Genomic DNA, 71,538 nt, shown 5'->3' with positions numbered 1-71,538 from the left:
AAATCTAAATCAACAGTAATGTCAAAGAGTTAGAGGTGAAGATCCAACCAGGTCGTCAGGGGTCGAGAGGCAAAGTCTCCACAGCACTCACCGTCGTTTTTTTTGCCTTCGATGGCCACCGGTCGGTCTTCGACTGAATGCTACTGCACAAATGACTGTACAAGTCAAGCTGTATGTACAATAGCAATTTAAAAATATATATATATGAAACAGCAGTAAAAGGATCAAAAGGGTAAACAACTCATTCATGATGGATTTTACTATATAGGTCTTTTTATTGAATACGCCCTGTGTACTCTAGCCCCAAAACCTCTTCTGAACATGATATCATGGATGTGAGTTAAAGGCTGTTTCCAGTACACTGAAGGTTGTTTAAATACTGATCTGGTCCAATGCAGCACGTCCCCTTTCATTTAGATCAGAGTCTGCAGGCTAAATCCGTCACCGAGGAGCGTGGCACCTGGTGACGCGTCCGGGGTGCAAATCACAGCCGCGTTTCTCAAAAGCTTTTCTGATCTTCATGTTAGCGTCGTGCATGTTATCAACGTTAATTTAATGTTAAGCTTTTGCCAACAGTCAGAGCTAGAGTCCTTATAACAACTTTGTTGTTAGGGTTTTTTTTTTTTTTGGGGGGGTGCTTTTGGAAACGCGGTTATGTTTTGCACTTTTACAAACTCACTCATTGAATGTTGAAAGTCGTCAGTTTGCAAAACGAATGTTCGAATCACGGTTTCAAGGAGACATTAGCTGCAGGAAGAATTTAGGTGCCAATATGGGGGGTAATGGACTATGGCAAGCAGATGAAGCAGGTCAGTAATTCATCCTTCCAAAAAAAACGGCCAAAAACTATTTCAAAGGTTGGGAAGGAATAACGGCCGTGCTCTTCCTTCCCTTAGAATGTAGAGGGTAAAGTCATGGTGGAATTTAGCAAAAGGAAGTTCTTAGAATTCAGATCGCGTAAGAAACAAAGTTTTGACTGCTAAAAGAAGTGGGGAGGAGGGGGTGGACGATGGGCGCGTCGACTCTTCTAGATAAGATCGGCCACATTCATGGGCATCTCCTCCACGGTGGTGTTGTAGAATGTCTCAATGTCCCTCAGGGTTCGCCTGTCGTCCTCAGTCACCATGTTGATGGCTACTCCCTTCCTGCCGAAACGACCACCCCGACCAATCCTGACAAGGAATTAAAAAAAAAAAAAACACAACCCAACAACACAAAAATTAATTTCACTGAGCAAAGATAATCTGACAGCTCCAAATGACAAAGAGGAAAGTGTATTTAAAGACATTTAAAGGGTGTATAAACTTAAGGTTTTTGACTTGTGACTTTTTTTTTGACATTCTTTGTTGCGTTCTTACCTGTGGATGTAGTTTTCTCTATTGGTCGGCAGGTCGTAGTTGATGACTAGGGACACCTGCTGGACATCAATACCTCTGGCCTGAGGAGGAACACATCAACCATTAGTTCCATGGCTAAGTCATCAGTATCCGTATACACAGTGCTGGACTTTCTGCTTTAGTCTGTCATCCAGATCAAATAAACCGGGAGGACATTCGGATTGTAAGACTAACTGTAGGGGACAACTGAATAGGTTTATCGTTCAACATGTGGGGAATAAAATCCATGCTACGGTTCCACGTAGGGGGTGAAAAATCAACTGCAAGGACACTTACATGGATTAACATTTTGTTCATTTTGTGAAGTTAATTTATTAAGAGGACCAGTTTACAAATTGCACAGCACCTGATGGCCAAAATGTCAGCACGCTGCTTTGAATGTGCTCGGGGTGTGGTCTGTTTATCAGTAAATACACCAAATTCAGGGCCCCATATTACCATTTTCCAAGCTACGCCTAACTGCCGTATTTAGCGGGATGCAAGTAAATGCTGTCTCCATGGAAACATAAAGTTTCATCAAAAGCAGGTTGGGAAAAAAAAAGGTAAATTTGCATTGTGGTTTCAGTCTTGGCAGTTACACACCTACTGAACAAATAGCAGCACACATTTTAAGAAACCCAGAATCTCCATTTAAAAAAAGGTGGTAACACCTTTTTCTGTGCAGTGACAATCTGGAGGTCCAAGAGTTCTTGAGCTACTTCAACAACTAAAGCAGTACAGTAAGATTTAAGGGAATTTAGTGGGGAGGATTGCAACCAGCTAAAACTTCTCCCAGTTAGAATTCAACAGAACCACTGATTAAAACTGGTAAAAACACGGAGTAAAGCAGTTAAAAGCATTTTAGCGGTCTTAAATCCTACACACTGGACCTTTTGAGTTTCGATCTGTATCTGTACCAGTGTATCCAGTCAAAAGTAGTTCTCCTCTAAAATGTTACACATTAAACCAAAACATTTTGGAAGACAGGGTCGAGTGTAATCCGCCAATTAGTTGTGAGTCAAGGACTTGAACCCAGCCACAGTGGAGGGCAGATAGGCTTCTGTACCAAGGAACATTCAGTCCTTCACCAGCACTGCAGATGGGAGGAGAGGGAACCTTGGACTGCATAAGGTACTCGTCTTTAAAAGAAACGTGGCGGCTGTTGGATAGTCGGTGTAAAAAGCCGTTGTTACGTACCAGCAGGTCAGTGGTGATGAGGACTCGACTGGAGCCAGAGCGGAACTCCCTCATGATCAAGTCTCTCTCTTTCTGGTCCATGTCACCATGCTGAAAGACGAGGTTGGAGGATACAAAATCAAATACAATAGCGCGACCATATATCTCATACTCTTAAGTGCATGTGCTCGCTGTAGCACTGTAGCAATTTAAAATCTAATTTTTCTTGTAGCTTTTGCAGTTCTGAGGTTGTTCAGATGTTGGCTCTTACCAGGGCGGACACGGTGAAGTCTCTGGCGTGCATCTTCTCAGTCAGCCAGTCCACTTTCCTCCTTGTGTTGATGAAGATGACCGCTTGTGTGATGGTCAGGGTTTCATACAGGTCACACAGCGTGTCTAGCTTCCACTCCTGAGGACCAACACCAGGTCAGACACAGCACGCTCACTTTTACTCTACACCGCATGTCCTCAAAAAAACCCATCCACATCACATGTAGGTGCCCTTTTACGACTACACCAAACTCCGACTATTGATTTAACAGTTACATTTTACAAAAGGCATCTATTATCCAGCCTGCTCTCATAGATAAACCCCATATTTAACAATACAGCTCAACAGCACCACATACTACACCCTCCAAAAAAAACCAGACTCATTTGTTTAGTTTGCTGGAGAAAGTTTGCCCACCTCTTTCTCTACATTGATGTAGAACTGGCGGATACCCTCGAGGGTCAGCTCCTCCTTCTTTACCAAGATTCTGACAGGATCACGCATGAACTTCTTTGTGACCTCCAAAACGTCAGCCGGCATGGTGGCCGACAGTAGGACAACCTGTAAACGCAGACGAGAGAGGGCTGGTTATGAGATGATCGGACTCCGCTCAGCATGTGATGACGGCCACAGATGCGCCAACTTATCAGCCAGAGTGCGTTTTAAACATGGGTGTCGGCCCAGATTTTCACAATCCGTGCATCTCAAGTACTAGTAGGTCCCCTCCAAAATGTTAACAAACCCAAAACGTTTTGGAGGACAAGACCGAGTGTAATCTGCCAATTAGTTGTGAGTCAAGGACTTGAACCCAGCCACAGTGGAGGGCAGATAGGCTTCTGTACCAAGGAACATTCAGTCCTTCACCAGCACTGCAGATGGGAGGAGAGGGAACCTTGGACTGCACACAGTACTCATCTCAGGGCTGTGTGATATGAAGAAAATCAAATCTAATATTTTTGACCAAATACACTGATATTAATATTGAAAAAATATTGTATGTTGATTTTTGATAAGTAATTATCACTAACGTGCCATACATGGTTCTTACAGCTGAAGGCAAGTTAAGAGTTTTGATTCCACTTGGCGTCAAATTTGACAGGAAAAAAAAAAAAGACAAAAAAACATGAACCGATGAACCGACAGCAATTACTCAAGATTTGGGAGAAGTTTTGGCCTTAAGTTTCACACAACATAAAATATGACTTCTTTTTTTTTGTGGAGGAGTCTCCTTATTGCAAGAAGCATTTTTGTAATGATTTTATTTTTAAACAGATTTTTACCAATTATTTGAGATTATTTAAGAAAAACCACATCTGTTATTTTAATACTTTTGAAAGACTGATTTCAGACATTTAAATATCAATTAAAAGGCCTTGTTTTTTTTTTTTTTAGATGGATATATTCAATGCCTTTTAAGGCTATTTTTGGATCCGAGGGAACCCTGGTCTAAATAACTAAGGGGTAAAGGAAACTTATAGAGCAGTCTGGTTAAGTTCAGAAAATTACATGACTTAAATTTGACGCAGCCCTCAAAACCAGGTAAAGAACACTTAGAATATCCAAACTGTGAGAAAATGTCTTGTCTACCATCAGGATATCAATATTTTGCCCAGCGTGAACTCTTCTTAAAAGTAAGCGTGACAGTCGTTTGGGTCTCGTTTTACCGACAGCTGATTGGATGTCAGGTGAAGAAGAAGGGTGGGCATCAACGTATCTCTTACCTGTGTGCTGCTTGCCAGTTTCTGGAAGATCTCATAGATCTGGTCCTTGAACCCTCGACTCAGCATCTCATCGGCCTCGTCCAGCACAAACATTTTGATGTGCTTAGAAGCTGCAAGAGAATACAAAGAATTAACTGAATGAACCCGAACACAAAATAACATGCTCACATGCGTGGTTCAAAGGCTGCCTGCAACAATACAGGCGCTGGTGATAAATCTGTGTCTTATCAAAGATGCTGTATTCAGAATAGTGAGGTATGATCATGTCTCTGGAATCCTGATGAGCCGACAACTCCGGCCAGCAAAACGCTAACCAGAGCACCAACTCACCAGGGGTTTACAGAGTCAGCTGACACGCATGGGTTTCATCATTATACAGCGGCACCTTCCATTGCCCACATTTACAGCAAATTTTTACAACATGGGTCAATGCTCTGGAAATGAATTTGACACTGTTTCAGTCAGCCTACTGACGGCTTTGCACACAACTGATTCCCGCGGTGACTTACAGAGGTTTTTGCGAGTTAACATGTCGAAGACACGGCCAGGGGTTCCCACCACAATGTGAGGAGCTTCAGCCTGCAGCTTCTGGACTTCACTGCGGATGCTGGTCCCTCCGATACAGGCGTAGCAACTGGCTCCCATGTAGTCGCCCAGGGCCAGCACCACTTTCTGGATCTGACAGGTGAAAGAAATACACAATTTGTCAGTTCACTTTTTTTGCCATAATATAATAAGATGTCTCCTTAATATATTTAAGGTTCCAGGTCAGATTTTTTTTTGAAACACCACCAAAGACCATTTTAAGTCTTATTTTTCTCAGGTAAAGCTGACCTTGATTCGAACGTACAAACGGTGCAGGACATTTCTCTTAGAGAAGAAGCTTGAGAAGAATGCAGATCGCATTCTTTGTTGCATTATGCTGTGAAACTTCAGGCGGGGAGCAAATAAAATGTTTTGAGGATAAGCAAAATGTGTTACTGTAATCAGGTTGCCTGGCAACAGCAGTAAACACCCACATACTGCCAACTGTTGCTTTGTATACTGTGATAATTACCATTGCTGACCTCCAAGTGGAAATTATTTTGTAACGCTTTGGTTTTCCCGCAGGTCACCACCCTTTTCATGAAGCTGTTTTTTTTTTTTTTTTTTTTTAATTTCAACAGCAATCACTCGTGTTCTTTCACATCCTGCAGCAAAAAGTATCTTTCCAGTGTTGAGATTGTTAAAACTTTTGTATTATGCACTGCTCTTTACATGATTAGGAGAAAAAGGAATATTTCTTGCCTGGATTACTCCCTGTGTAAAGGTAATTCCCTACAGTACTAGTTACAATAATTTTGAATTTTCCTGCAACATCACCTGAGTGCACTGTCACTTCAAAATGACACTATTAATATAAAAACTAACATATCAATGGAGTGTGAGCTTCCCTGAACGGGACAAACACTCACCATGGCTCATTCACAGACGAGCCTTGCTATTTTACGTCTTTTTCCACTAAAACAGCGGTTATACCCCACGCCGTACAAAAGAGATCATTATTTATGATACTGCAGTCAGGATCAGGTGCTTAGTGCCGTTACAGGTCGAGTATCCATCCCACTTCATATTCAGCTGAGCTTCAGATGTCTTTAGAGCCCTCTGAAGTGATATCTCTGGCTGCCATTTAAATAAGGTCAAATGGTTAAAAATGCTTCAGCCATGACTCAAACGTACATAAGTAGTCTGGTGGCCTTATCGCAAAAATGGACTAGAATACTTGACAGTAGTCTGACCTCTACATCTTGGTAATAACGGCCATCCACAGTCTGAGAAATTACTACATTTGCTGCAGTTTAGGCTTATTTTCGGTGCAGCACTAAGGAACTAATAAGGAGGAAGTTGGACTGAAGCACTACTTATCAGTTTGTCACACTGGTTTAAACTTAGGCAACGCAAAGGCTGTAAACTATGACCCTGACCAGAAAAGTCAGAGATGTTGTTCTGTGGTTATGCAGGTGAGACGTGATTCTAACACTCCTTTGACAAAAAACTTTCCTGAGAGTAATCCTGATTCACTGAGCCTGGCTGAAATGAAGTCATGTTCTATGAAACACTGCTGTTATGCAACAGGCTGAACTGAAACACGAGACCCTTTTAGCAGGGAGAAAAGTTGGCCTCTTAGCTGGCAAACTAAACTGAATTACACCATGCTTGAAACCATGATCTAATGTGTGCAAATATTTAATAAATCACTGCACAGCCTAATACAGTGAAGTGTAGCAGAGTGGAGCACCTGTATAAACTGATCCATGTGTTAACAGCAGCTACAGAGCAAACTGACTGAAGACACCGTCGGTCAATTTCTTGCATCTATTTGACACAATACCACCAGAGCAAAACTTCAGTCCTGTTTCCCCTCACACTGTTTGAGTGACAGTGAGCCTACCTGCTGAGCCAGCTCCCTAGTGGGAGCCAGGACCAGGGCCTGGGTGGCTTTCAGCTCCACATCAATCTGCTGGAGGATGGAAATGGCAAAGGTGGCAGTCTTCCCAGTGCCAGACTGGGCTTGAGCGATCACATCATAACCTACACAACAAAAAAACAGAAACAGAAGACATTCAACAAAAGCAGCAGCAGTGTAGCCAAAGAGCCCCTAAAATGGTAACAAAAACCTTAAACAGAACAATCAACACTTCAGCACAATCACTTTGACAAAAGGTTTAAAGCGCTCATTTTCAATTCAGTGTCCAGTGAGTGAAACATTGTATTATCAAGAATAAAAGATATTTTCTATGTAGATGTGCCTGGGTGATATTTTGAACATACATTTAGACTGAGTTGGCACCAATAAAGAGTAATTTTTTTTATTATACTCCTGAAGATGTTAGGATTTCTGATTCATCTTCATGCATTTAAAGCTTCGATTTTTGTTATTTTACAGTGCGGCCACAATTATGTTTATCAGGATAAATAGTTTGTAACTTATGTCAGTAAAAAAAATCACTCTTTTTAGCTGCAGTGCACAGGATAACAACCAAAATCTGGTGCAACCTCCTCTACTGCTGTCCAGAGCAGGAAGCAACCGGCAACAGAGACACGCTCCTCCAAAACGTTAAATATCAGATCCTGTAACTACGGGTAATGTCTGTGTAAGACAGAAACTATGATATGTTCATGTAAAAGGTACTTACACTTGATACAAGGCATAATAGCCCTCTGCTGGATAGCAGAAGGCTTCTCAAAACCATAGGCATAAATTCCCCTGAGCAGAGCCTCGCGCAGGTTCATCTCATCAAAACTGTCCGTGATCTGGTTCCAGTTGCTCTGCAAGAAGGTTAGACAAACAAAGACAGACACATTAAAATTCATGATTTGTAATTAACTTGTTTGCATTATTTTAAGCACCACCGTGATATGGGACTCACCTCAATGACCCCATCTGGCTCCATGCCCTCTGGGCCATTGTCTCTGTGAATGAGAAGATAATAAAGCAGATGTGAGCTTACGTCTTCCACAGCACATTAGGATACCATTTTTAAGTTTCTTTAACAATTTACACCACTGTCCATATCTAAATACCCAGAACAGTAAGGCAAACTCGACTACTGCCATCGTGTTGTAATCGATGTGGATAGATTTAACGGAATATTCCATATTTTTTCAGTCCAATTCTGCATTTCCACTACACTTAAAGAAAACGTAATCCTTTAACAGTCAGAATTTCTATAAATCTGTGATATCACAACTATAGACTACTATGCAAACCCTTATGAACTTTAACAAATGGGTCCCTCTTTATTCCTAATGGAATATTTTGGCAGCATATGTCAAAAACGGAGCATTTCAGACGTGGAGTGAATACAGGTATATTCAGACTAACTGTATGAGACAAAAATATGTTTTTTTGTTTGTTTATTTCACATTAAAGCCTATAATCATAGTCTAGCACAAACCAACAATACAAATATAAATCGTAAAATGAGCATCATATGGGACCTTTAACCGACACAATCAATATAGAATATAATTATATTGGCACTATGAAAAATCACCTGTAAAATTACTATTTCACAGGTCATAAATTCCCCCAGTAAACACCATTCTCTGGGCTACCACATAGAGACATTACATATCAGTTTGCCGGTCAATCCTTGTGCTTGTACGCCTTTTCACGGGTCCGCCATTTCTACTGCATACATTCAAGATGGTCGTTTCTCCAGTCAGAGCTGAACAGTCGGAAAAGCTCGTCGATAGAAATAGCGGAATAGCCACGTCGAACACACCCCGGCTAATTTACAGTTTAGTCTAAACATGAACTACATGTGTGTGGTAGGTTTCAGACGTGGCTCGAATATAAAATATTCGACAGAAAGAAGAAAGAAAAACTCGACCGACTGTAGCCCCCGGCCCGCCATTGCCACAGCCAACGGGCCCTACTCGTCTAAATGTAGCCTTTCATTACGCCTGTCACGTCAGCGAAAGGCTTTAATGAAACGTATACCGACACATACTCCACATATGTTTCACAAAAGTGGCGGTTACAATTACCGACATCTATGTCGGCGAAAACGCTTCCGACAGCATTTAGCGGCCTAAGCTACCGGCATTGTCCGAGCCCTGTACGACAACGACCATGTGCGCACGCCGCACAAAAAGAACAAATATCCTTAAATTTGAGGCGCCAGTTCCCACAGCCCTCTTAAACCGTATCACAAACCGATAATTCCTCCGTTCTTGTACAGCATTATATTTCATACACCGCCATTAACGACAGAAGCAGCTGAAAAAGAAATTGGGAGGCCTAAACCAGGCGCATTCACGTGCTACCCAAGGCGCCGGCTGCCATTTAATTAGCTTCAGTTACATTCAGAGCAGACAGCGACCGCCATCACCCCTGCCGCCAAATAAACGTATAACTTTAGGAATAAAATATACACTTTTAACAATAAGTGGCAGAACTTTACGAGGTTTGTCGTTTAAAATGAGAAAATCTGTGACGTTAGAATGAGCCTGACTAACGGTAGGCCTTTCCGTTACTCAAGCACAGAAACCACAAGATGCTCCGTTCAACGTCTACATCCCCAACGGTCACCGATAACAAATATAAACATAGCGACGTAAGCCGTTAAATCGAATTATGTACTCACAAAATGCCCACAAAACCATAAAAACTTTTCCCTACCTATTGTCATATTCAGCCGACATTATTCCAAAGAAAGAAACTGCGGCAGAGATGTCTTATATACGTTGACAACACACAAAGAGGCATTTCATTGCAACAGCTCGCCGTCATTTAGCTCTAAGCCCGCCCATAGGGGCTTGTGATTGGTTGATTTCTACGTCTTACACAAGTAGGCGGGCCGTAGTGTCTAAAAAAGTGCGCGATTGCTTCACTGAGAGCGTGCCACAGAGGCGGGGTTTACGTTTCACGAGTAAACTGTTAGAGAGGGACCTAAGAGCCGCCCACCCGCGCTACGCTGAGGTAATTATTTCAGGTCCCCATCATTTCAAGCTCTTTCATTCGTCAACGCAGACAAAAGGCTGTGCCCCAAGGGTAGATTTTTTTTTTTTATTTTATGAGCCATATTGCCTTGTAAATTGGTGACACATCTCATATCCAGGGATGTAATTTGTACATTGTGCAACTGTCTGGATGAGTCACACTGGTCATCGGTGTCACATTTCAACATCATTCATACACTCAGAAAATGAGTGAAGTGTATTATAAAACAGTGGTTCTCAACCAGGGGTCAGGGGACCCCCAGGGGTCCTTGAGGGAGCTCCAGGGGCCCCCAGAACAATACAATACAATGTTTTTTTTAACATTTAATTTATTAAGAAGTGAGCCCACTGTTATTTAAGGTCACTAGAGTGACTATTCTGATCATAGGTTTCACTGTAGTTGACAACTTTAGAATTCTGGTCTTGATCATATCTAACAACCAAAATCTCCTCAGATAAGGTCCCCTAATGCTATATCTGGGGGGTCCCTGACCTAATGTGTATCAATTTAGGTGTCCTTGAAATTAAAAAAAAAGTTGGCAAACATTGTTACAGAGTGCCGCAGGATAACATTTTTTTTAGGGAAATGCAAAATATGGCGTCACCCTTGTTCCCTCATCAAATATCCTTTGGGATTTTTCCATTGGATTTTGGATTATTTTAGAAAATAAGCTTTGTGGCGAGAGAAAAAATGGTACGTACACATTTTGTTCAGTCAAATAATCTTCGCAAATAATTATCACTCTGAGGATTTTTGAGTCTATAAAGCTAACGTCAGGCTATTCTTCTATCTTCTTTCTGCACAGTGGTACGGTTGGCTGGTGCAGTTCAGAAGTTGAAACTGCTCACAACAAGGTTTGTGGATTATTTCAAGTAACCAGGTCATGATTTCTGGAAGGAGACATAGCAGTTGAGTTTTATTTTTTCTTTTTTGCTCTTTGAGCACCACAAGATGAGTGCAGTCTAGTTTCATGATATTGGAGAGAAGGCATTTCTACAGCCAATATTTTCAACACTTGACAACTCACACTAAAATAATCTAGACTGATGTATAGCACTGCAGGTAAGAGGAAAGATATAATTTTTGATTTTGGGGTGAACTGTCCCTTTCAGTATCAAACTATTCAGTGTACTAGATAGTCTGCCTATGTGTCCTTTACTGTTGTAGATTTTTACATGCATTAATGCATCATGCATTTTACTGTTGTAGTTGGTTGAGATGCAAATAGTTTCAAGGTATATATACAGTATATATATATTATTTGGTGTTTTCATCAATAGTAATGCAATTTACATGCATATTTACCAATATGATGGCTATCCGGTATTACTAATAAAATGCACAATGACTTGTTTGCCGCATATTTTTATTTTTAGCAACCATAATGCATTGTAGAAGATATATAAAACTGTCAACTCTGTTGCATCAACTCCTGTTTGAAAAAAAAGAAGAAAAAAACAAACACACAGCTATCAACAAATTTGTCTTTCATTATAAAAAGAAGAAGAGGAGGGTGCTGTAACTCCGTTGTGAACATACTGGATCTGTTGTGTAGCTGTTGTGGTCCTCACCAAAAAAAAAAAAATGGCTCTCAATCTTTTAAAGAAATACTAACCAGAGGATCTCTTTTGTACTTAAAATAACACGTATTAGTAGTCCTCCTTTTTAACACCGTTTGTTTAAAGCAAGAAGCATATCAACACATTTACTGACAAGATAAAACACAGAAAAAGATAAATGCAATGTAAAGATACCCCCTTCTTTGGGCCAATATGTCGTTTCTGGCTGGTTTGGGCGGTGATGCAGATCCAGTCTCCCACATGATGTTTGGGGAAGGAGGCAGAGGAAGTTTCCGACACAGGGGGTCAATATGTGGCGAGGATGTTAATTCTGATTTTCCACTTTTTAAAAAAAAAAAAAGCACTTGAATGGCTCTTGACACGCTGGAAGTGTGTTTTCTGTCCTCAACATGGCAGCATCAACTAGTAAGTTCCATTTTTACTTTAAATTCGTCTGAAAACAAATATTATACATTGGAAATGTAACGTCGCACTACAGTAGCAAACATGATGTGCTGACTAGATAGATAGAACCGTCAACAACACACTGGCTGCAGCATGAGGAAGTGTGTTTGATGCTGAGAGTACACACTGCATGGACTGGATGGATAGAAGGCATGTACATCCACTAGTACTATTCAACCACAAGCTTACACAGACTGGTTCAATTCATTCTGCCGTCCACACACTCGCTGCTCAGGCATCTTTACGTGAAAGTCATGTTGGACTTAGTGTGGTCAAAGCCTTCATCTGGACTGTTTTAGATATCTTCATCATCTTCTTCATGCTCCCATTCAGACTGTAAAACAAAGATGGACTACGGTAGGATGGAAGATTAGCACATTCCCAAAAACGGAAGCTAGTCTTGGCCTCTGTCAACCACAAAGGAATAACCGTGACATGGAAATCAAATTTTCAAAGGGTGGAGAGAGGGGAAGCAAAGAGAGACAAAAAGTGAAACAATGACATCACCTACAATAGAAGAAGGGGTTTCTCTGGATGTTGGCAGAGAAAAAGAAAAGTTTTGTTTTTTTTTTTTAAAGTTTCTCTTTTGCCAGTCAATTGTTTGCTCCCCTTGCCCTCTTCTTGTTGTGTCATTGTCCCTCCATCTTGTTGGGGTTAAGGGTGGGAGCGGGTGGAGATGGCGGGCTGGGGTGGTGGTGGGTCACAGAGTGAGCTTGCAGTGACACAGTTCTTTGTACATTTGCCTCCTCAGCCGGGGCATGTCCAGTTGGCCGAAGCTGAATGGCTGCCCTAGTGCCAGACACTTGCAGTACTGTGAAGTGATGGAGGGGAAAAAAGGAGGGAAAAAAACAAGTTATTGGGCTGCAGGAACGACAGAGTCACAACAACACAAGTCAGTATGCGTCCACTCATCTACTGATATGATGTGCATCTCTACTCTGAACGGGTCGACACATGAATTATCCACCCCACCAGTCACAAACTGCTTCGAGGGAAAACAGAACTCATGGAGAGTTCTGCCTGTGTTGCATTCACAGACCAACTAAATTTAAAGAGGGGACACAGAATGGCAAAAGGGGCACATGCATTTAAAAGAAAAAAAAAAAGTTTGCTGTTGTCGTTTTCTGCGGAGCACCGGCCACATCATTTTGGCACCCACGTTAAGCAACTGGGCTATTCACACTGGATGCACAACAACTCCAAACGTCCTGGCTGGCTCGCAGTCTGCAGCAATAGTTTCGACGTTGGTATTTTTTTTTCATGACCTGCGAGTGAATCTGTTAAGTAAACACAGTGTTCTATTTTTCTTAACATAAAGGCTGTATTAGATGTGATACAAATGATCCAATAATGGTATGTGATTAAGTATGCACCCCACTCTTCCGCATATTATCAGTCGTGTCTAAACAGAGAGCGAGAGGGACGAGTGGACACACACACACAGACACACACACAAACAGAGATTAAGCTATACTGAGCTGAAATGTGATTCTGGTGTGAACGGCCAGGTGATTGCAGACGGCCGGCTGCGTGGCGCGTCTACGTCCAGTGTGAGCATGGCGTTGTAATCATGTTATTTTCATTGTGAAACCTTGTCGTCGGTTCAAGCAATGAAATCTCTGGTTTTTCTTTTGTCATCTCCGTAGTTATTCCTGATATTAAGCAGCTAACTGCAGGGCTGACCATCCGCTTACTGCTTACACTGGCGTCCTTACGGCCAGTGTGCGTGATGGCTGATGTGATATGCAGCTTCAGCTGTATCATTTAGCTTTTAATGCTCCCACAATGGATGGATGAATGTTTGTGTTGTTGAATGCAAGGCTAAAATGACAAGATTTCACATTTATCTGCACATGACTATGACATGAGAATCTCACCTGTAGCACAAAAGCCCCACAGTCACTGTCGTTGTTCTGACGACCAACATTCTGCAACAAACAACCCATGACACATTAGTAATGGTAATCCTCAGTACAGTGGCTGAAATGCATAACAAAGCTTTAGTAGTGTGTGACTGGTGATTTTCCCCCACAGCCAAGGCTTAGTGAAATAAGAAACCTGAGTCTGTGTCAACATAGAAGAACGAACAAACAAACAAACAAACATCTCACCATTTTGAAAAAGCCTTTCCATCCCGTCAAAAAGTCTTGTTGGTCTTTCTTGATGGCCTCCGCTTGCAGATATTTAAAAATGTGCTGGAAACAACAAAAATAAAAGGTTTTATGAATCTGAATCAGGAAAGGCTTAATTGTTATTATACAAAAGTGTGACAAAAATTAAAACGGCATCTTTGCATAAAACAAACAAATGGAAGGACATACGAAAGACTGCAGAGATAAAGTATGAACACAGTAACCCAAAATAATGACACTAATGATTTCATTAAAAAAAAAAAACAGAAAAAAGAACACTTTAATAACATATAAATACAATAGCCCACTATGTTTAGACATAATGGCAAATTTGGACTTTTTAAAGAAGATATGGGATTGGATTCCATATCTCATTGATCTTTTCATTTATTATACATATGGGACATTCCAAAAAAGCTGTTTCCTCAGTCATATTAAACTATGCTTGGTAAGCGTGCATTATTTTCCAACTCTGACCGACTCTGTTTAAACCAGACTATATACTGCTGTTATAAAATATGGGACCCGATACTGGCAACCTTTTTTTCATGTGCGCTATGACATTAGTTTAAAAAAAATGACAATGACAATTATGAAATGTCATATTCACTAAGGGTCCCCAATGGCTTTCATATATATTTTTGATAATAAATAATCCATGAGTGTAAGGTCCAGTCCTACCTTTGGGCAGCGTCTGTTGAGAGTCCGCTGAGAGTCAAAGTAAGTGATTGCTCGACGAGGAATGTCCACACTGACCAGAGACCAGTGGACCTCCAGGTGGATGGGGATCAACAACAGATCCTTCTGAAAGATGTCGACCTGACAGAAGGAAAGTACAGTGAGAGGAAAGGAGAGGGGCACGTGGTAAAAGGAGATGTAACAAAACGCTCCCAAACAACTTCACAGAAAGAGTGAAAAGGCTCTGAAGCACGCTTACATTTTTCGTCCACCGTTTGACTCCGTCATAGCCTTTTGTCCTTAGCTTATCATAGAAGAAGCTGTTGAAAAAGTGAACCTAGGGGAGGGAACGCAGAAAAAGAAGAATTAGGGGAGTTGACTTTGCCTAGGTATCAATAAAGCCACTCTCATGGCTTCTGTTTTTTTATTATTGTAAAATCGGACTTGTCCACGACTGTTTTTACAAGAATAGTATTCCAGAAGATGAGTTGAAATATGTAAAATCAGAGGGGAGCCCCTTTTAAAAAGTCACTGGTATTTGACTTTAATGTCCTTACCTTCTCTGGCACAGAGTCCATGACCAGGTCACCATACATGTTCATGATCTGAAGAAAACAGAAACAAAGAAAGGTGCCACACGTAAAGCACACACTAACTTTTGAGATCAGTGAAGGTGGTGTTTAATTCATTTAGTCCATTTACTGGATCATCTCCCCCATCTGAGATTCTTTCCTGTTTCTGTAAGGTTCAGCAAGAAGTCAGACGGTAGAGAGAGCAAACAAACTTAAGTCAAGACGGTCTTTTTTTCACACAACAGCGGCATTTTTGGGGGCCTGAAAACGCAAACTTTTGAAACCAGGTTCCAAAGTGTAATCTTGTGAAACCGCCACCCCTGTGTAAACTGGCAATGTGAGGATCCTGTGCGAACGGTGACGCCACGGCCGCACTTCGCCTATGCGTGAGTCTCACGGTGTTATCACATGAACGCAGATTCTATTTTTAAACGCAAAGGAAAGACTTTTCCGTTTTTAGTAGCTGTTTTTCTCCTGCTATGACAAATCGAAGTGCCACGAAAAAGGTCCACTGTGTTCCGTCCATAATATTGCGAGTGTGTACTGTCGTACCTGGTCGTTGAGCCAGTTCTGTCCGTACAGCGTGCCCAGGTCGTCCATGGTCAGAACGTGGCGTTTGTAATTGACTCTGAATGTTTTAGCCAGGGCGGATCCGGACGAACGCTGGAAGGATTGTATTAGATGCTGCACCACTGCTTTCCTAAACAACAACACATCACACACAGGGAGCATTAGTAGGTTATTTACTTATTTTATCTACCTATGTAGTGTCACTTCAGAGTTAATAAAACACCCCCCACCAGTTTAATCAACCCCAATGAATAGATTAAGAATTCATATGATATCTGAAAATGATTAGTCTGTTAATTATATAATCTAGGTAACAATAAATGACAAGGATTGACAGTTAGCTATTTGTGAACTTTCCTCCCATTCATATAACTGTAAGTCAATTAATATAGGAAAGAACAGATGAATCGATCCAGAATGATATTCTTTGCATTACAACATTTTAAGTCATTTCACCCAAACATTTGAGCACACACAGAAGAAGAGAGTCAACGCTGTCTGACCTGTGTGGCTGTGAGAAGCTCTCGCTGAAGATGTCCTGAAGCTTCTCCACGACGTCGTCCACGTGGATGGGGATCAAACTGCCGTACTGCTGTAGAGACTCTTCAAGAATACCTTAGGAGAATAAAAAGATGCTATAAATAAACCATCATCTTCACTCACAAGGTAGACAGGCATGCCATAGTGTCCATTCTAGGGAAAAAAAAAAAAAAAAAAAAAAAAATTAAAGGTCCAGTGTATAGAATTAGGGAGATACATTGGCAGAAATGGAATATAATGTAATAAGTATGTTTTCTTCAGTGTATAATAACCTGAAAATAAGGATTGTTGTCTTTTTGTTGCCTTAGAATAGGCTGTGTCTATTTTTTAAAAAAAACAAAACATTTTACGTCAGAAAACATATTACATCGAGCCTAGTATGCAGTGCCTTGTACTGGTTTCAGCCATGCCACGAAATATTGTTTAAAGAGCCAGTTTTAGCCGAATTTGCACTCCCCCCAAACTGTAAATGTCGTTCAACTATTCTGGTCTGCATGACATAAATAAAAAAAAAAAATCAAAAATATTGTTAGTTCCCCACTAGACGCCCCTAAACCCCCCTAATGCTGCATTCACATGGAATCTGGCAGAGGGGGGGGACGATGGACGGCAGACCAGCGACACTTCCTGGACGGCAGGGTAAAACAAAAGAAAAGAATCTGACGGGAGACGGCAAAATTTAACACGTACGACGATATGCAGCTATGATGTGTCAAAAATGGAATAAATGTATTAAATAGAATCTAGTGTCTATTATTTTATGTAATTATTCTAGCTAATTATACAGCCATAACAGGAAGCTTCCTCCTCATATTCTACTACAAACTTTAAGATTGTCAAATTCTCTCCAAAAGGTAAAGAAAGTTAAAATTATGCCCGAAAGTCATTTATTCATTTATTTCCAACACATTGCCATATGTCTGCTTGTCTTGTAGCATCCTGGTAGGATTTCAGTTTCTGATCATTCAATTCCAGGTGTTGCTTCAAAATGATTAGCTTTTTGTCGTCCACGTCGACCATGTTTTCTCCTCGTGTGTGAGCTATGCAATATCTGGTTGAAAATTCCTGAGGACAGCGAAGAAAAGGTTAAAACTTTTCATGTTTGGATGGGAATGCTGTCTACTGTTGCCGGTATTCATTGCTGGCTTCGCATAATTTTACCGTCCTGCTCTCATTCACTAAATGCGTCCAGCTCGCCGTCTACTGTCTGCCGGATTACATATGAACAGAGCATAAATCTTACACATTTAACTTCATGTATCTGACTGACAGCTAACATGCGAAGCAGCCTCTGATCCGTACCTGTCACACAACTCATGTGCTCCTCAGTTAGAGCCAGCTCTGCTGGTTTGACCTCCGCTTCCCGCCTCCCTCTGTCTTCCTGCTTGACTGGTGAGCAGCCGTTCATCCGTTTATCTGCCACAAAAGGGAAAGAAATTACACATTTTTATCCTCGATTCTTACACTGTCAATTTTTTTTCAGTTAGTGCAAAATCTGCAATCTGGTGAAAATAAAATGTTTCGGAATGTTTTTAGGTAAGTCTGTTACTCAGTACATTCACAGTCAAATTCAATCTGTGTGAAATGTCAATAGAGAAGCTGGAGAGAAAAAAAAAAGAAGAGAAAGGAAATGAGTTTGCCAGCGTTGTGATACAAAATGTGACTGAAGTTCAATATTTTATTGAAAGCGAGTAAAACAAATGAACCTCTGTCACCTCCACTCTCTTCCATGTTTTTCTTGTCAAAATAAATTCAGGAGCATCTTTTCAAAGCTCTAAAAAGTGTGTGAAGATGGTAAACTCAATACTCAATGTGGATTTATCCGCCACTTAAAATAGTCCCCAAAAAATGCACTATTTCCTACTGTTTGGAGTAACAAGATGTTTTAAAAATAAAATAAATGTTTGAGCATCTTCAGTAAACACTAATGTGCTCAGGGCTGAGAGACATAGGAGACGCGAAGTATTAAAAGACGGAACAATAAATCACTGTTTATGGTTGTTTATTGTCCTTTCAGCTGGCCTTACGCGAACATAGTGGAAGTGCGTACCTCTCTCAGATTCTGTGAACCTCTCGTCGTTGCTGTCGTCCTCTCCGTCGGTGTACTGCCGATACCTTTTTATCCTCCTCTGCTTGCCGTACAGATTGTGCTTCTGCCCTTTCCGGCTGTACCGGTACCCTTGGGAGCACGCCCACTGCGCCCGCTGGCGCCAGCTCTTCCAGTGCTGGGTGAGCCGCAACCCGCGGCCCCCGTGGGATCGCAGGCGGTGCCAGCGCCTGAGCCGGAGCCTCCTCGAGGCCCTGTACCTGCTGAGGTGGGACCTGAACATGTCCCCGGCCTCGGGCTGGGAGACGCTGTCCTCTACAGTGATGTCGCCGCCTTCTTCTGCCTGCTGCTGTGGTCCGTGATGTTGGTGTGAATGAGGGGTGGACTGGGAAGGAAAGTCTGGGATCTCCCACTCCAACTCCCCCTGGTCTCCATCATCTTCCACCTCGTCCTCGTCCTCGTCCTCTTCTTCTTCTTCTTCCTCTTCCTCATTGTTATCCCAGCCCTTGCCCTCATACTCTCCTTCGTCCTCCCCGTCCAGATTGTTTTCTTCGTCCTCGTCACCTATCGGCTTGATCCTCCCCATCCCATCCTGCTCCTCCCCGTCCTCCTCCACATACTCTCCTGTCCACACCTTCTCTTTCTGCCCCAGTCTCAGGTGCATGGGGCTGGGGACGCTGTGGCCTGACACTGGGACGATGAGGTGGTCTCCGGGAATCCCACCTAAACACAAACGTGAGACGTGATTAGAAATGTAGGATTGTCACCAAAAAGCCTTCAGGTTCTCATTTTAACCAAACGACACAGGAGCGCATTTCACCAACAGACAGGAAGAGAAAACGGAGCAGTTGTCATGTTGTGGTTGAAAAACCAGAACTGAACATTTTTGGCATATGTGCTTGTGAAACTACTTAAAGTGATTCATCACTTATCAAAAAAAATTGCAGATTGTCATTCTGTCAATAGACTAAATGATAAAAAAAATTTTAAAAAGTTAATTAATTAAAAGTTATTACCATGTTATTCTAGTATCATTGTTTATAGAAAGCATTAACATAAACATAAACATAAACATCGCGCCTCTTTTGATTCCACAATGCCGGCATGCAGCAGCACAAAGCTGCAATGTTTGGGTCCGTGTAAAAATGCAAAGGAGGCATAAAGACAGGACTGTGTAGCTGCTCTATAGCACAGTCTGTGTAAATAGGGCCAATAACTCATACAAATGAGTAAACAAATAATTTAAACAGTTTTTTATTCAAATTTAAATTCAGAGAACAAATTGCAGAGCTTCCATTGCAGGCCGGTTAGTCAATTAAGTTATGCAAGTTAACTTGCATGCTTTATTATAAAGAGTTTGGAAGAAAAATATATTTATTATGTAGAATGAACAAAAAATATCTTCAATTTGGGACATTGTTGGTCGCTAAGTCTGGGGTGGTTTATGGTAGAATTTGGGACAGTTGCAAGACACGGAGGAAAGAAGTTTTTTTCACATCTCTCACATCTAGATTAAAAGTCCTATTTGTATGATTTAGCTAGCAGCCAATCACAGCGAGCGTTTTGCCATTTAATGGGACATGTGACTGACCCAGTACTACGGCAGCTACAACCCACAGTCTTTAATGTGGTGAAGACAAGCGCAGTGTGTTTCAAGAGGTTAGAAGTTTGCGTGTATACCATCAAAGGCAGCTGAAGGAGACACAACCCCCAAAACCCAGATCTATATGGGTTATGCACACCTTGGACTATTATCATGGCACATTGCATGCATGCTTTTATTGTGAACTTTTGCACATTTGCTACTAAATATTTTTGCATGTCTCTGCAAAAACCTGCGCAGTGAAACAGCTACATTGTACATAGTTATTATGTTAATGTATATTCAAGTTCTTGAGTGTTGCAGTACTATTTTGAATACTTAATTTGATTTTTTTTTTTATTCCTCCTAATATGTTAGTGTGTGTTTAATGTTTGCACTCAAAACCAAATTAATCTCGTTTTGAGTAAAAACCTACTTGGAAATGAACTTTTTCTGTTTCTGGTACACTACATGCCTGTGGCATCTGGTGGCATTTTATGCCACTGAATGTTTCCATTCACACGATGGTGCTGAACAAATTAGGAAGGAAAAAGGGTGTAAATGAAGCGCCATACTGGTATCAGTGTCAGTTTAAGGGTAGTGGTATTGGTACTGTATTTTTTTAAAAAACACCCGACCCTGATCGTAATAATACAAGCCTAAGTAGAGTGCAAACATGTAAACACAGAGTAAGATGCCTACCTCCTCCTGTGTCGTCCTGCCCCACAGCGGTCAGACCCAGGTCTCCCTGCCAGCGGTTCTGGGCCAGGCTACCGCCGCTGTCTCGCATTATCCACGGACAACCCACGACCTGCGCCAGCTCGTCACCTGTAATCAACCAGCACAGTCCACAGTGCAGGAAAAACGTCTTTACTTTCTAAATGAATGCAGCTTGCTAGTTATGTGTGAGTGAGAGAGAGCATCAGTTTGAACACAGCTGTGCCTCAGTGCTCCACGCTCACAGCGGTGAAAATCACTGAAATTCAGCGGCCACCTTGTAAAGCATTATTTAATCAGCAGCCATTTATGGTATGGGTAAGGGAGTGGGAAACGCAACCCGTGATGTTTTTCCCTCATCATTTCAAACATTACTCAGCGATTCAGTTGCACAAATCTCCCGCTGCAAACAACAGGGAAAAATGTAAACGCTTACATTTTACCTGTTTATCCAACAGTGGTTAACATCTTCAAATGCATTTTTTTCCGAGTTCTTACGAGAATTTATTGCAAATAGGCGTTGTAATTGGTCTATATAGATAGAAAGTTGTACTACAGCGCCGTTACAGTCATTTTCCTCTGCTACAGTGACGGTGAAAAGACCCCAAGTTCACAGACGTGCAAAGCAGTCTGGGCTGTTTCAGAAGGGAAGCTTAAGGACTAAAGTGTCATAACTCGGGGGTCGACGGACGACCTGCCTGGATGATTATTGGGGCCAATATTTAGCATTTTGTATGGGTGTTTTATTTTAATGATCACAGATAAAATTGATTAATGAAAAAATGCAAAGAAAGCGTCAGCACTGGAAGAACTTACAGTTTGCAAAACCTCAGGGAGCTATTTTTATTTTTTTTAATTTGAATTTTCACTTGATTTTTTTTAAGCTGCTCAGTTTTGATTAAACATTTGCTAAAGGCATTTTTTGCACAAATGATTTTATTCCCTGTAAATCTGTCTTCTTAACTTAATTGATCTGTTATACTGTTTTTTTTCGCTCTGCCTTGTAAGGTGATCTTGAGTGTCATGAAAGGCATCTACAAATAAAATGCATTACTATTATTTTATTATTATCTAAACAAGATTTTGTGCTGAAGTTTGTTATATTTCAAATATTTACAGAAAGATTTTCATTTTTCCCAGAAATGCATATCAGTTCTAAATGTCGGTTATCGATATCGGCCCTGAAAAACCAATATTGGTCAATCCCTAGTTAAAACAGAGTGTTTCAGAAAGAGGGTGAATACACGTGTATTCAGGCAGACAGTGTTACAAAAATAATACATTTTGTTGAGTATTAAAACGTGTAAACGTGATCTAGCAGAAACCTAGAATACAATTATGAACCTGAAATGAGCATAATATGGGCTCTTTAATGTCCCTTTAATGATGCAAACTGCTGCTGTACATCAGATAGGTTATAATCTTGCTATACCCACAGAGTTACACAGTTCAATGGGTATACAAAACACACTTTATAAAAGCAACACCTGTGCTTTATTATGATGATTATGCAATTGACACAACTGACGTTAGTGAGTAAAAGGCATCACTTTCCATGAAAAATACAACAGGCAGTAATAATGACCTGTGATCTTCCAACGGAGCATTGCTAAGTGTTAATTCACAATTAGGATGAACATTAAAGCCTTCTGCTCTTCCTAGCTTATGAGGACATGGTTCAAACATTTAACGAGCCTAAAACGTGACTAAATTTTCCGATCTTTACTCAGAAAACATATTGTTGTCCTTTCACCGGCAGAAGAACTGCTGTTCACACCGGGACTCTTGTTACCATGTGCACCTGGCTGGACAGCGGATATGTAATTTAGCTTGCTAACTAGGCTGAGTAACGTTAGCACAATAAATGAGCAACATGCCGAGTTAGCCTTTATAACAGTGAACAGTTTGATGCGGCCTGTGTCTTGTGCAGGAGAGATTTTTGAGGGAGAAGCTGCTCTACGATGAGAACAATTCTTTCCGGTGCAGGAAATAGTCCTCACCACAGCTAGCTTGTGCGCGTCTACCGCTAGCAGCATCACCGTCACAGTCTCACCACTTGAAAGCTAAATAAAAATCACAATTATTGCAAACCATGCTTTGTTAGTGCATATAGGTAGCCAAAGTCACCGTGCCATCGTTAATATTAATCTAAATGAACCAGAATTCTTTAATAAGCCGTTGTGTATCCGTGCTAATATGTTAGCTCGCTAGTTAGCCGTGTTGTCGTTAGCTAGCTAGGCGTTAGATACCATGTTAGCAACAACAAAATAAAACGCCCGGCGCGCTGCGCTCACACACAGCTGGTGTTGCGGTTATATCCTTACCGTTAGCCTGCAGATTTATATGAATGTGTCCAGCTGCTTCCGACTCAATGTTGGGCGTGTTTAATTTTGTATGGTTATCGAACCAAAACAAATGCTAATTGGTGTTAAACCTCATTCAATGAAGTCAGGTGTGGAGCAGCCAGATGTCACCTCCTTGCGAACTTTGATTTCTTTTAGGTCTTCCGGTTCAGAGAAAAACGCAAATGCTGCACCGAAAAGGTCGAATACCGCATGTGAAACCGTGAGGGATGGTTTTAATTGATAAGGGTCTGTGAGGAAACGAGCCGGATCACTGCAGATTTTTCGCTCTCATGTCAACTACAAGCCCGTCGCGCAGCAATGGCGTCATACAGAGTATGTTTTCAGTCATAGCCTTACATTTTTGACCCCCAACTTCAATCTAATGCAAAATACTTACACATTTATTATCAGTTATTTTGATGGGTTAATTTAAGTAGCTGAAACACGTGCTGGATTCATTTGATCACTCACACAGAGCGAGATTTTCCCAATTTATTCTTTGATTCATGTAAGGTTTAAGATCAAATCAAACATACATTTTCCCTGTTATATTGTTATGTGGATTTGGTGATGAGCTTTTTAAAGTTCTATGTTTGACCAAAGTATCAGATGTGCTACTAAATTTAAACCTTTAAACCTAATGAAGAATTTAACTGGTAACATTGTTCAGTTTCAATTATGAATTGCAAATCTCCCCTATGTGCCAGTACATTCATTTTTTTTAATGATATCATCTCTATTACACAATCAGGACTTATATTCACATTTCTGATCATTTTAAACTTTTTAAAATTAGATTTAGTTGATTACTCATATTTGTTGATGAAGAGTCCCATATAGTCAGTAGACTTTTGTACCTCATGAGACTCTTTGGCTTCAGTCAAAACTTTAGAAACATAATAAGTTCATTTTTAGAAAAATACCAATAATAATGGATTATTATGAGGGGGCACCTCTCCTTGCTTTGTCTTTAACAGAGGATTAATGATGCGTTACAATTGAAATGGACAGTCCGAAAGTTCCCAGTTGAGAATTCCAATTGAAATGCCCCCAAAAGTCAGATTTCCAACTCAAAAAGCTAAAGGAACCACACCAAACCAAACCTCAAAATCTCATTTTAATCTTAGTTTAATTAGTTGTGTCTTTAAATTGAAGTCTGAATACGCCCCATACCCAACGCAACCGTTGCGTGTTCCAGGCCTACTTTTGGACGTCTGGTGCAGCAGTAGACGTTCACCAGAATCTGAGGAGACAGATGGATTTTCACCAGTCCCCTCAGGAGACACTGTGGAGCTTTCATGAATTCTAAAATACTTAAAGCTGGTGACACACTCAACCTCCGTCCCACTGATGTGGATGATGTGTATGAGACGGTTTGGGTATATCTAAAGTCCACAATGAGCTTTCTTATCTTCTTGGTGTTGGTAATGAGGTGTTGGTAATGAGGCCAACCACTATTGTGTGGTTTGCAAACGTGGTAATAGTATTGCAGTATATAATGTACATGTGCCCAGTCATGGGTGATGAGGAAGTAGAGGAGCCAGAGATGAGCCAGAACCAGCTGCTCAAAGCACGTCATGATGGCGGGATTAATGCAATAGGAGGAAGTCCTTGAAGGAGATCCTGGAGGACTGTTTGAGAGAACTGCAGGGGTGTATAGTCTATTTTCATTTTTACCCATTGACTCACTGAATCTTAAATTAATAACATGAATGGAACTATCTCTTATTGCATAATGATGACAACTTCTCATATGACTAACACATGTAGTTAAGTAAAAAGAGGATGTGTTCATTACAGCTTTGTGCTTCACTTCACATGTTATTCTATCCACTGTAAGAAAATTGTAATGTAATTGTACCAGGTCTAAATGTGTACAGGGAGGTAATATGGATAAAACCCATATCAACTTATTCTGAGTTTCTTGATTTCTAAAGATTTTTTTTCATCAATTATGGATAACTGCTGCACCAGGAGGTGGCAGCATACTCAAAATGACTTTCACTGAACACCAGAATGTTACGTTGTTTATTTGACATGGATTTACAGTAACGTTGGTGCCGTTACATTCAGACATGCTCAAGTCCCAGATGCACTGCTTTGAGTGTTTATAGCAAAATGCTAATTTGCAACACCTGTCCATGAGAGGCAAATTGTTGTTAAATGTTACACTCTCTATCAGCACAGGGTAGAATTTTGTAATAAACATAAAATATGTGTGATGTGTTTTTTTTTTATATATTTTTGTGCTAAAATGCAGTCTTTTTGATAATAATATATGACAAAAATTATTTTTAAAAATATGGTAACAAAACAATTCTTATTGCACACTTATTATTTTATATTCAATTTCTACAATTGAATCACACACGGACACTTTAAAGGTCCAGTATGAAAGGATTTAGGGGGCTCTTTTAGCATAAATACAGTGAAATATTAATAACCTCTTGAAAATAATAATCATTGTGCTGACTTTAACTTAGAATTAGCGTTTTATATCTACATAGGGAGCAGGTCCTCTTCCACAGAGTCCAGCATGTTTCTACAGTAGCCCAAAGAGGCCAAACCAAACTCTTGCACTTGAAAGAGCCCTTTGCATTTTTACGTTACCTAAAGGTTTACGAGGCTCTCTTGCACACTTGAAAGTTGAAGGTTAAAATATTTAGTTGGTTGAAATCTGCAACCTCACCAACAGATGTCACTAAATTCCACACAGTGGAACTTAAAACTCATTTTACTCTTGTCTGACCACGAGACATGATTGTTGTCATAGCTGTATCATGAGCTTCTTATTTCCCGTTTATTTTTTTGCTGAGTTATATGACAGATTTGCTATTTCTATTTTTTTGGGGGGTGGACCCAATTGGTAATTTTCAATAGTTTTTTTTCTAAGTAGTAGGTTACTCAGCTGGAAAACTTAATCAAAAATGTAAAATTTGTCTATAGAAAATTTACAATTAAAGAAAAAACATAGAAAAGTTTTCAGTATTTTTCATTTATTCACTGGGCAATCGGAGGAACTGAGAAAAGACAAGGCAAAGCTTTCACACTGTATGAGGTTTAACCAGTATGATATTGAGGGTATTATACAAAGCATTCAAAAAAATACAACTCAGTTTGGAGGCAAATTCTGGAATTACTCCCAACAGATTTTCACATCAATGCCAAAATTATGATCACATAGTAACATCTTTTTTTATGATAGGTATATAATGTGATGAAGCAACAAAAGCCGCAGTAATGTTAAAGAAATGATGAGCCGGCAGCTGGTTTAAAAGGTATTTTCGTCCACACTTCTCATGATGCCCTCAACCCAGGAGAGACTCGGATCAACACAGATGTGACGAGTCTTCTTTGTAACCAGACTGAAAAACAGACATCTCAGTGTCATTCAAATGAGACAAAAAATAAATAAATAAATACTAGAAAAAGAAAGAAGCCAAAAAGAAAGTATGAGATGGTTCCGAAATGATATTTTTAGAAATTACATTTTTTAGAAATTCCTTATATCTATGTATTTAATGAGAAAATTCAAAGTATGTAGTCTGCAGGGTGTGTGGAATATGAATTTTTATTAATTTTTAAAAATGATTGTATTTAAAAAAAAAGTGTATTTATTTACAAAGTAGAAGTCAAATAATGCACATTATGCTTATATAGGTATTAAAAATATTGAGGTTGAAGTAAACTTACATGATTCCAGTCTTTGGGCAGCGGTGATCAGTCACGTAATACGAGCTGATGAGTGTTTTCTTCAGTCTTCTCGGGTAGAATGTGAAGCAGCAGTCGTCGGGACCAATTGCATCTGAAGAAAAAAAAATAAAGCACTGTCAGTATTGTATGTTCTGAGAAGTAACACAGAATATGTTTTGAATCATAAAATCTACAGTTATCTTACTGTTGCAGAAGACTGAGGAAAGCAGTGCATGTCCCAGGATGCAAAGCAGAAAGATATAAGTGGCCCTCATGATGACTCGAAATTCCTCTGGATGAGGTGATGGAGATTAATACCACAACTGCTCTTCAACTGCAGTAAAGAGCTTCTAAACAAAAGGTCGGGCAGTGCTACATTTATCTAGAATTTTTTTTTTTTTTTTTTTATTAGAAAAAAAGGTGTCACTGGTGTGGAGGAGGGAGGGCAGTTGTGGTTTTAAAGAGACTGAAAATGTCTGTGACAGAAACTTTCCACTCGTTTAAAAAGGATGAGGTAGAATACAGGAAATGCAGTTGTGGTTAGAAAGAGATGTAGCTAAAGGTAAAGACAGTGACATACAGAAAAACCAAATACTGCAGTCTTACTAATACACAGAACAACTATTAAGTCATGTTACACATAACAGAATGAATATGTTTCCATGCAAAGATCAATTAATAAAAAGAGGTTTAAAGGGACAGTTAATCTCAAAATAGAAAAAGAGATATTTTTCCTTTTACCTGTAGTGCTTTTTAGTAATCTAGATTGTTTTGTTGTGGGTTACTCTGTTTGAGAAATATTGGTGACAGTGATGTTAGCCTTCTCTCTAGTATAATGGAAGCAGATGGCACTTTTGGTGCTGAAAGTGCAAATAAAAAAATAAAATAAAAAATCTAAATTGAAAAAACTGAGGTGCTCCTGTTGGAATATGTACAGCTCTTTATTTTAATAAAACCATTGTTTATATACAGTTCAAGTGAGATAAAGTTGCATGGTAACCCTCTGCTGTCTTCATATGTCCATGTGTCCTCTACAGTACAACAGGTCTCTTGAGGGGGGAAAAAAATCACAATGCAAAACAAACAAAACCCAGGAAATTACAGCATATTACACTTTTTATTCAAATATAGTTTGATTTTGTTTCTGGCCATTGTAGGTCATACAGTGTTAGTGTGTGTTTTTGTGATAGTGGGGCAGGAAGCAGGTAGTGTCTGTAGAGCTGGTGGGGGGTCGATTCATAGATGGGCTAGCTTTTAATGTAACAACTAACTAGTAACTGACATTCTGCAAATGTCACTTAACACTTACACATAACACACACACACACACTTGCATTGTCACTACTTGAGCGCAAAAAATAAAGGATGGAAAACCCATTTAAACCTGCAAGTGATCACATAAAGTGATGATGCGAGGCACAACTCAAAGGCTTACATGAATGTGCAAAAAGCTTTATTGCAGTCCTGCGGTGTGTCACCACACAGGGGGAGTTGGGGGGGGGGGGTTGCATTGAGAAGGGTGATCGGAAAGCGTGTTGCACGGTGCTGAGCTGATGCACACGCTGAAGCACTAATAGTTTGTCTGCCAGCGGACAAGAGGATTTACAATCGAAAGGCGCTTCCTGTTTTTCATGTGTTATACTTCAGCTGTGGTCCAGGCATTTAAAGGGAAGCTTTGGTATTTTTAAACCTGGAGCCGATTTCTAATGCTTTTGCATCAAAGTGACTAATCGAGGCAACTATTTTTGAAACTGGTCCAGTAGAGATTGAAACTAAACAGAATGCACTGTAATCGCTATGGGAAAACATGCACCATCACTTTACATCCATTAAAAGTGCTTGTTTTTGCCAATGTCAGGCTCAGGTTGTTATTTTAAGTGTCATATTAGGGAAAGGATCTATGTGAAGAAATAATTTTTCTGTACCACTTACTGATCAGCTGAAAGTGCTTGCTTTGCCACCACCACACTCAAATTGTTCTCAAGTTTTCTGTCAAAATTATGAAAAGGATCCATACAAAGAAAATAAATATTTTTATTTACCTCTCACTGGTCCCCAAAAAGTGCTTGTTTTTGCCACTGACAGGCTCAGATTGTCATTATAGGTGTCTTATGACTGTTTGGAAAGGACCCATACAAAGAAATGAAATGTTTTTCTTTATCTTTTAATTATATAAAAAAAGTTTGGTTTTGCCAATGACAGGCTCAAAATTTTTACTGCATGTGTCTGACAACATTACGGAAGGGTCCATACAGAGAAATGAAACATTGTCTTTACCTTTTCAATAATACACTTTAAGTGTTGTTTTTTTTTTAGCCTGTCAGTGGCAGAAACAAACATTTTTAGGGAGCATAAATTGACAGTGAACAAGTACCCATAGGAATATCAATGTAGCCTATTTTGCTGCTGCCAGCTGCAACAATCTCTCTAAATGCTGGACCAGTTTCAAAAATAGTTTTCTCAATTAGTCACTTTGATACAATAACAGGAAATTTGGGTCTAAGTTGAAAAAAACTGAAGTTTACCATTAAAAAAGTATCATCTTGACTCTGTAGGGATAAGCAGCCAAGTCGGCATCACCAATAGTACCGGGCACGAAGGGAGCTAAACTCCGTCATACACAAAATAAGAAGCACAACAGATCAGATGAAGCAGCTCTCTAACCAATAACAGCACAGTGAGACACTGAGAAATGCCAGCAGCAGTTTCAAGATTGTTGGCTGAAAACATCTGATGAACCTCTCAGCAGCCAATGAGATATCTGCACTTCTCAATTTTTATTTCATTTGATGAACAGGTCTGTGCAAAATGGGCAACTCTCTCTTACACACACAGACACACACACACACACACACACACACACACACAAAAGATATTTAACATTCCAGAGTGGGATCAACAGTAAGATGGTACTTCATGTTTTTTATCTGATTATCCAAACAAAGAAACAATGCAGTTCATGAACTCGTCTGGCTTTTCAACCGTTAACTCATCAAAACAACGCTGGTGATAAAACCTAAACCAGCAGCGGTGTAAGTATTTCCCCACCCACTGCTGGTCAGGATGAAGTGACACATTAACCACAGTGTGAACAGCAGCGTCAGGGGCTTTACACACTGCTGGCCTCAGAGATTGACAGATGACACGGTTACACCTGCGGGTCTTTTTGACCACTGACATTCACGTGTTCTGCGTGACAGGAAATAAGAATCTGCACAACAAAACAACACTAAAACAAAAAGTAGCCACTTATTTTCATGCCTCGGTGAATTGTTTAACAGTCGCTTTTGCTCGAGTTAAAGTAGGACAAAACGTGATAACAAACTGCGCTAAGTGGTGAAATCAGTGATCTGCTCGGCTGAACAACCAGTCAGACGGATTCTGGTTAAGGACAGACTTGCCACAAAAACTACAAGCCACGGTCTGCCATAGATACTCGACAAAAGCCGTGCAGTTCCCCACAGCAGATTGACAAGTTGCTTAGAGCACCTTCAGTACAATAAATGCTTGCTTTTAACCACACGCTTGTGTGTACATGTTGACTACTCTGCGTAGGGCTGCCTTTCATTAGCATACAGTGTACTTTGTGTTGTTGAAATTAAATATGTGCATGGGCGGCGCGAGGCTCAGCAACAACTCTTCATTTGACTGAAGCAAGTCCTGTTTGTGTCCTTTTGATAAATATTAAATAAATACAAAATTTAAAGACATTACACTCACACCAAGACGAGGAATCAAAACAATGACAAGCTGAAATGTACCTCAAACATTAAAGGTGCAGTTCAACCCAAAATCAACAATATATATCTTCCCTCTTACCCGTAGTGCTATTTATCAGTCTAAATTCTTTTGGTTTGAGTTGGCAAGTGTTGGAGATATCGGCCGTAGAGATGTCTGCCTTCTAATGGAACAAGATGCCACTTGGCCTATGGTGCTAAAAGCGCCAAAAAATACATTCCAAAAACTCAATGACATTGTCTTTTTCCAGAAATCATGACCCAGTAACTCAAGAAAATCCACAAACTTGTTTTGAGCAGTTTCATGAAGGAACAATTTTCTTTTTACTGAACTGCACCTATCAACCATATCGCGGCGCAGAAGGAAGCATGCATCTACTCATGCTAAAAGGCTTGTGCTCATCACAGCATGAGATTTAAATGTTAATGATGATGCTGCTAGCTCACCTAGAACTACTGAGCTAGCTTTTGTCACATCTCAGCAGAGGATGATGTTGATGTTAACATCTTGCACTGTCACAAGCTCAACCCTCTTGTCCATGAGTAGATGCACTCTTCCTTCTGCAATGTGATACTGTTGGGAGGTGTAGTTCAGTATAAAGAAAATAGTTCAGACATAAAGTTGCTCACAACAAGGTCTGTGGATTATCTTGAGTAACCAGGCCATGATTCCTAGGAAGAGATATTGCTATTGTATTTTTCAAATGTATTTTTTTGGCGCTTAAAACGCCATGAGCCGAGTGCCATTTAGTTCCATTATTCTGGAGAGAAGGCAGACATCTCTACAGCTGATATTTCCAACACGCAGCAACTCACACCAAAACAATCCAGATTAATAAATAGCACAACAGGTAAGAGAAAAAATTTATGTTTTTCAATTTTGAGATGAACTGTCCCTTTAAGGGTAGGAAACGTCCATTCCTGACACTATATGTTTTGTGTCTAACAGCAACAAGCCTTAATATTTATTCGTTTGATTGACATAAATACACTGTAAAACTCATTTTACAGGCAGCTTATGACCTGTTTTTTAGAGGGTTAAAACAATTGTAACAATGTGGCGCTCTCAGAGACGCTTAACATGTCTTCAGCATGAAGGTGAATGTGCATTTCAAGGTTTTTTTAACTCAACGTTGAGAGTTGACTTCATGGAATGATTCAGGGAACAACTGGATAACACAAAAATGGAAAGCACGCTGAGGACAAAATCAAAGTGAAAGAAGACTTAAGGTTTGAGGGAAAGAAAGGTGCAGGGACGATGAGATGGAGGGACACAAGCTGAGTTTGCGGATTTCACATCCACAGATCTTGACTTTGAGGATGTCACTTTAGAGCGCTGCTGTTCCTATCCCTGATCAAATCTTTTAGACGCTTTGAATTTTGAATTTGTCCTAAAAAGCCAGATTTAAAGATACGTAGAAGTGTAGCTTGAAAGGGTGTTGACAGCAGAGAATTCAGATCGCAGTGGGAGTAGTAAGTGGTATCTCTGATGTCCTCTGCTCTGTGGAGACCTGAATCAGCCTGGCTGTACGTGGGAGTGTGTGCGATACATTCTTCAGCCTCTGCCAGCTACACTTTCCATCCGCTGCTGGGCCTCTGAGCACAGGTGGGAGATAAATAAGGCCTCGTATTCCTTTTCACACCCCTCCCTCATCGCTGACAGACCCCCCACCTCCAGGGTTCCAGTCAGAGCAGCGACTCTGGGGAAGATCACAGCGGCTACAACCAGATATGTCCTACGATAGAGGTCTTTCTCAGGTCCATCTGGGCCGGCTGAGAGTCCCGAGGGTTGGAGGGGAACTGGTTGAGTCCGGTGGTGGTTTTTCCTCTAGCGCTTCAGCACCGGGCTGCCTCGCTCCGGATCTTTCTGTAACGCCTGCAGGACCTGAAGAGATCAAAGACGGTAAAATGTAAGCAACAACACAAACTGAAAACCTCAAAATGTTAAAGTTCTACTGTACCTGCGCCCACTTCCTGTTGCGGCTGGTCATGTGGATGGCGGCGATGTGCTGGAAGAGCTGCTCGGCAGGGATGAGGTCGGGCAGGCGGGTGAGGAACTGAGCCATGTGGATGAAGTCCATGGTGGTCAGGACGTCCTGGTAGAGACGCAGCAGGCCCAGCGCCGTGCGGAACAGGAACTCCTCGTTGTCTCTGCAGAACACGTCCCACACCCGACACGCCAGGTCTAACGGCAGAGACTTACTGTACAAAGTGAAGATCCTGGAGGGACAGAGAGGACAAGGGCACAACGCAGTCATTCAAGCAAACTGATGAAAACACAAAACAACCACATTCATATTGAATGTTTGAGATCAATTTGCAACTGTAGATGATCTACACGCTGAAATTTGGTTTTAGTGCCGGATCACAATCGCAGTTACAGTGACCTTGACCTTTTGACCGCCAATTCTCATAAGTTCAATGTTGAGTCCAGGTAGATGTTTGTGCCAAATTCTGAAGAAAAAAAGTGTTTGTGAGATATTGCTTTTATGACAATGAGACGGATGCTGAGTTACATTGACCTTTGTCCACAAAAATCAAATCAGTTTATTGTGGACGCCAAGTGGATGTTTCTTTGGTCAAATTTGAAATATTACCCTTAAGGTGGTCTTGAGATATCAAATTCAAGAGAATGAGAGGGATGTACGGTCACAGTGACCTTGACCTTTGACCACCACAATATCATCAGGTTATTGTTGAGTCAAGTGAATGTTTGTGCCAAATTTGAAAGAATTTTCTTTTTGAGCTGTCCTTATGATATTGTGTATACAAAAATGACATGTAGGATGTAACAGTGACCTTGACCTTTGAAGCTGTATTGTATTTAAATCCCCTCAAAGTGATCTTGAGATATTGTGCCCACGAGAGTGGGACGGACAGACAGCCTGAAGACAGAATGCCTCTGGCCATGACTGCTGCCAGCGCAGAGGCACAAAAATATGGGATTTGCTCAAGGCAGCTGCCTATAGGATGATCTATCAACGATTACTCCCCTACTTCTACCTTCTTTGAAGGGTTTTTATATCTACTATATTTCCCATTAAAAAACTTCAACAATGGCCTTCGTCCATAGCATTCAGTTATCCCCTTTGTTCTGCGTGCAAATGTGAGGTTTAATAATAACAATAATAATAATAAATTGGATTTATATAGCGCCTTTCTTGAACTCAAGGTCGCTTTACGAACGAAAAACAAAAAGAGGTTTACGAACAGAAGGAGTGAGGCAGAAAGGAGGAAGTAAAAAAAGGCAAAAAACTCACCAGTCGATTAAATAAATATCAGGGTCAAGTTTGTTTTTCTGGAAATGTGCAAAGAGCTTTGGTAGATTTTCTTCAAAGAACACTTCAAATGCCGCAAAGTAAGTCAACATCTGCAGAGAGAGAGAGACACACACACACACACACACACACACACACACACACACACACACACACACACACACACGTAAATACATGTTAAATAAGCGAGGTAATAAGTCATCCGAAGTGGACAAGTGTGAAAGGTTATATTTACAAAGAATATATAATATGTAAATACAGGTGTTAGAGGATAATTCTGCTATCAGACTGGCAGCAGCTTAGTCTTATGTTGCCATCATTTACAAACGCTAAATTGGAAGTTTCCTTGATAAGTGATTTATTTAGAATTTTCTCTTATAAGAAAAGGCAAAATAATGAGGTTCTAACTTAAATGTGAATACAAACAAAACAAGACATTTCAATAGATTCATTAAGAAAACAATCAACAGATTAATCTGTCATGAGGAATGATCTCAGTTAACTGCCTAAATATCAGACAGGGTTTGTCTACAACTACATTTCTGCTTAAATAAATTGCTTTCAAGGTCAAGAATGAATTTTCCTACTCATTAAATGTCAAATATAAACAGCACAGGCAGCCAGTCTGATCTGGTATCTAACCAAAAAGGAAGGAGTCTCTGTCTGTCGGTCTATTCTTGAATTTTCTCGACAATCGTTCATCTGATCAACTTCACCGTTGGCTGATGTGTGTGCTGAGGACTCTTGGATGTGCAGTGTCGAATGCGAGCTCTTGAGATCAACGGATACATTTATTAGTGGTGCAATATGTGCACACTGTGTTGCTTGTTTTGAGGGGACCCCCTATTAACTGTTACTGTTTTTTTTGTTGCTTGCTATGGTTTATTCAAGAACAGAAGAAAGAAAACGGAGAGAGACCCCTAATGTAACATTTCGGCAAACTTTCAAGCATTACTGATGTAACTTTAGGAACTCACTTCGGCTCACTGAAACAGCCTGGTTTCAAACAGCTAGCTGTTAGCAGAAGATGCGTATACTCTAGCATTGCAAGGGGACACAACTACTTCATGGCAGATGTATTGCTCAGGACCCCAGCAGGCTCAGTTTCGAGTGTGAAGTTGACGTCAAGAACGCTGCAAAAGTGCAAAAGTGCAAAAGTGCAAAAGTGTGTGTGTGTGTGTGGGTACTGACAAGGCTGTGGTCGACTCTGAAGAAGGCCATCTGACAGGGCTTGTTGAGCAGGTTGGCAAAAGCTATAAAGGCATCAGCTGTGTCCAGGTTCAGGATCAGCACTGCTGCGATGAACGACATTCCCTGCACCTACACACACACACACACACACACACACACACACACACACACACACACACACACACACACACACACACACACACACACACACACACACACACACACACACACACACACACACACACACACAGAGAGAGAGAGAGAGTTATTTAAAACAATGCAAAACAGGAAAAAAAACTGTGGTTTAAGTGTGGGTTTGTTGTATAAAAAAAAAGTGTTAATATGAAGCGTAGCCTTGACTTCTGTCTCTGAACGCGAGGGCGGAGAAAAAACTTGGGTGGCAAGTTAACACCTGCTAAAGGTTAATGTTGCCTTATGACATCCTTTACGTTGTTGATAATTAAAAGCATTCAATTTAATCTAATTCAAAACTGTATTTTGCAACCATAAATAGTTCGGTTTGGACATTTCTGATTGAAAGAGAGATGAAATACTGATGCAAAGAACAAAACAAAAAAAAAATCTGCAAAGAGGTGAATGCACAGAATGTGTGTGTGTGTGTGTGTGTGTGTGTGTGTGTGTGTGTGTCAGCTCGTGGGTTGGGGTCAGTGCAGGAAGTCGCAGTCATTTCTACCAAAGTATAGAAAGCATGGTACTGCAGTGAAGAGCAGCAAGGCAAACTGCTGCATCTACCAGCACAGTGTGGCTTTGAAGAATTATAGAAGTGCAAACGTCAGTATAATTTAAGAGAACAGAATCAAAAAAACATCCATCACTTGTCTAATGAGAGAGTTTCACGCTGGACACTGTGATGATTTGCTGCATGTGTGCTGCAGCAGTGATGTGGAAAAGAGAGAAAGAAAGACATTGACCACAACCGACACTTTGAATCTGACACTGACCTAGTAACACACATCCTTCTCATTCTGTCAAGGGGCCGTGTTGATTAAATTTAGATTAGATTTAGTTTTCACAAGAGGTAAAGACATTTAAACAATGTCAACAGAAGATGTATCTGTAGAACAGTTTTGACAAGTGACGTGTATTTTCATGGGTAAAAATCCCATTTTGAGTGGTCAAAACTGATTTACAGATATCTTTAATTTAATCATAAATATCAGTAATTCCTTCTTAACAGGTAGGAAAAACGATAACTGATATCTACGATTGCATTTCCACGTGGAAAAAAGGATTGTGACAAATGGAAATTCCCATTTCAGATAACAGCTGCATTGCAGATATGTGGGTATAATGTCATTAAAAGTACCACAGAGCGATTGGCTGATTTTAAATTAGCTGATTCATTTCGGATATGTACAACTGAAGATATCCATAATGACATTTTTGACCAGTTTGAATTCCCTTTCTTGTATCTAAAATTCAGTTCTGACTAGTTATACAAGAAAATGTAGATACATTTAATTGCTACTTGTACAAGTATAATTTCCACTTGTTACAACTGTATTTCAGATATCTGAAAATACACTTTTTTCTAATAAGGCTGACAAATGATACATGCGCCCTCAGCAGGCATCCTAAATTACAGCTCCAAGCCGACATATCAATCATTTAATTTTGTCCTTTTAGTTTGATTTATGATATCTGAAAAGTAAGAACAATTAGTAGTGAATATTGCCATTATAAAAACTAACTAAAAAAAACTAAAAAAATTATACCATCAACATACATTTTCACTAGTAAGAACTGATGAATTACAGCTAGTAAACTTGGAAATAGAACAAAATACATAGAACAAAATTATAGATGTATAGATAGAGAATATAAAGAATTATAGATATCTATAATGGAGTTTTAAAAAAAGGTCAGTGGTAAAAGTTCACTAGTTGCATGTAAGTAACAGATATCTTCAAAGAACATTTCCATTAGTGGGAAATTAACTGTATATATCTGTAATTAGAACCGCTACTAATTAAATTTACATTACTGATATGTTGGTTTGGAATTCTAATTATTAAAAAAGCTTTTGTCGATATCTGCAATTATTATTACCTTGACTAGAGCCTGAGTGTTGTCCGATATGCATGATAAAAGTTTATTTATTAGGGAACATGATGCAGACAAAGATGCCCAGAGTGATTTCAAATCATCAAATTCCCAATGAAGTTTACTGTTTGAGTACAATGGTGTCATTTTTGACAAAACAGTTTACTGTTCAACTGTAAAATCTCCTGCCTTCATTACATATCTTTGTCACATGTTTTTAAAAAACCATAGCTGATCGATAATTGCATCACATAAATCACATTCAAAAAATATCATATCACCCGATATATCAATATTGGAATTTCTCACTCCTTATATCTGTATATCTTTTACTATTTGGAGAGAAACGCAGTTTTAATTCCTGTATGTCTAACAAACACGTCAGAATTGACAATAAAGATGACTTTGACTTTTGACTTTGTATCGGTGCCGAAAATCCAGTATTGTTCAGGCTCTAACCGTAACTGATTTAACATTTAAAGGGTTACCAATATTAAGTGATTTAGAAGTTGACCAATGGTTTTGAAGTACTTATATGATATGATGCCCAAATTTCCAAAATGGTGCGTTGATTGGTCAGACATACTCGAAACGCAAATGTTGCTACGTGACATGGGAAATTCCATTTCTACTGGTTACAATCTTTTTCCACAGGTGGAAATTCAATTGTAGATATCTGTTATCGTTATTATTACTCCATAATTCAATTAAAAGTATTTGTAAATGTTAAAACAGCTTTAACTAGTTGATTTGCTGCAGTCTTAATGTAGCGTATGTATGTGTTGTCAGTGAGAAGAAAAAAAATTGATTATTCCACGAGACTTCACACTTAGTGGAAATCAAATATAAGAAGCTGCCAGTCATTCAGACCACAATATAACAGATAAGAATAGACTCTGGAGGTGTTGCGTGGGAGATCTAAGTCTGCGTCATGACTCATTTTTCACATTTATTTCATACAAGTAGCTACTACTGTGCATACCCTAAAAATGTACCACATATAAAGAGGCGTGGGCATCGCACATGTATGACACACCCCAAATTTAACCACTTTTTATGCCCACTTGTGAGGCTACACTCCTGTTTTCTTAAAGACGCAATACGCAAAGTGGATATGAAAAAAATACGTACGCTTATGTATCACAGCAAGATGTAATGCCATGGTTTTGTGTACGTGTGTGTATGTGGGTGTGTGTGTGTGTGTGTGTTTGTGTGTGTGTGTGTGTAACTTACATAGCCAACGTCTGGCCGGTAACAGGTGTATGCTCCCAGAATGCTGTGCAGCACATCATGATATGGCCCGCCCTGATGATTAACGAAGAAATAATGAAGACAATAGAACAAAGAGGCCAAAAATACACTCAAACACACACCCTTTCGAACAAAGCTCGGTATGTAGATTTATTTTGATGCAATAATAGCACAGTAATGACACTGAGCTTTGCAATTTCTTGCCAAGGTTACAACAGTAACACTGTGTTGGATTTAAAAAAAAAAAAAAAAAAAGACAGACAAAAGTGTTTAGTGCAAGTTTGGCATTAGCATTATTTCATGTGCATCTCTCACTGACCTGCTGGAAGATGCACAGTTGGGGGAAGGTTCTTGAGATGTCCAGTTTGATCAGCTCCAGGCTGGACTCTCGATCTGATGAACCAGCATCTGGGAGAAAAAGATTAAGTATGACCCCCAATCTGACATCCAAAGCTATTGCTTTGAATTAATATGGTCAAAGTGATAGGACACAGTTGAGAGATTTTCAACCTTCAGTTTCGGTCTCTGAGGAAGGTGCCGGCGTGGTCCTACACTTCTCTTTTGCCCGTGCCAAACAGATGCTGTACAGCTCTGCGGGGGACACATAACAGCACCACCGTACAATCAATATGAGAGAAAGGGAGGAAGACAAGAGGCTGCAGACACTGAGAGGAGAACATGATGACTGCACAGAAACCACTTGAGGTGATAAAAGCATTCAGCTCTTGTCATTACTCTGCAGCGCTCACACTAAAGGTGATTACAGGCTCTTGGTGCAGTGCACTGAGTCTCCCGGTCTGTGCTTTGACCTGTGGCCGCCCTCTAGTGATGAGACGCTGGATGGAAATAATGAGCTTTCTAAAACATGACGAGGAGCTCTGCACCGGTGGCCCTGAGCTGACGGTACATCCATATTATCAACTGCAGGCCGAGCTGAACAAGAGCTGAGAAAAGAACAGCGGCCTCATGGGAAAATATACTTCAGGGATAAAAGAGCAATAAATATGGTGAATATTAACAAGAATATTTCAGACTTTTTCTTAATGAGCTAACAACGTAATGCAGTGGGACTTTTATTACAGATGGGAGAAAAATATCATTTTTTTTAGGGCTTGGAAAATGGAATTGTGAAATTCCATGATTTTTCCAGGTTTTCAATGACCGTGAGAACCCTGTTAGGAATTACAGAGTTGGCAGTGGTGGCATTAGCAGCAGTAATAAAGCCTCTTTACTTAAAATGGGGGAATACTGTCACTGAGCTGCTACTTATGAAAAGAAGGACAACTTTAAAGAGGACTGAGCTCCGTGTGACTGTGTGTGTGCATGTGTGTGTATGTGTAGAGTGCTAATGCAGAGGACTGTGCTCCATTTAAAAGGCTGAGCGCTACAAAGCGGAAAGGGCCAGCTCAGCAGTCAGTGCTTATCTGCAAGAACCCTGGAGGAGCTTTCACTGAGTGATTTGAAGTCGGTGCTCCTTTAGCATGTGGGAAATGATTCTGCGGTGTGTGTGTGTGTGTGTGTGAGTGCGTGTGTAATCTCCAGCCAAAGTGGAGAGCTCATTGAAATGCAGCTTGCTCCTTCTTGCACTGAGGTAATCATTGGACAATGCTCTGTCTTAATGGACACACTCTTTCTCTTCCTCTTCTATCTAACTTAAGGCCACGTATTCAGTTACAAAAACTGAGACAAACTGCTTCACCCCGACTCTGTGTGCGTGTCTGTGTGTGTGCGCATGTGTGTGTGTATAGTTTGTGTGTACATACTGGTGTGTTTTTAAGTGATGAACAAAGACTAGTCTGGTGACAGTGCAGAGCAGGACATGACTCAAGTTAAATACAGTTGTGACAATTATGTTCTCGAAATAACACACACTCTGTCACGCATGCGTACCGTGTGTGATGTTGAGCTCGTTGCCCACAGCCAGACTCCACACTTTGCCTCTCACGCTGGGGGGGATGCCCTGCCACCACAGGTCTCTCACTCGTCGAGACGTACACCTGGAGGAAGGTTAAATGTAAAGTTTAGCACATCAGAGGCAGCTTCATATCATATATTGATCAGAGCCACAAGGTGGCGGTCACATTTCTACAGTTAGCTCCTTAACCCTTAACCCTCAAACCTTAAAACCTGGATCAACATCATTTTTAATGATCTGCATTCAGATGTCTTTCACAAGTATTTTAAATGTTAAACACTGAGCAAACTGCTATAATTTATTCTTCTTTTGACTGAGTTATTATACATTTTAAGCAGACTTTTCCCAGGTAATTTCACTTTTCACAGCGCATCATTATTCAGAAATAAAAGCGTGTATCAACCATCGACCAATCGAAATCAAGTATACAACAAAGTCGTGCAATAGGAATGTATGACAAGAGGCCCTGACGGCGATATTAACTCAAATCAAAATGCTGGAATGAATGTGTGGCAGCTCTGCCTGTGAAGCACATTGTGTTTGTTAATCCCATAATGACTCATCATGTCAGAATATGATGTTTGTGTTTTCTCCTGCAGCGCTCGTCTGCAGCAGCTGTTCAGTAAAATGATCAGTAATGAGAATTTGATGCATGGCAATTAGTATTCCCCATGTCGGCCTCTAGGTTGTAATATTTTGGTCATTATTTTACAGATGACTCCATTAATGACTCAGATATACACTGTATTGAGTGTGAAATACATCTTATGTTCAGGGCAACACACTGATAAACACATTTCAGGTATTAAACTGAGGGCCTGGTCATTCAGCAATAACTGTATAACTTATACTTATATACTGTGGTGTTATAAAACAGCAGTATGCTGAGATGTACAGTCAAGTCACTGGCACATCAGGCAGTAACAGGGTATTTTTATCACAAAGCTGCAGATGTTAAAAGAGTTTTTGCAATAGACAGTGATGACGATGATTTATGTCATATGGTTTGATTTTTGCCCTAAATGTTTGTAAATACAGGGTTCCTACAGCTAAAGGCGAGTTAGATTTAAGACTTTTAAAGACTTTTTAATAGCACTCAGAACTAAGTTCAACGCCAATTTTCTAATAACCAAAACTGAACAATTTTATTTTGCCCAAATGTTTATTGCAAAACATGACTTTTTTGTGCAGTGAAAAAGTTAAGATTATTTATATCAAATGTTGGGAAAAACAAGTCTTTTTAGAGCGGAGCAGGTGGAAGACAATGAACATATTATCTTATCATAATATTATCTATTCAGTTTACCAACAGATGTGGGATATATCTGGCACATCTGGTCTGTTTTCTAGACTATTAAAAAAAAAAAAAAAAGATGTTACCAATTATTTTTGAGATTTTTCAATGCAAGGCATAAAAAAAGATTCATAAAATTATGCATCCCATGTCTGGACATTTTTAAGACTTTTAAAGGATTAATTTAAGTCATTTTAATACCAATTAGGGCCTTATTTTTAGATTAATGAATTCAATGCCTTTTAAGACTTTTTTAAGCATCTGCAGGGGACCCTGAAATGTTGTACACTGTATTGTTTCTCTTTTTCTTTTTCGGGCTAAGAGAAGATACTGAACTGCATGGTCAGATGGGGTTTACTGGTGTTGGTTTGGAAACTGATCCTCTCATATTCCCACAAAAACAAAAGTGGAACAAAAAGGACAACTGAGATGCTTGGATTGCTTCCTAAAGGAACCTGGCTGCTTTTTAACTTTAATTTTCCACAACAGGTCCGGGTTACCAGAGCCAATTTGGAAAAATCAAACAACAAAAACCTTTTTTTTCCCAAACAATTATAGATTTTTCTGATCAATTTTTGTGTTTAAAAGTTAAGCTACAATTCTTTGTTTAAATTACTGTACTTTTCCGTTGATTAGTGTAAATTCATTCTCTGTAACAAAGAAGTAAGTTGCTATAAAAAGTGCATGGGAATCATTGTTTTCGTTCGTTTTTGTTTGCACTCACATTGTACTCCAGTTGGGTAAGATCTCCTGGTTCCAGATCTGGGCGGCTGTGCCGATGCTCTCCTCGAGCTTACACCGATCCTCCAGCTGCTTCTTCCTCTTCTGAGCCTCCTTCAACTCTGCAGACAGCAGCGTGCAGCAAACATCAGCGGACAGGATGGATACATGTGCACTGCTGCATGGCTTTATTTCATATTCACAGCATTGTTTACATACTGCATGCGCCTCTTTTGTTGACCCAGATTTTCTCTGAAATCCAAATATTTTCAAACTGCTGAATAACCGTATCCGCATCGTCTTATTTTAGCTGCCTGCCGTCGTGTGTTTGACACAGAATTTCAAAATAAAGGCCGAGAAGATGATATAGATAGCTGTTTTCACATTTTGCATCAGTGACATTTTTAAACAACAACTAAAAACGGATATATTTAGTCTGGCTTTTAAATAAAGTAATTGTAATTATCATTTTTTTAATCAATTCTCAATCAATTTTACTATTCTTAGTGGTAACTTTACTTTTTACCTTTACTTTCATGTTTTGTTTATCACTGCCTGTCGTTTGATTGTCTAATCTTGTGTTTTTTTGGGTTGCTTTTTTTTTCTATTGTGAAGTACTTTGAGATGCATCCCTTGTATGAAAAGTGCTCTATAAATAAAGTTTACTAGTATTATTATTATTATTGAACCACTGATAACTGAATTCATACATCAGTCAAGTTCAATGTATCATTACACCCCTACAAGCGAGCATTTTAATTATCCTGGAAACAGGAGTTTAGTTAGGTAGTGTTAGAGGAAGCTGGTGAACCTTTATGACTGTATTGCGTATTTCGCCACAAATTTTGAGAGCATGGCGAATAAGCAGGGATCATTTTTATGAAAATTGACATCAAATCGTTATTGTTATTTGATAACAACTAACACGCTCTGTAGGGGCGAGTAAATATTGACTTCAGGTAAGTGGATTTCTGTCCCGCTTGCCTGACAAGTGAACCAAAAAAAGAAAAAGGCAGAAGACTGCTTCACTCTCTGCGGCTGAACGCTCTGGAACAAGACAGTAATGGAGTCGTGATTACTCTGTCCATTGAGCTCACCTCTCTTCTTGGCCTGGGCCACCATCTCTTCATACTGCTGTCTGTGCTTCTGGGCCTCCTCGGCTGGCTTGGCAGGCAGGTTCCTGTAAGTCACATACATCATCAGTGCAGGGAAATGAAGTAGCAGCTGCATGTTCTCTGAGCTGAACTTGCATTATTCATGTTAGGAAAGCTTGTGTGCTATAAAGCGAAAACACAGACGGAAGAACAGGTCCGTGTTTATTTAGCCTTGTAACTTTCTTTTTGCTCATGTAGTTAACTGTGCTGTGTTTGATAAACAACTGCGGATCATCCGGTGGATATTAAGTGTGTTGATCCAACTGACATTTGCGCATTTGCATTTTATTTTTTTACTTTCTTCTTCTATGAATCATTAAAGAGAGAAAAACTAACTCAAGGTGCATTTGGTAGCTTCTAATCTAATCTATTATATATATATGTATGTATGTATAAATCATTTTTTTAAATTTGCTCATTTATTCTGCCCCGATCATATTTAATTATATTATTAATACTATCATTTCTGTGTTTCCTGCCAGTATTCTTTGAACGGTATTTACTCTTATTGGTGTGTTATTTTTGTCTTGTTATTGTTTCTTTCTTTTGTCTTTAATTAGTTCGGGTATTTTTTTTTTGGCTTATCGTTTCGTTGCCTCTGCAAGAATCGCTTTTTGTTTCTGCTTTGCCTTGTTTGTCAAAGCACTTTGTAAGCTCTGTTTTTAAAAGCGCTATATAATTAAATTCTTACATCAGTCCCAATTCTTATGAGTTATTGTAGATGAAAGACTGACTTGGAAAAAACATGTTGATCATGTTTGTAAAAGGTAAATGAAAATGACTGTAATACTGAGAAAAATCTGTTCTGGTCTCTGGTTCATTTGTCTTTTCATTTAACTTTGTATTAAAAGTCCAATCCATCCATGTATCAGTTATTGGAATATTGTTTGGGCTGCTACATATTCTTCCTGTCTCTATTAGATTATTTTAATCCGAAAGAGGTTTTTAAAAATGATTTCAAACACAAGCCAAAAGTCATCTGCACCCTTGTTTAGGGAAATTTAAACTCTGTAAATACTTTTTTATCATGTGTTTTTGTTTAAATTCATATATCTAAAGGAAGAGCTTCCAGGTACATTTCATACTTATTCCTTATCATCAGACATTTACTCCTATTCAATAAGGCATCCAAAGGACTTTCATTTATCTTACTGTTGCACTACAAGTCATTAATTTTTCATCAGATTTAGAGGTCCTCATCTCTGGAATTCACTATGTAAAACCCTGAATACCTTATTCACTTTCAAAACTCATTTTAAAAAGTTTCTAAGCAGAATAGACTATATGTATTGCAACTCTTGCACATTGATATTCTTCCAAACTTTGTCTTGAGTATTTTCTTTTTTTCATTTCCTGTTTCTTTTTCGCTGCATGTTCTTCTACACTTCCTCCATTGTACCTTTTGTACATACATGTTGTGTTCTTTATATTGTTTTTTCATTTTATATTTTTAAATTGCTTCTATATTTTTTTTAAATCTCTTATACTATTTAAATTCAATATTTTTTATTCTTTCTTTATGTTAACTGTTTTGCACCGAAACACCAAGTCAAATTCCTTGTATATGTAAATGTAAATGTATTCGGCAATAAAACCGGATTTTTCTGACTTTTTTCATGTTGTTTTTTGTTCTGCTTTTTGATTTACAAGGTTTTAAAGACTTAGATTTGGTTGATTTGAAGAGGAGGACTTTGGGTCTTCTTTCCTCTCCTGCACAGCAAACCTTACTTTGTAATTTTACCATGTTATATTTTATCCTGAGAAAATTTCATGCAAATAAATTAAACTTAAATAAAAAAAATACTCTTCTTCTATTATACGAGTACAAATAAACGGTGCACTCTAATTTAACTCTGCCAATAGCACTACACCCTAAAAATATACTATGTGCACTTTTCTACATGATCTTTGTGTTGTTTCATGCAGCAGCTGAACTCTTTTTGCCATTGTCATGGTGTTAGAATAAACTTCCTCGTGTTCACACAGAAAATCAGGCTAAGTTCTACTGTTGTTTTCATTCACCGTGTTCCCTTAGCGGCACCAGTGCTACTTCTGTGTCTGAGCCAGCACCGCTGAATGAAACATGAGGCCCTGCATACGTCTGTCTGTGAGCCTGCATGTACGTATGGAGCCAGGCTGAGGGAGGGCCATTAAACTTTCAGCAGCGCCTCTCTTTTACCGTGTGTGATACAAACAGGGACGCAGCGAGGGCTGGAACAATGCTGAATGGAGTCTAATGACACAGGAAGGAGGGCTGATAAAGGAGGAATGAAGATATCAAAAGACAACAGACGTGGCTTTGTTGTCTGATGAGCAAACTCTGCTGGCAGAGAAAGAGGACGAAAAAACGTGGGATAGTCTAATACGATGTAAGACAGTGTGTCTTTGTGCGTGTGTGAATGTGTTTACATACGCAGGTCTGTCCTCCAGTATAAGCGCGGTGGTGGAGAGGGGCTCAAAGTCCAGGTTTTTCCTCACACCCTGCCTGGGAGATGTCGGGTTGCCAGGTCCAGCTCTGCCACTCTTTGTTTCATATTCCTGCATACAAAAAACCACAGAATTTAGACACAAGTTGAGCTTTAACCATAGTGAATATGTGCAATGTTCTCAATTATCTATGGTATTATTTATTTATTTTGTGCATATAGCTTTTCATGTCTATGCATATGTAGGTACTGAGCGTGTATTTTACTGAGCTCCGCTATGGTTGTGCGACTAAATTTCTTTTTGTATACCTGTACAATTGATTCTGATTCTGAAATTGCTTTTTGTGAGGTTCCCAACATTTATATACACACACATACACACACATACACACACACACACACACACACACACACATAGAGGAACATAGATGGTAAGTTACTTTATATTCCATGCCACAGTATGAATAGGACATGCTTTGCACTTCCAAAGGCAGAGAAAAAAGCCACAAGAGCCACAGCTGACCTCCAAACTAAGTGTTGTGATCAGATACAGACTGCTAGGATTTAATGTGTGAGGAAAGGAGAAGACAGGAATAAGAATAAATATAGAATATGACTATGTGTGCATTAAGTCAAACAGAAACACTTGAAAATCTCTTGACAGCCTTGCGACACTGCTCTTTTGGCCTCTGAGCATTTGTCAGCTGGTGTCTAATGAGTGTGTGGTTTCTGCCTCACCTCTGAGAGCATGATGCAGGCCTATAGAAAGAGGAGGCCATGTGACTAAGCTGAGGCCACACAGCAGTTTAACACAAGGCCAACTATCAGCTGACTTAAAGGCTCTGTGTATGTGTGTGTGTGTGTGTGTGTGTGTGTGTGTGTGTGTGTGTGTGTGGTGACAGCTCTTATTTTAAAAGGGACAGCTCACCCCCAGTACCTTCATAATTAACTAGAAAGACAATACAGTGTATTCTATCAGCTGCCTACTGATGGAGTTAAAGGGACCGTTCACTGCCAAACCAAATGACGTATTTTTTGAGCATTAGCCTCTCGTTAATGAGTAGATGCACACTTCCTTCTGAGCAGCAAAAAGTTGGCATTTGAACAACTCGACAGCAGTGTCCCTTTTCAGAAATCATGACCCCGTTACTCATGATAATCCACAGAAGGTTTCATGTAGGAACTATTTTATCTCAACTAAACTACATCTGCTGACCGAATCATTGCGCAGAAGGAAGTGTGCATCTACTTATGGACGAGAGGCTTGTGGCAGATGTAAACATTATTGGCATCCTCCTTGGCTGAGCTGTAATGTTAGTTAACTAAGTGGTGCTGGGCGAGCTGGCAGAAGATCCACACTTCCTTCTGCATGGTGATACAGTTGGCGGGTGTAGTTTTGTAGAGAGAAAATTGCCCCTACATGAAACTGCTCACAACTCCACACTGATCTCTGGGAAGAGACATTACTATTAGGTTTTTCAAACGTCTATCTTTGGCGATTTGAGCACCACAAGCTGAGTGCTATCTAGTTCCATGATTTTGGAGAGAAGTCAGACATCTCTACAGTCAATATCTCCGAGACTCTGCAACTCCACCAAAACAATCTAGACTGATAAACAGCACAACAGGTAAGAGTTAAAGAAATAAATTGTTTTTGATTTTGGCGCTAACTGTCCCTTTAAGTCCAGCATTAGGCAGTTGAAAGGTAGTGCAAATAGTTCAGGGAACTGTTGGAATACACTAGATTGCCCTTCTAGTTAATTAGGAAGCTACTGTAAATAGGACAAGTGCAATATGAGCGCACACATCCCACTGTGTGTCCAAAATGGCCTCCAGTGTGCACTGAGCTGGTTAATAATGCAGGCTGAGGACTGCAAGCAATCAGCTTAACACAGTGCTGCCACGGGGACGCTCATATTGATCAGCAAAGGCCACAATACAGACTGGAAAACCTATTTCTACAAAAGGAGAGTGTGAGTGTGCATGCGTGAGTGTTAGTGATGCAGGCCTTGTTATTAATGTGTCTTTGTGGTGCTGTCTGGTGTACAAGAGCCTGGGGGACAAATAAAGGTAAATGAATCAGGTTTAGGAGGGCAGGGAGTCACGGAACAAAAGTAACAGGAGAGACATAAAAAGACATAGACACCATAAACTATTGAAATTATTATTATAACCTTCACAAGATACCTTGATATTTATCATATCATACGGATGACTGTTGGTGTTTTCACAAAATATTTAAACAGAGATTTTTGATAAATATTTTTCAGTAAAATGTGACTTTAATGACTAAGTGGCTGAGGGCAAATAGTAGAACAGCTAGAACAGTCTGGTAAGTTCAGAACATTTATTATTTAATCATCACTGAGACCTGAGTATTTAATTTTGTTCTTATGTATTGTAAGGCTGGAATGACAATAAAGAGTCTCATATAAAAATATCTATGTAATATTGATATATTTTTCCTAGCCCTATTTACAGGATTGATAAAAATTGCCATAAATAAAAAAATCAGTAACAAGAATTTCACATTTAAACAGGTATTAGTCCATTCTGATAGATATTTGGGACTGAAAAAAATTGTAGGGTTAACACTTGACTCTGTCAAAGGGTAAAAATAATACTTAAAGCACCACCTCAAAGGTGAATAATGAACACAATATTTTGTACTTGTACAAAAATCTAAATTTAAATACAGTTCTGGTTTTATGGGAAGGTTTGTGGTGAGTATTCTATCTATCTTATGGGCAGATATGACAGTCCTAAATTGAGTTTCTTATCCAACTTCTGTCGAGAAAGCAAAAATGAGAGCAAATAAAATAGCTGAAAACTTCAAAAAAAAAAGAAAGTGTGGAGAATTTTGCTTCAAAGGGGGGAGTAAACACTGAGCAGCAGCTGTCAGTATCCACTTTTCCTATCTTGCAAAGAATAAAGAAAGGCCGTGCCAGAAAAAGGTGGCCACATTTCAAAGTGACAGCAGGGTATCGTCTTTTTCCACACACAGTGGAGAGAGCGGTTTATGTGCAAATAAGAGGACCTGAGTGATGTCAAAGAGGTGGGAGATTATGGGAAAGCCTGACAGTAAAAGGAAAGCAGTTCAGGAGACAGAAGCAAATGAGGGCAATGATGGAGAAAGAGTGAGGCAGGAACCTCCACCGCTGGAAACGGAGGTGATTCATGGGTAAGACTGCAATCTGCAGTGGGATGAGAGTAGAGCCTTACACAGAGGGTGAGTCACCATTCTCATGTGTGTGCGCTTTCCCCTACTCTTCTTCTTCTTTACAGTCCATATCCTCACTTTCATATGCTCTGATTCCATCTATCAGTCCCTAAATTCCCTAGAAACTTCTTGAACTAGTGACTTTTTGTGAACTTTTTGTGACTTTTGAAGCCTGAGCAATTTGGCCTAATTTCTTTCAAAAACGTGAAAAAAGGAAAGAGGAACTTAGGAAAGAATGAACCAAAAATTAACAAAAAATTTTTGAAAAAAATAAAATTAAAAAAAATCTAAGGGAATTACCTGAAAATTAGCAAAAAAAAAAAAAAAAGGAAAAAAAGGGTAAATCTGTGTTTTCACAGTCATATAGTAAGGGGAGCTGTTGTGGATGTTGTGACCAAAAACAGGTCAAGAAGAGGATCCTGCTGGAAACCGGAAGGGGAAGAGGTAAATTGGCAACTTTATCGCTATATTCAGCATCGCTATATTCTGAGCGACTTTATTTTTTTGTCAAAAATGTAATTTTCTCAGCTTTCGATCTGAAAATGATGAAAATGCACAAATTACAATGTTGATTAAAAAAAGGAATGAAAAAGGCTGAAATATTATTTTTTTTAATGTGTTATTTCGTCTGTGCTTTACTTTTAAAAATATATTCAAAGAACAAAATATTCTGGGGGTCTTGAAAGATGAATGAATATGATCAAAAATGCTGGCGGTGGCTGGCAACTTAAAAATAATACTCCGGTGGGGAAAGCGTTAAAGCCATCTGGTAGTGCACTACAACTCGTTTCCTCCACTGGAAGGGCGCCCTGGAGGGCTCTACATCGTCTTTTACCTACCATGGGGGATCCATGCTAGTTAATTAATTTGCAGATGCAACCAAACTTTTCAATAGATGTCAGTTTCTGGAGGGCCAAAGTGTGCCCTGCAACAGACTTGGTAAGGTCCCCCCCCTCCCCCCACAAGCTACTTAGAAGATTAAGGAGTCAGCAGCCGACAAAGGTATAAAAAGTCTTTTAAAAAAAGTTTTTCAATAATTGTAAATCACTGCGACCACGAAGAGGGCCTTGAGCAGCAAAATATTAGGCTGATTGGTGCAGTAGTTTGTGAGATTAGCTGCAGGCAGACATTCAAACACAGAGGTAATGAATAGGTAACATGCCTTTACTGCTGCTTGCTTTATTAACGACAGTGTGTACCCGCGGGAACAGCTGCAGGTCGATAAAAAAGGTTATCCAGAGCTTTGCACCATGAGAGTAGATGGAGACTGCAGAGAGAGAGGGAGGGAGAGGAAGACGAGAGGGAGGCAGACTGCGTGGGAAGGAGGGAAGGAGCAATTTGGCATCTGTCCAGCAGCAATGCAGGTGATCCCGACAAGGTGAAACAAAAGACGGGATGTGTGTGAAGCTTCACAGAGGTGTGTGTGTGGAAGGGAAGATGTGTGTGAATGTGATATGAATAGGAATACAGTGCAAATCGCGAAACTAGAAGTGTTTAAGTATTTGAAATATGTGAGGGGGAGAAACTACCTAAAATGATAAGCTACAACAGTAACAAATAGACTTATGGTGCTGAAAAGTTTGTCAGAATTCACACGGTGTCCTTGCAGAAACACAAAAATTTTAAAGTTTTTTTTTTTACATATGAGGTAGCACTACCTAAGACCTGTGCTGACATTCATGTACAAAATCAGTGGAATTCCTCCAGTAATTGTAATTTAGAAGCGGACAGATAAACAGTGTCACACATGTTATATATTCACAATAATGGTAAAACAGTCCTATCTCCTCACTCTTAGGGTGGAACTTTAATCTGTGCATGGTGAAGTAGCTTTTAGCTGCTGGAATAGCAACTGTATCCCATGATAACCTGCCGCCAGGGCAACCGGCTTTGTAACACTGGCTTTCAGTTGTTCTCCGATTTCCTGGTAGCAGTGACTGGCTAGCTGGCAGACATACTGGCTGCTAATGGCTGTTGTGTTTTTACAGACACCAGGAAGCAGCACTCTGAAGATGACGTCAACTTCTTTTCTGTACCGATTTAAAATTTCTCTGAATGTAGCATCACACCATGTGGCCTTGAGATGTCTTACACAATTATACTGAAGTAGTGCTTGGGTAAGTGTATGTTGTTATGTTACGCAAGTTCCTTCTATGTGCAAAAAGGCACAAAGTGAAGTGTTACAAATTCTGGTCAAACTGTGCTCCTGTGTGGCTTTGGATTGGTAGCTTTTTGCATCCTGTCCTCATGAAAACACCACTGGCCACAGCAGGGTGCTTAGCCTGGTTTCACGGCATGCCAAACACACAGCTTTTGACTGCTCGAGGCAGTCCCGAACTCATTTCCAAAACAAATCGAGCACAGAACAATGTATGAATGAGTCAGATGGCTCCTGCGGTTGGCTGCAGGTATGTGTGTTTGTTTAGCAGCTATTGCAGGACAGGTTACGGGTTCACCAAACACAGCTGTCATTCGATTTCAGCTCGTTCTTCACACCGATTTCTTTCTGCAGGTAATTACATTAAAAATTATTTTTTAAACCAGTATTTTCAAATAGTAAAAGTGAATTATACAGGGTGCTTGACTAATGCTTTCTTCGCCCAAATTTGTGCATATATGGATGTTTTTTTAAATGAAGGAAAGCCCACTAAAACAGGCTCCCTTTGCATTGTCAGCAGACAAATATGCCTTTTTTGGGGTTTTTTTCCCTCTCATGTGTCATGATCAGTGTCACAAACATGCCCGAAAACAAGGTTAGTAAAAAGTAGAAAGCAGCATGGAGGACAGTGAAAAAATGTCAGTGGTTACTTCTTTTTTATATCTTATTATTTAGGCAGTCTTTGATACTCGGTGCTGACTAATTTGGAAAGATGTTCAAGTGCCGTTTGGACTGAAGCAAATGAAATTAATGACTGAGACAACAAAGAGCCTGTTTACACCTGGTCTTAACTTGTGTCTTGGTCAATCAGATCATTTTGCTTCATTTGACAAATTGACCCAATTATCACCAAAATGCATATAGTGTAGACTGTGTGAGTGCTTTAGTCACACACTGTGATCATATCAGGTTATTCATAGTAACAGGAGACTGCAAATGACACCGATTTTTGAATGAATGAGTCACTTGTATGTAGTTTTTTTTTGGCAGACAGCATCTAACACACCAACAGCTGAGCTACAGTTACCACAGGGGAGCTGTGGAGGAGCACAAGTCTGTTAGTGAGGCTGTAATGATCTGGCATTGTTGTTGAGACAAAATGAGAAAAATGTACAATATCCAGACAGGCAGATGGAACCATGAGCCAAGGCACCCAACACACAGATACAATCCAACACTTTTTCATCCAAGCATTTTTTACTGGAAAGAAAAAGTCCCACTGATGAGCGCTAACTGCATCAATGAAATCCCCTGACATGCTGCAAAAAGCCAAATTTAAAAAAGATGGCACACTGCTGCACGTGCTTTTGTTGTACCAAGTTGAAGGCTTTCCGTCGAGTTACATGCAGTGAAGAGGGGTCAGCTCCAGAGTGGACATTAGTCCACCAACACATCCAGGCAACCCACAGTTCATCTTTCTAGAGACATCCACAAGCACCACGAAGCGCAGAGCTACGACAAGCTGAAAGAGGCTATTATGTGAAACCCGAGCCATCATCCTCCTCTGCTGCGTCTCTTTCACGCTCCAACTACCAATGCCCTCTGATTCTGCCAGACAAGGAGAGAGACAGTGGGTCATCGAGCTCACCCACTTGTCCTCCCAATGCTCACTCACCATGAACGCTGCGGTTCCTTACAGACAGCCAGTCCTCCGGTAGGGGTTCGTTTCCAAAACCTTAGCCTAGCGTCATTGCTGCTCCTGGGGGGCTCACTCCTGGCAACAAGACACCCAGGAGCAAGGAGACGAGGAGGAGGAGATCAAAAAGGAGGGCAGAGGGACAGTCAGGCTGCCAACGGAGGGACACACCCCGCATTGGAAATGATGCAGCAGCAGCATGATACCCCTCTATTTTCCTCCCCCTCTCTCTCTCCCTCTCTCTGAGCGGTGACGCTACAGCGAGCGGCTCCGCATCAGGTCTATCGCTGCTGCTGTGCGTGTGTGTGTCAGCAAATCAGCACCGCCGTGTGTGATTAGTCACCATCGCTGCACTGAGAGGAGCTCTGCGCTCTGCTGTGCCCTGGCAGCCTTTCTAATCAATCCCAGAGTAACAGTTCAGGTTTCAGACACTCAGCCTTCTGCTCTCTTAATCCAGTCAGGATTTAACAAGCAGCTGAAGACAAAGAGCTGATACAAGTTACACACCTTGTGCTCTGGGAGAATTTCTCTCGCTACACAGTGCACGGATGAGATGATTGCCAAACAACACAGCATCAGACTTGTGGGAGATGTTCAGCTTTTAAAAGAAAGTCATATTTTATGTGTTACTGCTCAGTAATCTAGGGTAAACAGTTAACGTTTTTTTTTTATAGTTCTGGATTACAAACAAAACTGAAACTGTGGACAGAATCTCATCAGTTGTCAACACACTGAATTTTACTGTGAAACATTTGCAGGACCGTATTGTGGAGGATACAGGGGCTTGCATGGCTTCACAAACTTAAATACAGTAGTAAACAGCAGGCAGCTCTGCGCCGCAACAACAAATGCTGCCGATGTGAACACACACTTCTCACGCATGCAGTGTGGACCGGGTGTAACCTGGGCACGTGATGCTCACTGCATGCAAAACATGGCCTCAATACAGCCTCTCCAATATGAAGTTAATAGAAAGATGAGGGTCCATATTTTTGACAGTATTTAAAATCACACCGTCGGGATTTCTAAATACCCTGGTATACCGTGACACCACCTGAGCCTATATCTAAATCTGATGTTATGATGAGATTTGACTACGACATGCTCTTATTCAAACTTATACTACAACATGTTGATCAGATTTCTTTGCTCCTTTTTCATCATCATCATCATCATCATCATCATCATCATCATCATCATATTCATATATGTCTAGAAGCGGTTTGAATGACTTTAAATTACAATTCAAACCCCTGCTGGCAATATTATCATATTTCAATCCTGCTCCACTCCCAAATCTTGATAACTCAGACATGCCTGGGCTGCCTCACAACGCAATTTAGAGGCTCAGCAGGTGACAGAACAATAACTTTCTGCAGCAGGCAGCAATTCACTGAGGCTAGACATTTTACCGAGGCCTCCAGATACACTCAAGTCCCCAGACTGAAGTGGTGTAAATTAGACTGTAAAACCTGATTCACAGTGACGCTCTCAAAGGAGAAACATCACTGGTGGAAAAAAGCTCACGTTGTGTGTCGCAGCAGCTGAACAATAACCTTGGCAAATAAAGCATGTTACAAACACTGACACACACACAGAGTGTACTGACCTCGCCTTTGAACAGCAGCGTCAGAGGCAAGACAAAAGCTTGAAAGCCTAGCCTTGTTAACTGATTCCTTAGGTTCAATATACGGTTACAAGCACAAAGGAGATGGACCTCAGATATGAAGCACGTGTGGGTGTGTGCACGAGTGTTCACAGCAGCACTTGTGGAGGAGACAGGGGGTTTAATTTCTAAACAGTAAAACAAGAAAGTCAACATAGCGAGCTATTTAAAGTCAATGTGTGACATCTTAAAGGGCTGATATGTAGACTGTGGGAAGTGCGCATTAACTTACAGACAGGTTTTTACAGCACAAAGAGCACAGAGGCGAGTGCGTCTTCCCCGCTGTCACTCACACGGTAAATGGTGGCACAATAACAGGCTCCTTCAGGCTCTAATTACAAGCTGCCGTCTTGTTCTTTGGTTTATTTTACCAGTAAGGAGATGTTGTGCTCTTTAATTGGCCCTGAGACGCTTCCCTGTCTGCTTTCTGAATGGCAGTGGGAAATTATAAAAGGGCTCATTCACCAGCTGGTTATCCATAAAAGTGCTCTCAAAGACCTTGACATTTTGAATCTCAGCTTGCTGAAGCACGACATTACACGCATGTTGCATGTTACTGCCACACGAGGCTCAGAGTCTGGCACAGAAAAAGTTGTTTAAACAAAAGCCATCAGTGGTTAGAAGTCTATTTTAACTTATACAATGAACATACAGGAATGTTTTTATTGCATTCTGGCTGTTTTGTGTTGTATGTCAAGTAATCATGTATTCTATCGACTATGCATGCAAAAGATTTAGCTTAGAATAATACTTCCTTTTGCTCCTTTTTTTATTTTAAAGTGCTACTTTACAGTAGCTACCATAGCTACAAGTTTTTTTTAATTGGAAATTTTAGTCAAGCTACAGCTACATGACATTTTTGTTGAAATAAGAAGCTAACCACAAGGCGCTAGTCAGAAAAACAGCTAACTACAATTTTTTACAAAAAAAAAAAAAAAAATCTATCGTTAAGGAACTTAATAACAAATGGCTCAGAAATGTAAGCAGTGACTTACAAGATTTTAAAAATGTCTACATGAATTTTTTTTTTTTAAATGCATGTTTTTTAAAATGGCTCCATGAAAATAGCTTCATGCCTTTGGAAAACACTGCATGTTTAAAAAAAAACAAACAAAAAAAAAACACATAAAAATAGCTAAAAGACACTATTTCACACATTTCAGAAAGAAAATACGTAAAACAGCTCAATGAATTTGGAAAAAAAAAAAGTTTTTGAAAGTGGCTGTGTGAAAATAGCTGAATGACTCTGAAATTAACATATCTTTTAACATGGCTACACGAAAATGCTAAATCACTATTACAGCTACATGTTTTTTTAAAAGGCTACATTAAACATGATTTTTGAAAATATGGCTCCTGAGGCTACTGGGAAATGCAGTCAAACTAGTAGCATTACTATGTAGCATCACTAACACTATGTGGATAGTGTTAGTGAATTGCTAATCACTACATGTAGCATCATTACCCTAATATAATTCACCTAATAAAGTCTTTATTATAAAGTAGGTCAAGTATTTCTCTAAAAATCCACAGTGTTTGAACGAACATGCATCGATGTTCTTTTTTGTCACGTTTCTAAGAACCACAGAGTGGTTATTTGCTTTCCAACATGCGGTGTTCTAAAAATAGCTTAAGAACCTAAATGTCACTGATGGGGAGTGTTGCTGCTCGGGGCATTGTGCTCGTTGTGTTCACCACTGACAGTTTACTCGGTTACACTATGTTCCTGATATTTGAAAGTCCTGGTCCTCAGAGTCATTACATAACGGAGTCTTAGCCATCAGTCTGTATGTTATCGTGAGTCATAATGTTGGTATACAGTCCTACTTATTGGTCTTTATTGTCCCATAGTACAGTGATAAGCTCAGCTAAAAGGTATTATTGCATCAAAACGTGCATGCTCATCCACTTGACCTTTGAACAGCTGCTCTGCAGCACACGCTGCTGCAGCACCGATTCAATGGAGTTTTAAAACGAATGTTCAATCACAATAAACATAAATAATGTCTATCTAATGTATTTAATATATGGGGGTTTAACACCTCAGACATTCATTTTGATATTTTCTAGCATTGAAATGAGTACCAATAAAAATAAGTAATAATAATTTAAAAAAAAAATTTTAAAAATGGCCAAAAAAGCCTAAAATGTTGAATTACGATGGATAGCAAACATGGTAAAATTCTTAAAATACAACTGCATTATGCAAAAGCAGTCCATTTAACTTAAAGCCGGCATTACAGAGCTAATGCTGCTGCTGTTAATGATACTGTCCTTTAGTTTCAACAAAGTGCAGGTGGTTTAAATGTGCGTTCATATGACACGTGGAGGGCTAGTTTTAACTCTAGTACAATGTAATTAGGTATAATATCGAACTTAAAGTTTATATATGAGGAAGATCATTTAAGGTAAAATTCCTTCCTGTATCTTGATAGATCTGACAGTTTTCATTTGTATCACAGTCAAGGGGGATCAGCTCCCCCTCTATCAACTCAGGAAAGCCATCTTGTCTGTAATAGGCTCCATCTGAATACACAGAAAGTCAAACAAATGGTCTGTGAGCGTATTGTTGGTTCATGTGACCAATATGTACTCTAGGAAAGACCATGAAACGCAGCTGAGCGGAGCTTCACCTGTTGCCATGTAAACAACACCACACCGGATGTTAAAGGGAGCAGTATCTGGCTGATTTTAAAGCCAGTGGATATACTTACTGCTTTAGTGAGAAAACGTAAACATTATTATTCCCAGTTTTAGTTTAGCTGCAGACAGTTTATCTGCGGCAGCCCATCATGATTAAAACATCTGACGCCGCATATTTATTATATTTTTGGAGCTGGACTGTTCATTGAGATTGCTGTAGGAATATATATATATATACACCTATCCATTTCTCATTGGACCAAATTCTCGGAGCACAGAGCAACTCTGGGCACAGATGGAGCAGCAGAAAATCGCAGTGTATTAAGGTCACTGAAGCGTGCATAAACCTGTAATTCATAATGATTACGTCTTTGTATTCATTTATAGCATGTACAATGCTGTGACCCCAAAAATAAGGATTCTACCTTTTGTATTCTCTTCGGGTCCTTGATGGGGCCCTCCCGTGGTGGGACTTTCCCAAACAGCTTCCACCCAGGATCCCTCTGCTCCACTGGCCGACTGTCCTTCACCCTCCGTGCAAAAAGGCTCCTGAGAGACGAATGGAGAGGGGAGTTAGATTGGAGGACAAACATATTAGGTCATTATGACGCAAGAGCAAGATGTCGAACTCAAGCTACGGTTGAACTCTTCACTGGGTCACTGTTGGAGCCCCCAGAGCTGCATAAAATGTGTGTCTGTGTCCTTCCTTAAGCTCCCTACAGAGATAAGCTCACAAAAAGGATCTGTGGATTTAAGAGCTACAGCTAAAGGCCACCCAGAGAGCATTTTAACAACCTAAATGACATCATGTGAGCTGGCAGGCTGGTCACGGTCACAGGACTCATAAAACTAGAAGCCATTACTCAGCAGCATTTGGAGACACCAGCATGCTACATGGAGCAAACTGTAAACCTCTAGCTGCTAAAAATGTGATCATCTTTAATTTTTCCTTTGAAGAATATGATAAATTCACTTCAAATACCCACTAAACTGAAAAATCACCTGAGTGCTCACATAGAAGGGAGAGCAATCTGCAGGCCGTGTTTAGCCTCCATCCACGTGGTGTTTAAAGACCACATGCAAAGCTGCTGAAAAGCCTTCCTCTTTTCCAGCAGCGCCCAATGTGTCCTTTAGCCAGCTACTCCTTTCATTTATCCATCAGTGCGGTGTCGTCACAGAGCTGTAAGCGAGGGCTTTAATTAAAAGTCTGAATAGAGCAGAACTGTGAATAAAAGGCATGAGGAGAGGGGTCAAATGAGCAGCCTTTTCTAGCGAGGCCATGTGACATAACAGAGTGAAAGGGAGTAACATTAAAGAGTTCATATCCTGTTGTTTGTCTGGGTTGAATTTCATTGAGAGGTAATTTACCTTGGCAACTGCCTTATCAAACGAATTCCACCCATATATATTCAACAATAATACGGCTTTCTGCTGAACAAGTTGTGTTGACACCACTACGCCGTAACCCAGTGGAGCCTGGGTTTAATGACTGGTTGGTTAATAACTTTGTATATTTCAGTGAAACATATCATTTTAATCCTAACAAAGACATGCCATGAATGCTGCACCTGATGACATGTACAGCAGGTGTACTTTCCCGCCAGTCATTGCTGTTCTCAGGTCATTTTTGTTTTGATTTTTTTTTTCCTATCTAAAAAGACAGTTGCATCATGACAAAAACCTGGCATTTAAAGGGTTAAGATTTCTGAAAATTAATGAATATTTGATATTTATGATTAGGACTGATGATGGTTAAAAAAAGATAAACTCAATGAAAGAAGAAAATCATATCAATGTATAATATTTTTTACAGTCTGCTTTTGAAAAGCGCACTTTGTGAGCAGAGTGATATGAATGTGAGTAATATGAAAGCAGACAGCCAAATGTGTTATGGCAAACGTTGCGACATAAGTGTGTATAACAAATGTATGTCATAGGTCACCATTATCAGGAGTATGAAAATCTAGCTGTATGAATGTAAGTTACTGACCAAGACAAGCTGATTAAGCGATGGGTCTGCTCCAGTGTGACTAATCAAAGTCAAATGTCCTCACCAACTGTTCACAGCCAGTAATGGTGACTTATGAAACCAATTACAAACACACATTAACCATATTTCCCTTTAGTTTATCTGTAACATCTAGTTTCAAATCTAGATTTTTGTTTCACCACAGCTCTGCATATTCACGGCGAATGAGTGTGTGGTTGCGTGAGCCAGCACGGCACCTTTAATATTGTTTACGTTACTGTGATAACACCTCGATCTTGCTTTGGCACGTTTCACGCCACATTTTTTCCACTCTGCAAACTGACGCTTTAATACACAAAGATCAAGCAAGCAAAGTGGAAGGCCTGTCCTCACTGTTTGGGTGACTCAAGGCTTTGATGAAGAAGCTGAATAGCAACGCAGATATTAAAGGCCAGCACATTTAAGCTATGTTACAGATTGTCAGCAACACGCAGAGATGGCGTCCTATCAGTGACATTTAGGCTTATCTTATTCAGCTATTTTCACAACCGCATACTGGAAACATAGGGCTGAAAACAAGCAACCAGCAGCTTTGTAACATTTTTTCCTTTCTTGGAAAGATAACAGAAACATACTGGAAGATGTGAGGCATTAGATACTTGTAGAGCAACATTTTACACACGTGCTTAGAGCTGCTACGGGAAGTGTCATCTGAATACGGGAATATCTGCTGTAATCAAAGTAACTCAACTCCACCCTAAGAAAAAAATATAAAGGAAGGAAACATCAGGTTTCAGTTAAAAAACAATGGAAAAATGATTGAAAATGTGATCTATAGAGAGGATGATAATAGAAAAAGGTTGACCTACAAAAAAAAAGGTATGAACTGAACTCAAGTTCCACTTACTAGCTTGTATTCAACTCCACTTCACATCCTTCCTCAGCGTTTTAACATCATAACAAATGCTGTTGTTGTCATGTTGTAATGTGACCAAAGTTTGACACCAGGTCATGTGATGACAACTGAGCCATATCCATAACAGAGCAAATGCCATCTGCTGAAGAAGACCTGGTTAAAAGTTCCAGAAAAAGCTGGAACCTTGTGCAAAGACTACTTTTTTGACCATTTACAAGGTTTACAACAGACTTTCAAGCTCAACCAGTAAATTATTCATGCACTGTGCAATAAAAAATGTAAACATTTTTGCACATAAAACATGTATGGGTTAATTTTGGACGAATCCAAAAATATCAGCAAAGCGGGGCTTAGTTTAGGTTGAAAAAATTCACTGTCAGCGGGCTTTGAGTATGGGCAATCGAGAACTTGAATCACTTTAAAACAATGTCGCATAGACCGAAGTACAGAGGCTACCTTTATAAAGCAAAGCCAACTTTAAGTTTCAACACTCACATGAGGTTTTCTGCAAAGATGCAAAGACTACTTTTCTGACCATTTCCAAGGTTGATGATGAACCTTCAAGCTCAAGCAGTGATTTTTTTGTAAACTATGCAATGAAAATGTACACATTTTTCAACATGTAACATGAATATACTACTTTTTGATTTGATTTTTACCCAAAATTATCAGCAAAGTGAAGCCCAGCTAAGGAGAAAAAAGTTAAGTGTCACAAGGCTTTGAACGATGGGTATTTGTGAACTTGAGTAACCTCGTGAACAACCATAAAACAATGCTGCATGAATCAAAGTGTGGAGGCTACCTTTAACAAGTCTCAACACTCACACACAGTTTTCTGCAAAGATGCAAAGTCTACTCCTCTGACCATTTCCATTTCAAGGTCGATGAGGAACTTTCAAGCTCAACCAGTGAATTTTCGTGAACAGTGCAATAAAAATGTACAATTTTTTTGACATATAACATGAAAATACTACTTTTCAATTTCATTTTTACCAAAAAATATCAGCAAAGCGGTACTTAGCTGAGGTGCAAAGACACCAAGCTACGAAATATGGGCAGTAATGAACTTGAATAACTCAAAGTGTAGAGGTTACCTTTACCAAGTAAAGCTAACCTACGTCTCAACACTCACACACACATTTCTGCACAGTATATCACAACATCACGTTTCCAGCTCTCGTGTACACCAAACGAATGTTCACAGAGCAGCGACATGATTTGCATTCAGTCTGGGCCAAGTATGCTTCAACGTGACAGCTGAATGGCTGCAGCCATGGTCGAGTGCTCAAGTGGAACGGCTAGAAAATGGCAGAGGTGCTTGTTTTATGTTGAGTTGGAGCCGAGGCTTTGCACTGCACTGGTTTGTGGTCAAGTCTTCCGAGAATTTTAGGATTTCGCAACAATTGTGTTCAGTCATGCTGTTTGCAAATAAAGCAATAAGGTGTCCCGGTGGTTCTTATACTTCAACTGGCAGCAAGGACACCTGGTATGGAAATACCAAACAAGCTAGCACAAGAAGAGGAAACATACGCTGAGGATTTTGAGAGAAGACATCAGTGAGGATGTGGAGCTGCTCCAGGCTGTTCTTTATAACAGCTAGTTAGAACTCACTAAAACTCTGAACCAATGTGCATTTAATCCAGCAGAAAATAGTCAATCTAGCCCAAATGCAACATTATTTAACTTTTTCAAAAATGAAAACAAAAAACAGGCTACTGTGGTAAAAAAAATGGCAACCATAAAACTCTAATTTTTCATATCTGCTGGTGTCCTACCTGTCAATGAAGAGAAGAAGTGATGGGGTTGCCATCCTGCTCTGTCAAAACACCAAGTCAAAATTCTCCCCCAAAAAAACCCAGAGAAGCAGGCACCAGGAGGCTGGGCGCTTAAAGTAAAGAGTTAAAAAAGAGAGCAAAGCCTGAGGCTGTCCTTCAGTTAAGATTCAGACTCAAACCTTCCATAGTTTGAGGACAAAACGTCCCACACAGCTTCTATGTTGAGGCAGAGTGAGATTGTGGAAGAACAGGCACTGAGAGGCCTGAGTTCACAAATGGGAGGGGAGGACTGGGTGTGAAGAGAAGGAGTCTGAAGGGCACCGAGGAAATGAGTAACTACTCTGTGTGAGGAAGGAGAGATAACAGAGAGAGATATCAGGACAGAGTGCTAAAAGGAGGTAATCCTTTTTAAACACATGCTGTTTCTGTGTTTTTATGTGATAAAAAAAAATACAGTAAAAACTAGAAAAATGCACTCAGATCACCGGGCAACGTGGTTCCCTGCTCCCTTACAGTAAAGATGGCAGTGATAGGTCAGGTATGCAACTAATCTGCAGATGCCCCGGTTAAAAAAAAAGACAAAAAAATCAATCTTTGTTTATGTCAGTTTTTGTGCCATGAAAAAAGACCAAAATGTGGCCAACAACAGATTTCAAACTTTCTTGTATATGGCCAAGACGATTTCCAGAAATGCCTTTTGCTGTGTGATTTTGTTTGATAACTTGTGGCCTCGACAGGTTGATTAAGAAAAGTGAGGAGTCAGCAGTCAGTGACAGTATAAACAGGCAATAAAACTGCTTTTTCAACAACTGTGAATCACTGCCAAAAAATGTCATAAATGTGCATACAACACATTTGGCTGATTGGTCCAGTAGTTTGCGAGATTTTCTGCGGACAGATAAACACAAAGCAGGACACCGGGCGGATTTAAAAATCACAACACGTGTACAATTTGTTTAAAAAAATAAGACTGACAGTGGAGCATGCTCTGTGTACTTAAGCACTGCAATAGTCAGCATGCTCACAATGATAATGCTTTTAGCTGCTATAATATTCATCAGAAACCAAAACACTGAACATAGTCAAACTTTGATCCGCTTGTGGCGCTAAAAGAAAAGTCACCAAAGTTATTAGTATTCATGCTAAAACGATTGGTCAATGCTACTTGGATTATAAACGGAAACCAAAATGCTTCAAATACCAAAATCTTGTCCCTTTGCCTACAGATTCTACATTCATATGTAGATGTCTCTTTACAGAGACTGTGGATCTATGCACCAAAATTTTTCAAGACAATTCATCCAATCATTGTTGAGATAAATCAGTCTGGAAGCGTTATAACCAGCTAACATACCGGCAGTGCCACCTATCATGGACAGACTGGCTGTCATTATCAGTCCTGATATCCTATCCAGTGCATCTCCTAAAGAAAATGTAATTTTACTGCATGTTATCAAATATTACACTGGCATGTTACATAAGTTTTTTTTTAATAACAGTTCATTGCCCAGTTCTTTAGTGTTGTAATTACAGGCTGCAGGCACACTGTTAGTCTCACAACCTTGAAAAAAAAAAAACAACCTTGAATCTGATCCAATCATACACACACACACACACACATGCACACACTTTTCATAAAACCACACAGCAGGTGTCAGGTTACAGCTGCTTTTAACAGCAACCTGGCACAAATGTAAAAATAATAAAAGTTTGACGAGGTGCTGCAAAATCCCCTTCCCTGTTCATTCAAGGAAATCTCTGGGCCCTCGACAGAAAGTGGAATGTGGCGGAGCGGTGAGAGGAGATGAAAGACGTGCATGATTATTTCTTTAATAGTCGCATGTGAGAAAGGCCAATGAGTGCAAAGCCAATTTTAAAACCTTTTCAAGGAACTCCAAACTAACTTCTCTGATCCGTCATTAATCAACAGCCAGAGCAAATGCCCATCTACTGTATGTAGATTTACACTATAAGAGAAGATTTTCTGGAGGAACAGAGAGTGCTAATGAAGGATCTTGTGGCAACCCGCAAATCATTTTGTTTTTGTTTGATCACTTTTAAAAGGTTGACTTTTGACCCGGCTGCTCTGCTCTACTCTGATTGCTTTTCATGTGCTCACAGTTTCTTTCAAACGTCTCTCGGGCTATTTAATTGTCTTTCTGACTTATACTTAACGCTGTTTTGACTTGAAGCACTCTCAACGTAGCTTGATTTCCTCTTTCATTTTTCTTCTTGTGTATTTGAAAAAGCCTCTCTTGTCTGTGACCTCTGGAAAAAATTCTTCATAATAAGATAAAGGATTGCTGGTGATGAATTTTTCAAGTGCAGAGTGCATCAAGTCTGCTCAGATACAACTTACTTTAATTATTCAATTAACATAATAGTTGCAGACTTATTAATAAATCAACTAATAGTTTCAGCTCTACTAAATACTTTATAGAAACATAAACTCTAATAGTGACAAATCAATGCATGGTTATGCGTAGACTCCTTCCTTATTTGTGTGTGTGTGTGTGTGTGTGTGTGTGTGTGTGTAAATACTAAGTTTATGGACAAAACTCTTCAGTGGTTCAGTAGAGGGATATGGGGAATATGTTTAAGGTAATAAACATGCACCTGTATCAGAGGAGGAGCAGCACACTCTCCAATCACACTCACACAACTAGGAAGTAACACTTTTCATGCAACAGCATGACGGTATCCTCTTTACAAAACACAGCAAGAGCGTTGTCCTCTAGAATGATGCAGCATATGAACCAATCAGTAACTTCTATCAAAGACTGTGATGATGCATGCTTTTCTTGCAACTCAGTCCTCAGCCAACATGACAGTGGGATTTGATGTGTTGGGACATGATGGGCGATCGCATAAGGCTAAATTGCAAAAGAATAAATTGGCTTGATTTGGTCAACCTGCGTTATATTGCTGTGTTCACCTTCTTATCAAGAGCCAGTTCACTAAACGGCAGCAGGAGTCTGCAGATTGGTGTTTTAAAAGAGGGTCACATTGTTTGTGAACATGCAAGAGTTTGGGTGGGGTGAGGATTGTCTTTGCCAAGCAAGGTTTGTAAAACGACTTTAAGCGATGCCCACTTCTCCAAGACTACAATAACTGCTTCAGCAAAGAGTCTGACGAGAGGAAGCACACAGAGGAGAATTATCTCACAGAGGCTGTGTACAAAAGGCCTTTCTCACACAAGACATTTTGACTTGACTTAGTAGGGAAAGCACAGGTGTCACTGATAACACTAACAAGGGCTCCAGTGACAGTGAGCAAGCACGCAAGATACAAGGATCAAATAATCAAAGCAGGTAAACGGCATTCAGACATCTCTGATTTCATTATACACCTGTGTCAAAACAAGAAAGGCCTGTACTTATTTTTCTTTTTATGCCCACTCATAGCACCAAAACATCGAGTCTAATCTGTGCTTTTTCTCCTCTTTTATCCAGATGATGGAATGTGCAGATCGACAAAAAGACATTAAACAAATGCTAACATGGGATATACATTATAAACGTGTCATATTTCTTGCTTTAAAAAAACTTTTTTTGCTTTATCTGAAAGTATGGGCATTATTTATTTGAAACTTTAAAATGTGTTTTCCATATTACCCACACCTTGTTAAAATTAGTAAACACTTCACTTTTACTGCTAAAAATTTACCATGTGAAAGCAATATACACAAACATTTAATAAATTGGAATTATAGCACACTATAAAAAGGTAACTGTAAGGAGATGAGATTTTAAGATTTTGAAGAAAGAAACGTATACAATACATTTATGAACATAGGTGATGTAGACTGATACATGGAATGATAATTTTGCTATGTTTTATAGATATATGTTGTGCAGTTTCGGCCTTTTGTATTACTTTTTTTCCCATGTACTTCATTGAATTGTTGACGGCTAATTGTTTTGTCACCGTGACTTTTAGACGGTTGACCACACCTGCCATCATTGAGCCTGCCAGCCTACTGGTGCGCATTATGTAGAAATGTAGGTGTGGTTTCAACATTTTCAAAGTTTTGACCTGATGAAGATGCAAGTAGGATCAAAACATCATCATGATTAAACTTTTGTGGCATGGGGTGAGTGTGCAGTTACTTTTTTGTCATGTACGCAGATTTTTTTAGCCCTGCATCTACGTGATGAGTACATTGCCTCATTACTCGCCTTCAGTAAACTCCTGCAGTTTGTGAAGCCAAGAGAATGAATGAAACCGTGCATTTCTGTTTTGACTCAAGCGTCTAAATACTCCTTTTAAAACAGGAACATACCTGTTGAATAAACTTGCCAGAGGTCCCAGTTTCTTCTGCCTGCCGTCCTCTTCCTGCGTCTTGACCCCGGACCCCGGATGCGGTCGGACGGGACTCCATAAGTCTCTGGGGTTTCCCGGTGACGATGACAGCGTCACGTCTGAGAAATGAGCGGTGCTGCTGTCGTCCGTCTCCAAGGTGACAATGGCGCTGGAGTCCGAGGTGACGGTGAAATCCAGGATGTCTTCATTGGAGACGGACAGCTCGGTGCTCATGCTTGACACGCTGCACACGGAGATGTCATCGCTGCGGTTCAAAGCTCCGCCCCCGAGACCCATCCCCGTGGTGGCGGATAACCTGAGGCCGGGGCTGAAGAGGCGGATGGAGTCGTAGCCGCTGCGAGGGAAGGTGGAGGATTTTCGGATGCCGTCAGAAGGATCATCGTCCAGAGTTAGAGTAGCAGGAGAGTGGTCGGTGGAGTCCGGGATGAGGCCGCCGTCGCTTGGGCGTTTGTGGAGGATCGGCTCTGGAGGGTTGATCTCCAGAGTTGGGATACCTGAGTCCTGGGAGGTCAAACTGTGGCAGTCCTGGTTCAGGTCTGAGTAGCTTTTCTGGGGGCTGCAGTAGTAGATGGGGGTCGAGGAACAGGTTGGCTTGTAACTGGAAAGAACGGGCTCGCTGCTCGGGGTCATGCTGGGCTCGTGGCAGTGGTGGTTGGTGTGATCGTGGAGGTCAGAGGCGGTCGGGTCTGTCACTACACAGCCGTTCTCCACGACGGCCTCTCCAGACACACCTTCAAAGACAAGATTTGATGAGTGTTTTAAACATTTTTACAACAGTTTTCTTCTTACTGACCAGTATTTTATTCACTTAAAGAAGTAAGATTTATAACTGTGAAAGCTCAACTTAACCCTTTAAAAACCTGGAGTGACATCACATTTCAGTGCTGCTTTCTATTACAAGTATTATTTAGACATTTTATAAACTACTAGGGGTTGACGGATTATTGTCCTGGCCGATTATCAGGGCCGATATTTGGCATTTTGCACATAATCTGCATCAGCATTTTATTTGAATGATTGCCGATAAAAATAAAATTAATCAACTGAGCCAACACCAGGTTAGGCAGTCTGGAATACATGCATGGTAGGAACTTTTAATTTTAAAACCTCAGGAAGATATTGTTATATATTTTTTAAAACTCAAATTTTTACTGCACATTAAAAAATTACGTTAAAATTTTAGTTTTGATTAAACATTTGCTCAAGGCAGTTTTGTGTTGGAGTTTGTCATATTCCAAAATTCAACAGAAATATTTAAACTTTTATGTCAAGTGCATATCGGTTCTAAATATCGTTTATCAGCCTCATTAACTACTAACAATCGGTATCGGCCCTGCAAAACCTGCAAAAAGATATGAAATATAATACTGCTAAAGGTTTCCTCTGATTAAACAGGGTGTGGGAGACTTGAGGTGAAAACTAATCCCACAGTAACCAGGCTGTAACTGGAGTCTGTTCTGTAATGTGAACAGGGCCCCAGTGGAGACACATCAGACTTTAACACCAGCTGGGAAGCTAAAGCTTGTGTGTCAGGCTCTCAGGCTGCGTTCACTGAGCTCCTTACTCTCATGCACACAGACATTTTCACCCTTCCTGTGTCACGCTTTAAATTTCATGAATTATCACGTTTCATTTGACAGAATCCGTGTTGTAGTGGAGGTACTCTATGTTTCATCAAAAAAACAGTCTGTGCTAGTTGGCTATAAAGGCCTTGAACACACATAAGTCTATAAAGAGGTAAATAGGAAGGCAAAATAAACACACTTTTGAAGTGCCTAATGGTTTACACACAAAGCCAGATTCTTAGCCCGGCTCTAAACCCTGACCTGCAGGTTGTCATGTGAGACTGGTAGACTTTGTCCCAAAACACAGCAACAGGTTGGTCCTGTGCCACTGTGGAAATGATCTACAACAAGGCGTCACTAACAAAAAAAAAAAAAGTCAGAATATGTACAAACCGATAAATGCTGCTCAAAAACATGTTTGAAATGCATTTTAAAGTCATAAAAATGCTATTTCGCTCATCAGGTTTTAACCACAAAGCGTTCGCAGTGAACTGAAAGGCCACACCAACGCAGACATGCAAGCTCTTGTTTTTAAACGTCGTGATTAAGGCTGTTATTGTCAACTGAACTGAAACACCCATTTGAGTACACACACACACACACACACACACAAAAAAAAATCTTGTTCTGTGATAACAGTATCACTTTCAACTCAGGTTAAAATGGTATCCAAAATTCGGAAATGTGGGCAAATGCTTGAGTGGTTTTCAATGAAAGTGGTTCCCTGTTTGGGCGTTTACACAATACACATTTCTACGTGTCACTTCAGCTAAAGATTGGAATGCACGGTGCAATGCACATAATACGGAGCACATGACACGGGAAATGACCCCTGGATTTCCTGCCTATTTAAATATAAATTTGGCTGATTCATTTTAAACATATGAAACATTTTATTTCATGACATTTCTATTGTTCAGAACCACTTCAGTTTTCCAAATACATCTAGTGGGGAGGATGAGCGATGAACACGTCCTGGCTGACAACAGTCAAATTTTATCTGAGCAAAGCGGCTTGATATTTATGCAGAAATAAAGACTGGCTGTAATATTTAACAAAAGGTTAACTGACTGGGTTTATTAACTGTGGAGGTTATGTGTTTAAATTTCAGCTTCAAACAAGCATGTTAAGAATCAAAGTATATTAGGAACTGTTTGTTATTTTTTGCTTTATTTTAACTTTAAACTGTCTGTATTTTGTATTTCTTTTACCAAGAAAGAAAAACATGCTTGCTTTCTTATAAAATAGCCAAAATTACACCGTTTATCACGGAAAAAACGAGGCTTTTTTTCAACTCCGGGATTTCATTTTCAACTTTAACAATATTAAAGTGTTTAAAATCTAACAACTAGGACCTAATTTATGGGGGAGGAAGGGTCATGAATTCTCCCTAAATGTACAAGGAAAAATGTCAATAGCTTCAAATAGGGCCAAAAGATATGACACAAAAAAAAGTCACACCCCAGCCACCCGCCTCATTTGATAAATAAAGAACAGGCCCTTATTAGTGTGGTTAAAATTGTGTCTCATAAAGAGGCCTTTGGTATATTATATGCATGCCGAATTAAACACTGGCTTTAAATTGTTTCCAAAATGGTACGTATCGTGGTTTATCAACTCTATAAACGTACAATATCGAGTTGTAGTTTATTAAATGTGAAGGTAAAATATTAAAATGTTATCTCAGCATGTGCCACGTGATACTTTAAATGTATGCCGAATTACATACCGTTTTCCGTCCGAATTAATGACTGTCTTCCAAACATGTTAAAGCGTCATAGTATAGTAGGTGTGTGGTTAAAAAGTTATAAATTCATCTCATAAAGTAGCATTTGGTGTAAAACAATGTACGCCGAATTAAACACTGGCTTTTAATAATGTCCAAAATGCTCCGTTTCAGGGTTTATCAACTGTGTAAATGTACAATATTCGAGGTTGTTTATAATTCAAATCATTTTAAATTGAGTTTGGCGTGACCGGTGATGTTACTATAGAGAACAGCATACAGAACCAGGGCAGAGTTCATGTACTCTGAGTACTAACAGTGATAGATACATATGAGGGCTGACAGCACGTTATGGGAACCTACCACAGCGGCTATCTCTCCGGTCCTGGGCACCGTGGCTCGTGTTCGCCATGTTGCCGGTTGATGCTACAGGTGGGTGGCAGGTAGCCGCCGGCTGGAGCGGTCCATGATGATGCTGACACTGCTGCTGCACCACCCCTCAGCTCCCTGCCTCCTCAGCACAGCTGAGAGTACACAAACAGCACCGGGGTGAGGACATGTGTCGCTACAAACACAAAAATCCCCCCCCCGGGAAGCAGAACGGAGGCTGGTAAACATAAACTCCACGTCTAACCGGACTTGCTCGCCAAGTACACTTGCTGCTGACGCCAACTCAATGATTTCACCAGCGCTTCCTCAAGTGCAGAAACATCAAGTTAAAAGGCGAGAGACATTTTTTATTTCTCTCACGGCATCACCACGGGAGAGAAAACACTTCTCCGGTGTTACACGAGCGAGTACATTTCACAAGTTTATCCGGTATCGTTAACAATTCATACCTGTTTTGACGCTTCCGCCGCCATTTTAAAACAAACTTGAAGTGAGAGTGCGGTGTAATCGAGTCAAGAATGTTCACCGTCGATAGATTCACCTGTCTGCTACTGAAGGCATTAATAATCGACCGCGCAACCTGAGCACGACCATCCAAACGCTCGTATCGGTTCACTAGATTTTTTTTAAAATGTGCTAAAACTGTTGTTAGGGTCAATATTAAAGCATTGTAAATTTATGATATTGGGTGTTTCCTTTTTCAGAAGTCAAAATAAAGTTTTGTGTATAGATATTAGCAAAAGTCTTGCTAAATGTCTTTTATTGGACAGTAAAATTGACATATGAATGAAACCATGGGTGATTTATGAGACAATGGGGCCCTGGGCACAAATATTGGAAAGGCCCCACCACCTCGACTACGTAGGAGCAAAACACAGATTTTGTGGCATTTTTGCACCTCTGTATTCTTTGTGCATCTTTTTCTGTATATTTGTAATCATTTTGTGTCTCTTTGATGGTGTCTTTTTTAGTCATTTTATGTCCCTTTGTAGTAATTTAGTGTCTGATTGTGGTTGTTTTTTGTCATTTTGAAGTCGTTTGGGTCCCTATGAGCAAATTATAATTTTAGAGATAATTTTTCGTTTTTGTTTGTTGTTGTTTTGTGTCATTTTGGTCTCTTTGTATTAATTTAGTCTCTATTTGAGTTAATTTTGTGTCTCCTCTGAAATACATATACATTTGATGTATAGGCTATATCTATGTATCTCTCTATATATACATACATACATACATGATGACTACAAAATTTGGCCACTTACACTTATACTAATATTACTCTATCACAACCTATTGGATGGATATCAGAGAATCCAGTGTATAGCCTTTTTGTTTTGCATGGTTACTCACAACTAAAATATGATTTTTAATGTGGAAAGTCCTTAAATTATTTGAAGCTTTTACAATATTAAGTATCACCTGAAAATGATAATGAAACTAAAATCTGATGTCATGAGTAATGGTCTGGTGTTCCCCTAACAACATCGTCACCCTGCCCTCTAGTGTCAAAATGAGGTTGTAAAATTGAAATGTAAAGCTACTTTTAGTCCCTGTTGAGAGGTCACCACTAGAGCAGACACAGATAATAACAT

General features: G+C 39.9%; 4 protein-coding genes and 1 non-coding gene across 6 annotated transcripts; all 5 read right to left on the bottom strand.

The window, feature by feature from the left end:
- Positions 1 to 251: 251 nt before the first annotated feature.
- LOC121961986 (eukaryotic initiation factor 4A-I) lies at positions 252 to 9,776 on the bottom strand. The gene is made up of 11 exons (XM_042512141.1): positions 9,712 to 9,776; positions 7,955 to 7,997; positions 7,721 to 7,853; positions 6,976 to 7,115; positions 5,054 to 5,222; positions 4,545 to 4,654; positions 3,241 to 3,384; positions 2,824 to 2,961; positions 2,574 to 2,663; positions 1,359 to 1,438; positions 252 to 1,172 (listed from the first exon to the last, which is right to left on the bottom strand). The coding sequence occupies exons 1-11, from the start codon at positions 9,732 to 9,734 to the stop codon at positions 1,028 to 1,030; spliced, it is 1,215 nt and encodes a 404-aa protein (XP_042368075.1). The 5' UTR covers positions 9,735 to 9,776; the 3' UTR covers positions 252 to 1,027.
- Positions 4,783 to 4,921, bottom strand: LOC121962557. The gene has a single exon (XR_006107142.1). It is a non-coding gene; the product is annotated as a small nucleolar RNA SNORD10 (small nucleolar RNA).
- A 1,605-nt stretch (positions 9,777 to 11,381) lies between the features above and the next one.
- On the bottom strand, positions 11,382 to 23,541 carry LOC121962347 (sentrin-specific protease 2-like). Its single transcript, XM_042512586.1, has 12 exons — positions 23,219 to 23,541; positions 20,880 to 21,005; positions 18,599 to 19,318; positions 17,851 to 17,964; positions 16,512 to 16,623; positions 15,991 to 16,138; positions 15,424 to 15,471; positions 15,126 to 15,203; positions 14,870 to 15,007; positions 14,168 to 14,251; positions 13,934 to 13,984; positions 11,382 to 12,867 (listed from the first exon to the last, which is right to left on the bottom strand). Exons 2-12 carry the CDS (start codon positions 20,965 to 20,967, stop codon positions 12,757 to 12,759), a joined length of 1,692 nt encoding a protein of 563 aa, XP_042368520.1. The 5' UTR covers positions 20,968 to 21,005; positions 23,219 to 23,541; the 3' UTR covers positions 11,382 to 12,756.
- Positions 23,542 to 26,218: 2,677 nt separating this feature from the next.
- Positions 26,219 to 27,291, bottom strand: ccl36.1 (chemokine (C-C motif) ligand 36, duplicate 1). The gene is made up of 3 exons (XM_042512565.1): positions 27,138 to 27,291; positions 26,933 to 27,044; positions 26,219 to 26,604 (listed from the first exon to the last, which is right to left on the bottom strand). The coding sequence occupies exons 1-3, from the start codon at positions 27,205 to 27,207 to the stop codon at positions 26,511 to 26,513; spliced, it is 276 nt and encodes a 91-aa protein (XP_042368499.1). The 5' UTR covers positions 27,208 to 27,291; the 3' UTR covers positions 26,219 to 26,510.
- Positions 27,292 to 32,154: 4,863 nt separating this feature from the next.
- On the bottom strand, positions 32,155 to 70,456 carry tbc1d14 (TBC1 domain family, member 14). Of its 2 annotated transcripts, XM_042512439.1 has the most exons (15): positions 70,399 to 70,456; positions 69,923 to 70,083; positions 66,228 to 66,999; positions 57,711 to 57,834; positions 45,950 to 46,074; positions 43,480 to 43,562; positions 42,387 to 42,504; positions 40,344 to 40,450; positions 38,964 to 39,044; positions 38,773 to 38,861; positions 38,436 to 38,507; positions 35,139 to 35,267; positions 33,930 to 34,039; positions 32,631 to 32,889; positions 32,155 to 32,554 (listed from the first exon to the last, which is right to left on the bottom strand). In XM_042512439.1, exons 2-15 carry the CDS (start codon positions 69,969 to 69,971, stop codon positions 32,498 to 32,500), a joined length of 2,175 nt encoding a protein of 724 aa, XP_042368373.1. In that variant the 5' UTR covers positions 69,972 to 70,083; positions 70,399 to 70,456; the 3' UTR covers positions 32,155 to 32,497. The 2 variants fall into 2 exon arrangements, with proteins under 2 accessions (XP_042368373.1, XP_042368372.1); XM_042512438.1 differs by lacking the exon at positions 70,399 to 70,456 and having other exon boundaries at positions 69,923 to 70,367.
- Between the last annotated feature and the right edge of the window lie 1,082 nt (positions 70,457 to 71,538).

Source organism: Plectropomus leopardus, chromosome 23 (assembly GCF_008729295.1).
Source record: "Plectropomus leopardus isolate mb chromosome 23, YSFRI_Pleo_2.0, whole genome shotgun sequence".
Lineage (NCBI taxonomy): Eukaryota > Metazoa > Chordata > Actinopteri > Perciformes > Serranidae > Plectropomus > Plectropomus leopardus.
Note: the sequence above shows the minus strand (reverse complement) of the source record. Positions and strands in the feature narration are given on the sequence as shown.

Coding starts and splice junctions, on each gene's coding strand:
- ccl36.1 (XM_042512565.1), bottom strand. CDS start 27,207: ATGAGGGCCACTTATATCTTTCTGCTTTGCATCCTGGGACATGCACTG. Junction 27,045..27,137: donor TTCCTCAGTCTTCTGCAACA/GTAAGATAACTG, acceptor TTTTTTCTTCAG/ATGCAATTGGTCCCGACGAC. Junction 26,605..26,932: donor TGCCCAAAGACTGGAATCAT/GTAAGTTTACTT, acceptor TCTGTTTTTCAG/TCTGGTTACAAAGAAGACTC.
- tbc1d14 (XM_042512439.1), bottom strand. CDS start 69,971: ATGGCGAACACGAGCCACGGTGCCCAGGACCGGAGAGATAGCCGCTGT. Junction 43,563..45,949: donor ATACTGGAGGACAGACCTGC/GTATGTAAACAC, acceptor TGTGACTTACAG/GAACCTGCCTGCCAAGCCAG. Junction 38,862..38,963: donor CTCAGAGACCGAAACTGAAG/GTTGAAAATCTC, acceptor TTTTTCTCCCAG/ATGCTGGTTCATCAGATCGA.
- LOC121962347 (XM_042512586.1), bottom strand. CDS start 20,967: ATGCGAGACAGCGGCGGTAGCCTGGCCCAGAACCGCTGGCAGGGAGAC. Junction 15,204..15,423: donor TGGACTCTGTGCCAGAGAAG/GTAAGGACATTA, acceptor TCCCTCCCCTAG/GTTCACTTTTTCAACAGCTT. Junction 14,252..14,869: donor TCAACAGACGCTGCCCAAAG/GTAGGACTGGAC, acceptor TGTTGTTTCCAG/CACATTTTTAAATATCTGCA.
- LOC121961986 (XM_042512141.1), bottom strand. CDS start 9,734: ATGTCGGCTGAATATGACAATAG. Junction 4,655..5,053: donor GTTAACTCGCAAAAACCTCT/GTAAGTCACCGC, acceptor ATTCTCTTGCAG/CTTCTAAGCACATCAAAATG. Junction 1,439..2,573: donor TCATCACCACTGACCTGCTG/GTACGTAACAAC, acceptor GTTCCTCCTCAG/GCCAGAGGTATTGATGTCCA.